Source organism: Zingiber officinale, chromosome 5B, assembly GCF_018446385.1.
Source record: "Zingiber officinale cultivar Zhangliang chromosome 5B, Zo_v1.1, whole genome shotgun sequence".
NCBI classification, from domain to species: Eukaryota; Viridiplantae; Streptophyta; class Magnoliopsida; order Zingiberales; family Zingiberaceae; genus Zingiber; species Zingiber officinale.
This window is the reverse complement of record NC_055995.1, coordinates 134,544,861-134,616,949: the sequence shown is the minus strand read 5'-3', so window position 1 is coordinate 134,616,949 and position 72,089 is coordinate 134,544,861. Positions and strand designations below refer to the sequence as shown.

General features: G+C 40.9%; 2 protein-coding genes and 1 pseudogene across 4 annotated transcripts; 2 read left to right on the top strand and 1 right to left on the bottom strand.

Moving 5' to 3' along the window:
- Positions 1-7,797: 7,797 nt before the first annotated feature.
- Positions 7,798-9,012, top strand: LOC121987902 (ribonucleoside-diphosphate reductase small chain-like). Its single transcript, XM_042541605.1, has one exon. It carries the CDS (start codon positions 7,847-7,849, stop codon positions 8,876-8,878), a length of 1,032 nt encoding a protein of 343 aa, XP_042397539.1. The 5' UTR covers positions 7,798-7,846; the 3' UTR covers positions 8,879-9,012.
- An 18,289-nt stretch (positions 9,013-27,301) lies between these two features.
- On the top strand, positions 27,302-28,563 carry LOC121986129 (annotated as a pseudogene).
- A 675-nt stretch (positions 28,564-29,238) lies between these two features.
- Positions 29,239-53,954, bottom strand: LOC121986127 (probable UDP-N-acetylglucosamine--peptide N-acetylglucosaminyltransferase SEC). 3 transcript variants are annotated; one of them, XM_042539945.1, is made up of 28 exons: positions 53,534-53,954; positions 53,242-53,387; positions 52,984-53,082; positions 52,797-52,847; positions 45,003-45,119; positions 44,870-44,926; positions 44,431-44,550; positions 42,298-42,360; positions 42,136-42,214; positions 40,811-40,920; positions 40,665-40,718; positions 40,515-40,582; positions 40,321-40,438; positions 39,967-40,169; positions 39,791-39,887; positions 37,419-37,490; positions 37,266-37,342; positions 37,070-37,186; positions 36,589-36,673; positions 36,343-36,510; positions 34,046-34,156; positions 33,862-33,948; positions 33,658-33,785; positions 33,450-33,532; positions 30,391-30,496; positions 30,146-30,292; positions 29,937-30,057; positions 29,239-29,565 (listed from the first exon to the last, which is right to left on the bottom strand). In XM_042539945.1, the coding sequence occupies exons 1-28, from the start codon at positions 53,745-53,747 to the stop codon at positions 29,452-29,454; spliced, it is 3,012 nt and encodes a 1,003-aa protein (XP_042395879.1). In that variant the 5' UTR covers positions 53,748-53,954; the 3' UTR covers positions 29,239-29,451. The 3 variants fall into 3 exon arrangements, with proteins under 3 accessions (XP_042395879.1, XP_042395880.1, XP_042395881.1); XM_042539946.1 differs by having other exon boundaries at positions 40,321-40,423; XM_042539947.1 differs by lacking the exons at positions 53,242-53,387; positions 53,534-53,954 and having other exon boundaries at positions 52,797-52,871; positions 52,984-53,074.
- Positions 53,955-72,089: the final 18,135 nt, after the last annotated feature.

The following is a 72,089-nucleotide window of genomic DNA, read 5'->3' as shown; positions in this document are numbered from 1 at the left end:
ACACCCCCCCTCTCTAGCCGAGTACGAACGATCCTAACAAGTGGTATCAGAGCGAGGCCGCTCTTCGACGGATCAACACCCGGGGGAGCACGGGCTAGAGATGGATCTCTATGGAGAAGATGTCACGATTCAACCCTTCTACGAGTCTCACGACAACTTCACATATTGGAAGGTAAGGATGATGTATTTTCTTAGGACTAATATGTTAAATTGGTTTTGTGTACAAGAAGGGTTTTCCCCTCCGATGGATGAGGAAGGAAAACCTATCAAGAAGAAGGAGTGGACGAAAGAGCAAATCCGACAATCCGAAATCAATGATGAGGTAACGAAAATCATTGAATTTTCTTTACCTAATGATATTTTGTGTAAGATAGGAGGATACAATAATGCCAAGGAGTTGTGGAACAACTTGGCCAAACTCCATGAGGAGAGCCCCACTTCAAGCCATGAAGAGGAGCCTAGTGAGCCAAGTAGCTCACATCGTGGAGGTGAGGAATTAGAAGTTGAGGGCTACTCAACATCTAAAGAAGAAGAGGAGGTGAGTTCTTCTTCAAGATCGGAGCACGAAGAAGAAGCTTCTACCTCCGGGAGGATGAAGAAGAGAGCATCCATCCATCCTCAAACCTAGGTAACTCAAGCATTTTAATTTCTAGCAAATTACACATAATGTGCTTTGAGTGTAGGGAATTTGGGCACTACAAGAGTAAGTGTCCAAAGAGGGTTAGAAAGACCCCACCGGCGCCAAAGGTCAAGAAAGCCGGAATCCCGATACGCAAAGGCAAAGAGCACGTGGTGTGCTTCCAATGCAAGCAACGGGGACACTATAGGAGTCAATGTCCAAGGGGGAGGCAACCTCGCAAGGACAAGAGACAAAGCACGTGTATAGGGGGAGCTAAGGCAAACCCTAAGGTAACATTTAAAGCTCATTCTTGCAATTCTAGTAGGATGCATGCTAGTAGTCTTATTGCCATTGTCAATAATGATAAGCATGTTAACACTAGAAATCGATACATGTGCTTAGGAGCCAAGCATGTTATCCTAGATAAGAACAATTCTAGAAATGCTAACCCTAGAATTAACTCATCTAAGGCTAAGGAAAATCTAGATAGAAATTCTAAATCATCTAGACACATGCCTAGGAATACCTCAAAGAAAAATGATAAATCAAAACTTGAGGTATTAGAGAAAGAAAACCAAGTCTTGAGGTCAAGACTTGATTCTCTAGAAAAGGCTCTTAAGGATTTGACTCTAGGGTCCAGGAGTCAAAAACCAATGTCCAAGGACAAGAAAGGTTTGGGTCACAAACCTAAGTCCCAATTGGTCAAGCCCACTTATCACAATGTTCCATTCGATTATGGAACAAAATCTAGGGCTAGGAAGACCACCCCCAAGGTCACAAGGGGAGTCACCCCTAGAGTTGGTCTTGATGAGTCCCAAATGACCAAGGCTTTAAAGCCTAGGAGGGTCATTAGGAGGGTTGCTAGGGAAGTTATCCCTAGTGAATATTTAGTGAACCCAATGAGCTCTAATAGGTATTGGGTTCCTAGGAGCATCTTCTCTACCCCATAGATGGGTTAGAGAGTGTCAACTCCGATTAGAAGGGTAGTTAACCCAACTTTGAGGAAATTGACACTCAAGGAGCATTTTCAAGGTTTTGAGAACTTTTGAAAATGAAATGGAATTATCATTTACTCCTTTGAAGAGTTAAATGTGCCTAAAGATTGGAAATTTCATTTTTAATCTCAATTGGCACAATTTGGGAAAATCTAGAGTTCAAGAAGTGTCAAAATTAGGATTTTGGCATTTTGAGGCAATCTAAGATTAAATTTGAAGTTAGCCAAGTGGTTAAGGATACTTAGATAGGTAATCTAGGTATATTTATTTATGCTAAATCTTGCCATGAGTGTTTGCCCTCACATGTCATGACATCATGTTTAGTTTTATTATCATTTGAAATGTCATGATAATGCTTAGGCTAGTTTTTATGTCATATTTATTTAAGTTTCAAACTTTATGCCATGACATCATGACATTGGCACATGTTTTCATTTATGATACCATTTTATGTCATGTCATCATCTCTTGCATTAATAATCAATTGAATTGATTTAAGGATGAAAAATACATTTTGATATTGAGATCAAATTTGTGTTTAGAAAATGCATGAGACCTTAGTCTAAGATACCTAAACCCATATCTCACATCAAAATTGCCATGGATGTGTTTGATACACTTTAGATGTGTGTGAGATATTAGGATCATGAATTAGGATCAAGGTGCATAGTTCTTGTACCTAGATGAGCCTAATTCAAGAAATGGAGGATCATAGGGAAAGCTTGTGTACAAGTCATGTACATTTAGCCCTAAGATTATGGTCCTAAATTATAAGGTTTAAAATCATTTTGAAATTGATTTGGAAAACCTTGATGAAGCCATCTTAGTGATTGCATTCATCATTGAACATTATGATACAAAGTTGAGTTAAACTTGAACTATTTCAAAGTTTTTGAACTTTGTATCAAGATTGAAAAATGGAAGTTATTTTCATAGAAAACTATTTTTCCTTGATAGTATATGTTATGAGGAATGTATCCTCAAATTTTCATAATTTTTCAAATTTTCTGTGATTTTCTAGAGGTTTCTGAATTTCGGAAGGAGAAAAATCAGAAACTTCTGATATCAGAGTTGTGGACCGATCAGAAGGGAGTCTGATCGGTCCAGGTCTGTGTGGATCGGTCACTGTGACCGATCCAGGGGAGTCCTGATCGGTCTGGTGACCGATCAACGCGTGCCAACTTGTTGATTTTCGACTGTTTTGTCTGAAATTTCAGCTAGGAGTTGGTGTTTTGGATTTCTAAAGGTTTGAAACTCTCCAAGACATTGTTGGTGCAATGATCAAGGGGGAGTTAACCTTTAGGGAGAGTTTTACCTATTAGTCAAAGGGGAGTTGACTTTTAGGGGGAGTTTTTACTCCTAAAGACTTGAGTGATATGAGATTATCACTAAGTTGAGTATTGACCTTAGTATCAAGGGGGAAATTAAGAGTTTCAATGAAAGGTATGGGACTTTCATTAGGAAGAAACTCTTGACCTTGATTCACTCTTTTTGATGTGTGTCAAAAAGGGGGAGAGTGTTGGAGAATGGGAGAATGTTCTAGATAATGTTCAAGGAAGAACATTGAAGAACATTGGGAAACCTAAGTTAGGTTATCGGATTAACCTAACTTGATTATGGTTTTGTCAAACATCAAAAAGGGGGAGATTGTTGGTGCAACCTTAGGTCAAGGTTGACCTGGTTGACCTGACTCGAGTTGACCTGACTCGAGTTGTATTTTGATGTTTGACTTAGGAAGATTGTTGGTGCAACCTTAGGTCAAGGTTGACCTAGTTGAGTTGTATTTTGATGTTTGACACTCGTGGAAGAGTTATATTCTTGATATGGGACAAATGTTTGGGAGATTATTGGTGCAACGTAGGTCAAGGTTGACCTGGTTGACCTGATTCGGGAAAGAGTCCAAGTATGGAGACTTGGCAACGGAAAAAGTCCAAGCAGGGAACTTGGCACTGGAAAAGTCCAAGCAGGGAGCTTGGCACGCGAAAAGTCCAAGTGTGGAGACTTGGCACGGGAAAAGTCCAAGTATGGAGACTTGGCACTGGAAAAGTCCAAGTATGGAGACTTGGCACGAGGGAAAGTCCTAACTGGGATGTTAGGCAGGTGGAAAGTCCTGGTGAGTGAAGCCAGACAGTGGGAAAGTCCTAACTGGGATGTTAGGCAGTGTGGAAAGTCCTGGTGAGTGAAGCCAGGCAGTGGGAAAGTCCTAACTGGGATGTTAGGCAGTTGGAAAGTCCTGGTGAGTGAAGCCAGGCAGTGAGAAAGTCCTAACTGGATGTTAGGCAGTGTGGAAATCCTGGTGAGTGAAACTAGGTGAAAGTCCTGGTGAGTGAAGCCGGGCAAGGGAAAATCCAGATGGATCAAGGGTGATCGGACATCTGGTGTTGAAAAGGTCAAGTAGGTCAAGGGAGTGACCGGATACTTGACACGAAGAGAAAAGTCCAAGTGGGTCAAAGGGATTCATCGGACACTTGGTGGAGAGTCTTAGCAGGTCAAGGGAGTGACCGGAGGCCAAGCATGATGTACCAATAGGTCAAGGTTGACCGGATATTGGTTTGGAAGGCTTGGGACTTGGTTTGGGCAAAAACCAAGCTCTGGATCGATCAGTGGATCGATCCAGTGATACGCTGGGTATCTGGATCGGTCTGGTGACCGATCAGTAACCAAACAGTAGCCTACTGAGTGTTATCTGATCGGTCTGCAGACCGATCAGGAAACAACGATCAGAAGGCAAGAAACTCGGAGGAAAGGAAGTGGATCGGTCCCTGGACCGATCAGAGAAAGATCTGATCGGTCCCCAGGACCGATCAGGATGAAGCTGGACCGATCAGGAGTATGCCTGATCGGTCCACAGCTTAAGTCCAGGAGGGCTTAGCCTGATCGGTCCCCATGACCGATCAGGAGCTCTGTGGACCGATCAGGATGAAGCCTGATCGGTCCACATCCTAGTCGTTGCGTAGCAACGACTAGTTTCTGTTGTGTCTTCTTCGCAGGTTATAAAAGGGGTTGAGGAGCTACTGCTTACTCTCTTCTTCTTCTTTCTTCTGGAGCTGCTGTTCCTCTTCACTGCTGTGATCTGAGCTTTGCTGAGCTCGCTCCTGCTTGAAGCTTCGCGTGAGCTTCTTCCTTCGGCTGGGACTCCGACTGAGCTGCTGCTGTGGTTGGCGTCTGAGAAGCTGTTGCTTCTTCAACAGTCGACAAGACGGCAAGGGTTGTTTACATTTGCTGTGTATTTACTTCTTGTTTCTCTTGTATTTATACTCCTTATCTTGCTGTTGCAAGAAGTAGTTGTGGCGAGGTTTCTCCACCCATAAGGAGCTCATATTTAGCCGGTTCTCCGGGGACTCATCCACCGACGGATTGGTAGGCTTCGTCCACCTTACGGACACGCCGAGGAGTAGGAGTTCATCTCCGAACCTCGTTACATCGGTTTGTTTTTCTTCTCCTTAGTTTCTTCCTTGTATTTCCGCTGCGACTAACCCTAACTGTAGGAAGAACGCGAGAATTTGGGGCGGCTATTCACCCCCCCCCCTCTCTAGCCGAGTATGAACGATCCTAACAATGCAACCACTTGACCAGAGAAGGGGGGCTGACCACCCGGCCGACCGACCGGTGTCTAATTGATGGCAAAAGATGCCCCGGCGGGAGTCTGGGTTCCGGCGCCCGTTGAACAGGATCGAAAGGCCGAGCGGATAGCACGCTCGGCCGAAGATATAAGGTGGCATACTGCGGACAATCTCCATAGAACACGTTACCGAGAATATCCCAAGTAGACCACTATATATAACCGGCCGGACGTAAGGTGCGTGCTGGCCGGCCGACCGGACGCCCGGCAGGGAATAAGGAGAAAAGGACAAGGGACATCTTCTGACAGTGGACATGCTCTATAATTCGGCCATACTCCAAATCTTACGACAAGGGGTTCCGCTGTCCCATCGAAGACATGCTTGGACTGTAGTAGTATGGTGTCAGGTAAGCTTGCTGACAAGCCCTTACTGAGGTATGGGCTGGGGACACGTATTCGCCTCGGTATATGTGCATGGACTCCTTCCCAGCTCTATATAAGGAGCCTCGCACTTCATCGGAGGTACGCATTCTTTGATACTTGGAGCCACTTCTTCGTTGTTCGCTTACCTGACTTGAGCGTCGGAGGGTCGTCGCCGGGAACCCCTTCCCGGCCCGACTTCTGTGCAGGTTCGTCGGAGGTCCGTGCGGATAGTCAAGAGATCTGCGTCAGCCGTTTGGAGAGTGGCACGTGTCCAGTGTCCGTTGATTCAGCTTTCGGACAGGATCAATTAAGTTTCTTTATTTAATGATGTAAAATTCTTATCGAATGATACAATATGAAAATAATTTAGAAAACTTAAAATAAAATTCAATAATGATAATAAAATAAAATTTTAAACAATAATAGAAATTTCTAGTCAATAGATTACGTTTGACCTTCTACCATGCTATAATCTCAATTTCTAAGCCAGGTCGTCTCAAGGTTACTTGAGGCCTAGGCAAAAAAATAAAATAAATAAATAAATAAATAAAGTTTTTTAATATATTTTAAAATTATTTTTTAATATTTTTCATTTGAATTTGGGATCGAAAATGATAGGTTTAAATTTTTTTAAAATTAAATATTATTTTTTTTAAAAAATAAATTTTTTATAAAATTTAATTTTCTAGCTAATATTTTGACAATAATTTTATTTTTATTAATAAAATTTTAAAATTATTTAATTTTTTAGCTAGAATGTAAATAAGACTTTATTAATTTTAATTTTAAAAATTTTATTTTTGCTAAAGCATTTTACTTTTGTATGAGTAAAAAAAATCTCTAATTCATATTATTATCGAGGAAAAAACAAAAAGAGCAAGGAAAAAATATTATCAACAAGGGAGGAGAAGAACGTTCTCTGATAATATCATCGGTGAGAAAAAAGTAAACATATAAAATCTCTTATGAGAAAAGAAAAAGGGCATGAAGATGAGAGAATGACTAGAATTTTTAAGAAATATTGAGAAAAAGGTTTATTAGGTTTTATAAGACATATAATTGAATAGAATAATATTACTAATTGTAAAATAATAATAATAATAATAAAATAAGAAATATGTCAATTAAGAGATGAATTATATTTAAGGTAGAATAGGATTTCATATAAAATTATGGAAGATAATTAATGTGGAAATAAAGATAGTGTAATGTATAAATAGAAGTAGAATAGATAATGAATTTATTAATAAGATATCATTAATAAATTAACATTTATAATTAATTAATATTAATGATCTAATTTATTTTTTTTCAATATTTTCAATTAATTAATTAATCAATGGACCCTAATAAAATTGGGATCCTAGGCATAGGCCTTAATAGCCTATGCCTTGAGCCGGACTTGTTCTAAGCTACACTTGTTACAGTCAAATAATAATTTATTTATTAACTTTCCATTTTAAACTAGTTGTACCAACTTAAATTAAAAATCTAATAGAATATTTACCTTGCTACAAATCAATGAAATTAGCCCAATAAACCGAAATAATATCACCGTTACTTGGCCATCGTAAAAATGATAATAAAGTCAAGTAACGAACTTGGCTATGGTCAACTTAGAAGGAATTTTAATACCAAAAATCCTACGTAATTGATCGAGTCAATTGAAATTGAATATTTGAATATGATCTCACTTAAAATTAAATAAAATCATTTAAATTTCATATATTAGCATACATGTTTAATTAGTATGATACCATCAATCCACTAACCTCAATGCTCGATTGGCTAGTGTGTCATGACTTCTGACTAGTCTATCTTCCCTAATCGGCTTGTCCACCCAATTAATTACTTACTCAATTGGCTCGATGTTAATTATTTTATTTTATGTACTTTGATACATTAAGTTGATAATTTTAGGTTAATCGTTCTAAAAATGATGTCATAAGTATTTTGTCTTATAAATAAAATATTTTATATTTACTGAAGTTCAAGAGCTTTCGTAACATATGGTCATAATTGTTGGATTTAATTTTTAAATTTTAGCGGGCTTACTTGTTAATTGATCAAAGAAAAAGAAAGTTTTTAATTTTAGATCCGATTAGATGCGCTTTTTTTTTTTAACAAAAAAACAGTATTTCCTAAATTTAATTGAAATTTCTCTATATAAATTCGGCACCTCTCTCTCTGCCCTATCACGCCCAAATTTTTCTCTTCGATTCTTTTCGAATAATTCGGTTCTCTTCCATGGCTTCCTCTGCCCCTGCCGCCCCCATCCCCGCCGTCGGAGGAGAAGCGGAGTACGAGCCCTTGTTGGCTGCGAACTCCAAACGCTTCTGTACCTTTCCCATCGCCTACCCGTCCATTTGGGAGTTATACAAAAAGGCCCAGGCCTCTTATTGGACCGCGGAGGAAGTTGATCTCTCACAGGACCTCGGGGACTGGCACCATCGCCTCTCCTCCGATGAGCGCCACTTCATCTCCCGTGTTCTGGCCTTCTTCGCTGCCTCCGACGGCATCGTGATAGAGAACCTCGCCGATCGGTTCTGTCAAGACGTGAAACTCCTTGAGGCCCGCAGCTTCTATAACTTCCAGAAGGTGATTGAGGGCATTCACTCTGAGATGTACTCGCTCCTTCTTGATACCTACATCAAGGATAACAATGAGAAGGACTATCTCTTCAATGCTATCGAGACTATTCCTTCCGTCGCTCGCAAGGCTAATTGGGCTCTGCGATGGATTGAATCATCCGAATCCTTTGCCGAGCGACTCGTTGCCTTTGCTTGCGTCGAGGGCATTTTCTTTTCTGGTTCCTTCTGTGCTATCTTCTGGCTAAAGAAGCGTGGATTGATGCCGGGCCTTACCTTTTCAAATGAACTCATATCTCGTGATGAAGGTCTTCATTGTGAATTTGCTTGTCTCCTCTATAGCCTCCTCCGTAGTAAGCTCTCAGAGGAAAGGGTGCGGTCTATCGTTGCCGACGCTGTTGATATTGAGCGGGAATTTGTCTGTGATTCCCTTCCTGTTGCCCTTATTGGGATGAACAATGAACTCATGAGCCAATACATTAAGTTCGTTGCAGATCATCTTCTAAGGGCTTTAGGGTATGAAAATATGTACATGGTAAGCAATCCTTTTGATTGGATGGAGGTCATCTCGCTGCAAGGAAAGACCAACTTTTTTGAAAAGAAAGTGGGGGAGTACCAGATGGCTTCTGCGATGTCAAGTTTGAATAGCGACGGAGCTACTCATGAGTTCAAGCTGAATGATGATTTTTAAGAAGCTTCCTGTTGTATTTTTCTATATTTAGGGTATGTTTGATTTAAATTATCATGTATAATTTTAATTATGTGATTATCAAGTAATCACATAATTAAAGTTAAGGAATAAAATATAACTAATGTTTGGTTCAACCTAAGTAATGCAACAAAATTTTTTTATTTGAAGGTTTTAATGAATACCTTAGTTTAATATTTTACCGTATTACCCTCAGTTACAAAATCAATTATAATTATTATTATTATTATTATTATTTATTTTTATATTTTTTTACTTTTCTTTTTCTTGTATATTTTTTTACTTTTTATGTGTTTTTTTATTTTTTTAATGTTTTTATATTTTTTTATATTATTTATATTTATATATATATATTTTTTTTAATTTTAAATTTTATTTTATTTATTTTATTTTTTATTTTTTAAATTTTTTATTTTTTATATTTTTAAATTTTTTTAAAATTTAAATTTTTTATTTTTTAAAATTTTAAAAAATTTTAAACATTTTTTAATTTTTTTTTACATTTTTTCTCTTTTTTCCATGTTTTTCTTTATCGGAAGGTATTTTTGGTAAAAAATATTCGTTAACCCCGGAATCAAGAAAAACCTTAGTTTTCTGAGATTTTCCGATTCCGGGTTGCATGACTCTTTTGCTGACGTGTCAGACATGGAATATTACTCGGGAATTATCGAATACTTAAACCAAGTAAAATTTTTGTTGATAACCTTAAATAAATAATTAAAATTATTAAAAATAACTCCGAACCAAACGTACTCTTAGACTTTTGGACATGGCTATGATCTATGTTATGCTCGGTAAAAGGTTGGGTGTTTGTTAACTGATTAGTCAAAATAAAGTGTGCTTATAATTCCACTGTGTTGTAAATGCCCGAGGAAATGATTTGGTGGTGGTTGTTCCTACTTCATGCCACATCTTTGAATACATACTTGATTTAAGTTCTATTATCAAAAAATCAAAATCTAAAATGAAATATTTTCGTAAGAGCACGGTAGTTTTATATTTATGTATTTTATATTCTTTTCTTATTATGTTTTGACTAATCGGTCTGGCAAGTTGATCAGACATGTGCAATTGCATCGTGCAAATTGATGTGACCAAGCAAATAGACTAATAGTTGACGAGGAACAGGGATAAATAGAGTAGCCGACGAGCTAATAAGGTTCCATGATTCATTCCATCATGCTAGGGAAGTCATTCAGCCAATAAGACTAACTTAATAATGTATTTGATGTGGTGGATAAGATCAATATCTTGACATGCATCTCCACAGGCAGCCATGGCTTATGCATCTTAATTACGATAGAAATAACCAACGGGTAGAGCACCATGTATATATTAATTTAGTTCTCTCGGAATGGTTTAGTGGTTAGTGCATGAAATATTATCATCATAAGATTTAGGGTTCAAATCTCGATAAAGTCGAGATAAAATGTCTCCCTTATGTGCTAGTCACTATTCCAAATATTAGTAGCCGCCCGTGATTTATATCCTCCGTGTTGGCCCTTAGACGGATTGACGGGAGCACTGGAGACGAACGTATTCACCTTTTACCACAATATATATATTAATTTAGATCCAACAACACATTGTACACTAATGCTACATAAGCCGGCCTCCCTCTACTACAAACTTTTCTTCTTCGTAAAACAATCTCTACCTATAAGGAATGGATCTCCACTGGATTAAGGTGAATCAGAATCTCTACTCATCACATCCGAAAGATACTCAAGAAATCATGGTCGTAACTCCAGAAATCATGGTCGTAACTCCAGTGGAGATATAATAAATTAAATAATTCAAAAATATAAACAAAAAAAAATATGATTATTAATTTTTTAAAACTATATAACAAAAATATTTAATATTCAATACATGCAAAATTATAGCATAGAGTGAAAAATGTTAGGTTTGGAAGGATGTCCTAAGACAATCGTCTTATGATTTTTACTATTTATTTGATAAATATAGATTTATTATTTGAGTGCATATTATATGTTTGAATAGTCTTAAACTCATTTACTGAATGTCCGCAATACAATTCATTGTATGAGAGAATTTATGATTGGATCACAACTTGTGATTATCTCTACATGTGCAATTATGAACGTATTGGAATTTCTCTAGTCGTTGAATTGATGCATTCATACATCATCAATTCTATAAAACTAGCACGGATTATACTCATTAGTTCGGCCAAGCAGTTGTTTCTCACTAGCTGGAGACATTGGGATGTTGATAGCTAACTATCACATATTCATATGAATACACTCATTCTCAGAAACACTCTGGAGGTAGATAAACCACATATAAACTCACAACACAACAAGAATAAAAGAGAAGTTAGTACAATACAAATCTTACCAGATTTATACAAATGAAACCCTAGCTAGATTTTTCTTCTTGCTTGGGTATGCTTCTTGACCTTGGAAGTGCAGCAACACTTGTCTCCAAGAAGCTTCAAGAATTGGTTGTGATGATCTAAGCTCAGTGAAGAGTGTGGGAGATAAGAGACAATGAAATAGTGCATGCCAAAACCCTTTTATCGGGCTCATAACGACTAGTTTTCAAGTGTAATCGATCACCCTAATTGATTACGCTTTCCTAATTGATTAGGCTAATCGATTAGGAAGTTTTCTGTTCACGCGAGAAAGCCTCTTAAACGATTGCCCTAATCGTTTAAGATGCACCTAATCGATTAGGCACCTCTCTGTGCACTCGCGTAAAACTAGCTTAATCGATTAAGCATGCAGTAATCGATTATGGCCTGCTGAATCACTTATCCTAAGCGATTCAGCAACCCTAACTCCTGAACTCGAATCCTAGGGTTCCTTCCCTAATATCCGGTCAACCGTGACCTATTGGAACTCCTCCTTGCCTAGCATCTAGTCAATCTTGACATGCTGGAATTCTTCACCAAGTATCTGGTCAATCCTTTGATCCATTTGAACTTTTCTTCTCGTGCCAAGTGTCCGATCAACCTTGATCCACTTGAACTTACCATCTCGCGCCAAGTGTCCGGTCAACCTTGACTCACTTGGACTTTTCTCCTCGTGCTAAGTGTCCGATCAACCTTGACTCACTTGGACTTTTCTCCTCGTGCTAAGTGTCCAGTCAACCTTAACCCACTTGGACTTACCATCTCATGCCAAGTGTCCGGTCAGCCTTGACCTACTTGGACATCCCATCACCAGGCATCCAGTCAACCTTTGACCCACCTGAATTTTTATCTGTCTACTCACTCACCAGGACTTTCTCACTGTTTAGCTTCACTCACTAGGGCTTTTCACCTGGCTTCACTCACCAAGATTTTCCATCTGCCTAGCTTCACTCATCAGGACTTTTCATCACCTAGTTTCACTCACTAGGATTTCCATCTGCCTAGCTTACTCACTAGGGCTTTTCACCTGACTTCACCCACCAAGATTTTTCATCACCTACCTTCACTCACCAGGACTTTTCACACTAAATGTCCGGTCAACACTAACTCACTTGGATTTTTATCTTCTGTCAACCTTTCTTTTGGACTTGCCTTTACCTAACTTCTAGTTAGGACTTTCCAGTCAAGTATTCGGTCAACCTTGACCTACTTAATTTTTCTTCACATCAAACTGGTCAAACCTTAACCAGAGAGAAATTACACCAATAATCTCCCCAAATGAAAAATTACATCTGCAATCTCTATATATTGTCAAACATCAAAACTCAAACATCAAGATTCAAAATTGAGTCAACTCAAGCTTAGTCAAACCAGCCAACCTTGACATAGAAAAATTGCACCAACAGATTCTTCTTAAAATTAAAATAATTAATTATTATATCATTATCAATTTTTACAACCAACTCCCGTTTAATGTAGATGACCATAGAATCTGCTAAAAACTCTTCTCTCATCTTGTTACGAAGAGCTATTTTAACAAGTTTCATAGCTAAAAATGTTTGTTCTGTTGTTACTCTAGAAACGGGAAGAGTTAAAACAAGGTGAATTAACCTGCCAATTAAATAAATATATTAGATTTAATATATATAAATAAATGGTATAGTTATAATGTATAAACTATAACAAATGAGAAAAAAAAATCACCTGTCGATCAAATTGTAGGTTCTTGACTTACTTGTAGGATCGAAAGCGCTAAGGGGGGGGGGAGGGGGGGATGAATAGCGTTCGTGACTTTTATGTTCATTTTGGAAAACTTTCGAGTAATACACAATGGAAAATTAAATAACAAACACAAACACCAAGGGTTTTTACTTGGTTCGGAGCCTGTGGCGACTCGTACTCCAAGGCCTGCAATCGTTGATCGCTTTCAGTGGACAATCACTATAAGCTCAAAAAATCTTTACAATTTGAAGTACAAGATTAAACAGAAATAAAATTACACCGACAACAAAAACAGTAAACTTGAAGCTCTTGGTCACTGGAGTCTTGTTATAGCTTTGTCGGATCGTTCTTTAAGCAGCACACGAAAGAAGGGTTGTCAAATTGTATTGTCTTCTGGATGCTGCTCGAACTGGGCTTAAGTAGCCTATGGAGGGTGCATCCAACACCATGGAGGGCATCCTCCACCCCGCTAAAATCGCAGCGTCAATAAACTTTGACTCTTTGCAACTTATCCGCCTGAGGGCGCCTCCAACCGCATGGAGGGCGCCCTCCACCTACGTCCATGGTGCCTCCAAGATTCATGGAGGTGCCCTTGCGCCTTTATTGCGGAGCTGTCGATGAGGATGCCCGAGGCGCCTCCAAGCTCCATGGAGGGCGCCTCGGGTACTGTTCATCCGAGGCAAACATGCCCAATTCACTTCCTACAACATATGTTAGTCCAATAAACCACCATATCCTGCAAAATGAAGTTAGCACAATATAGACATGATAAATAAAGCATTTGACAGTCTTCGGACTGCCCGGTTCTGACTTTGGATTTCCTGTCCAGAAACCCTAGATCGAACCGACGCCTATTGTTCCCTCACCGGGGAACGCGTCCTCACCTACTCCACTCAGGAGAGTTTACCTATTGCTAGACCGAACCTCCAAACCGACTAGACTTTTGCTCAGCGCCCGAGGCTCCAGGACTTTCCGCTGCTCCGGTTCAATTCGCCTCAGTCCGGGTCTTCTACTCCGACTCCGCTCGCTTGGGTGATCTCTACCATCCGGGAATAGGGCTCACCTGAACCCAACTTCCGGTCTTCTCGAGCAAGCTTCCGCTCCGGCTTCTCGACCCTCAGAATCGTTGCGTGCTTCCTTCTCATCCGTCAGCATACTCATCCGCAGTCTTTGTCCCTCGGTCACACCCCGTGCCGACCTTCTCGCTAGCTGCGTCTCTTTCTCTTCGAGCAGTCTTCCGCTCCGGCTTCTTGTCCCTCGGAACAACCGCACGCTTCCTTCTCGTCCGTCGGTGTACTCTTCTGCAGCGCCTCGTCCCTCGGACGCACTGCGTGTCGTTCTTCTCGCTAGTTGCGTCTTCCGCTGACTTCCTGTGCTCCTAAGCTCTTGTACACTTATACGCAAGGTTAAAAACCCACAAGACCTAACTTAACTTGTTGATCACACTAAAACAACCTTGGGGTTCCAACAATCTCCCCCTTTTTGATGTGAACAACCTAAGTTAAGCTAGGGTAAAATAGACATCAAAATAAAATAACTAAATCTGCAATTAAATGCAAAAAAGATTTTAAAAAAATTGAAAATTGGTGGTAGACCTCCCCCTAGACTTATACTTTCCTTCTCCCCCTTTGATCACATAAAAATGGGGTTGCAAGAAAAATCTAAGGGTTAAAACTTAGAAAATTTTGAAACATTATTTTAATGATTTTCTAGAAAATATTTCTAAGTCAAATAAAATTTCTAAGTTAACAAAAAACTTTTGAAAAATTTCAAAGTTAAAGAACATTTTAAGGCTTCCAAAAGAAATCATTTTTAAGATCTTGAAAGATTAGAACATGCAAATAAAATTTTCATTTAGATAAGTAAAAAAAAATATTCCTTTTAACCAAAAAAAAACTTTTGTAGGAAAGGATAACTCAAACAAATTGAAAATAAATTAGTTTATTTTCTTTTTATTTAAACAAAAATTCGTTCTCAAGTTATTATCATCTCTTTAAGATCATTATGATATCTAAATTTTCATTTTAGTCTATCATAATTTCTTAAATCACAATTTTTTAGATTTAAAGCGAACAATATTAAACATGCAGAAAATTGTATCATATTAATTTCTATTATTAGTTTGTTGAGATTCTTTAATCGATAAGCTATTGTTTGAGTTTCTTTTAACTCACTATTATTTAATAAATTTTTAGGTTTTAATTCATAAATCCTTTCGACAAAATAATTTGTAGTTCAGAAGAATCTTTTGGCAATATTTCTAATTTGCAAAATTCGTTTGACAATAGATTTTCTAATTCGAAAAACTCTTTCGATGATGTTTTGATTGAATCACTCAATTGGTCAGGAGATGGAGACCATACCTGACTTACCTTGTCGGCCGTTGATTCTCCCCCTGTTGAGTTATTTTCTTCTGAAGACTCTTCCCCTTCATTGATACTTATCTGGGATGAGCTTTCTGTGTCCTCGGGATGGAATTCGGCTGTCTCGACAGTTTCCTCATTCTCGGACTGTTCCGACAGTGACTTGGTGTCCTTCAAGGAGTTGGATTCTGTTGGACCTCGTGGTTGTTTTGATGTGATCAATCAAGTTAGGTTAGATCCTGTTTATTATTTGATCCTTGTGTCTAAGTGTGCAGGAGCTTAAGAGCACAGGAAGTCGAGCAGAAGACGCAGCTAGCGAGAAGGACGACACGGGAAGGGAGCCGACGGGCTTGGTGCGTCCGAAGGACGAAAGAGCTGCGGAAGAGTACACCAGTTGACGAGAAGAACGTGCATGACATTCGAGGGATGAGAAGCCGTGACAGAAGCCTGCTTGAGGAGAAGGCCGGAAGTTGGGTTCGGGTGAGCCCTATTCCGGATGGCCGAGATCACCTAAGCAAGCGGAGCCGTAGCGGAAGAGACCTGGACCGAGGCGAGCCGAAACAGAGCAGAGGGCCCGGACTGAAAAGTCAACTAGGTTGACTTCACAGTCCGGGCGCCCGGATCAATTTCGGGCATCCGGAAGGTTGTCTTATCAGGATCGCGGTCATACCGTGATCCGTGCGTAGGGGATAAAATTTTATCCCCCCAAGGGGCCCGGAACCCTTCGGGGTGCCCCGACCAAGGTTATAAATATAGTTTTGGTCTAGAAGCTTGAATCATCTCTCGAATCAACTCTATATTCAACTTCTAAGCAACTTTTTGAGTTTCAAGTGTGTAAAAGGCTTCTCCGCCTTCAGTGAAGGAGATTTTTCTAGTGTCTGTTCAACCGCCTTGGATTAACAACCTTCTTGGTTGTAACCAAGTTAACTTCTGGTCTCTCTTTTAATTTATGTCATTTTACTTTATTTTAGTGTTGCTATTATTTTGAGTTGAAAGCATGAGGAGGGTATACTTTTATTTTGTAGGCAATTCACCCCCCTCCGCGCCAACAGATTTGACTTCAGCCGGTTCTTCGTAAATCTTCAAGAACTTTTCCTAAAGTTCTTTTGCGCTTTTGTATTCTCTGACTCTGTCGAGATCTTCTTCTGGTATTACGCTTAGAAGGTGAAATTTTGCCCGAGCGTTTGCCATAGACTCGTCACGTTGCTTATTCGTCCAGAGGTGATACTCGAGTTTTTCTTCATTCGTTGTCTTTGGTGCTTCATAACCAAATTTCATTATTAATGAAATATCAAAATCTGTGTTAAGATATACCTCCATTTGTTGCTCCCAAACCGCAAACTCCCCCTCTAATGCTGGTGGATAGACGTTAGCTCCGGCCATCGTTTTGTTGCTTCAGTCGGCGGTTAGTCCTTCTGAGGTGTTCCTGCTCTGATACCACTTGTTGGTCCGCTTGGCCGGCTAGAAGGGGGTTGGATATTCCTACAAAACAAAAAGAAACCCTTTCTCGAACTCTTAAACTAACACTTGCATATAATAGAGTAACTAACTAAAACAAAACACAGAAAGGAAGAGGCACACCGGGATTTACTTGGTTACAACCAAGATGGTTGTTAATCCAAGGAAAGTGCAGCACTAAATACTCCTTCAGACGGAAAAACCTCTTACAGCAATGACAATGCAGAAACTAGAAGCTCAACTCTAATAGAAAGCACTCAAGTGTTGGAATTACAATTCTTGTACTTGTTGAAAGCTTCTGGACCAAGACTTTATTTATAGCCTTGGTCGGGGTATTCCGAAGGGTTCCATGCGCCCTGGGGGGGGATAAAATTTTATCCCTTACGCAGCGGATCGCGTTTGACACAATCCTGGTCAAAAGTCAATCTCGGGCGCCCGGAATGGATCCGGGCGCCTGGACCACTAAAGTCAACCAAGTTGACTTTTGGTCCTAGCCCTCTGCTCCAGTTCAGTTCGCCTCGGTCCGGGTCTTCTACTCCGGCTCCGCTCGCTTAGGTGATCTCTACCATCCAGAATAGGGCTCACCCGAACCCAACTTCCGGTCTTCTCGAGCAGGCTGCCGCTCCGGCTTCTCGTCTCTAGGAATCGTCGCGTGCTTCCTTCTCGTCCGCTAGCGTACTCATCCACAGTCTTTGTCCCTCAGTCGCACCCCGTGCCGACCTTCTCGCTAGCTGCATCTCTTTCTCTTCGAGCAGTCTTCCGCTTCGGCTTCTCGTCCCTCGGAACCACCGCACGCTTCTTCCCATCCGCCGGTGTACTCTTCCTCAGCGCCTCGTCCCTAGGACGCACCGCGTGCCATCCTTCTCGCTAGCTACGTCTTCCACTCGACTCCCTGTGCTTCTAAGCTCCTGCACAGTTAGACACACGGTTAAAAATCCACAGGACCTAACTTAACTTGTTGATCACACCAAAACAACCTTGGGATTCCAACATTTTCCACCTGTCTAACCGCAACTAAGACTTTTACCTAAGTACACTTAGTACTTTTCCTGCAAACTCATTCAAACACGTCAGATAACAAATAACCTTAACTTTGAACTCTTTTCCATTATCAAAACTCAATTTCAATCATCGGATGTTTCTCGCACCAACAATCTCCCCCTTTTTGATTAAGACAACAAAATTCAAAGTTAAGTAAAACATAATAAGAGTATAAATGCATACAAGTACATAAATGTGAACAAATTATAACAAATTGCAACAAATTTAACAAATTAGTTCTAGTTCCCCTTTAATTACTCAACCTTCACTTTCCTCATTACTTAACTTTCACTTTCCTCTCCCCCTTTGTCATACATCAAAAACCATTAAATAAAGAAAAGTATATAAAGATAGGAAAGTTTTAGCTTCCCCTGAAAGGTAGCTCTTTACTTGAAAAATATAATTTTAGAAGGAAAAACTTTGCAAACTTTTTTTATGCTATTGAAAGTGGCTTAGCTAAAAAAGTTTGTAAAAACCTTTTGATAATAACTTGGGTTGAAAGGATTTTGGGAAAGTACTTTTAGTTTTAAAACACTTAGTTTAAAAATTTGTTTAAATATTAGGCTTAGAATAATTTCTTTTTAAATTCCAAGCTTAAAAATAATTTTTGTTGAAATACTTAAGCTTAAAAAATAAATTTAATTTGTTTAAACACTCAAGCTTAAAAAATAAATTTGTTTAAATACTTAAGCTTTTAAAAATGATTTTTGTTTAAACACTAACATTATTCTAACACCTAACTTTAAAAATTAATTTTTGTGTAAAATAATTTTTGTTGAAACACAAAAGAAAACTGAAGGTTTTAAACAAAAACTAACTTGGCTTAATTTAAAATCCTTCTTTAACTCCCCCTTGATTAATGCTAGCCAATTTTTTTTTTTTAAAAAAAAAATTAAAGTCCAAGAGTCCAAGCATGAGTAAACAAAATATCTACTTTAAAACAAATGTCTAACCTTTAGTTACTAGCTGTTTACCATGAGGTAGTAGTTTTCACTTGGCTAGTCAAATTAAGTAAGTGTTTCAGTTAGTTTGACTAAGCATGGATAACTTAATTTGATTAATATGAATATGATATTTATTGCCTAGACTTATGTTGATGCACATACATAAGCACTCTGAAGTCCAGGCAGTACCCTATGCGTCTGACTCTATTCTAAGCGTCTCCCCCTCCATGAGTCCTTGGGAGAAGGCGCTCCGCAGAACTTCCTGGGTGGTCGATGGGCCTTCCATGGCCACTTGGTTGAACATCTTAATATAGGTCATGAGCGGCACCTTGGACCCTTGCTTGACTGCGAAGAGATTTACTTCCGTCTTTTGATAATGATGACTGCTGGCAAAGTGTTGAGCGAATGCCGCTCGGAAGTATCTAAAGTCACGTATGGAGTCGAATGGCAGTCGCTGGAACCACCTCTACACTAATCCTGAGAGAATGGTAAGGAAGACTCAGCATTTGACTCTGTCCGAGTATTGGTGAAGGGTGGATACAATGTCAACTTCAAGCATATGGTCTTCCGGAGCAGTTGACCCATTGTACTTTCTGTTTGTCGACGACCTAAAGTTGGAGGACAACTTGTGTTGAATTTTGTTTTAAAAATTCAAAGCATTTTGTTTGGAGTGTTTTTAGTCCCACATTGCTAAGTGGAGAAGCTTGGAAGGGCTTATATAGGAAGTCCTTCCATCCTTGCTTAGCAATGATAAGAGGACATACACGCATGCGCGGGCCAAGCCCAAATCGAGTGGATTTGGGGGGTTCGAGCCAGAAATCCATAAACCGGGCGTCACGTGCGTGATTAACGCGCGCAGGGGGGGTGCAAATCCCCAGCCCGTGGGCCTTGCGCTCACGGGCGGCCCGGTCTGTTTTTGCTGATTTGGTTCAGTCTGAACCAAACCAGTTTGGTTTCCGGTTCTGATTCGAACTTCGGTTTTGGTCCGCGTGAGGAAGCGAAGCAGCGCTTCGATTCTGTCCGCGTTGCGTGAGGATGCGAAACAACGCATCCGCGCGGGAGAAGAGGTACAGAAGCAAAGTGTGCGTCCCTCCTCTGCACTGCTTCAAGTGTATAAATACACTTCCTCACTTCCTTCTCAATTTACTCCAGAAAGCAAAGCATTCCTTCTCCCTTGCTTTCTACTTCTTCTTCCTTCTTTCTGAGTTCTGAGGCTTGGTTAGCGATCTGAGGTTGAGTCCGAGTGTGGCGCTCGTTTTAGAGTGCACCTACGAGCGACGCGAGCGGTTGTCGTATCTTGGGAGGATTTTGCCGGAGAGCATCTGCACCGTGGGCGGCAATCAATTCTCTAAAGATAGTCGGCACGTCCGATGCTTCGACCGGAGATACACAATTTCTTAACCCTTACTGTTATTAACGTTTATTGCATGCTCGTCATTTATTGGTGCAATTATAGATTACTGCATTAGTGTAATTAGTTCTATTACAGTTACTATAATTTTAGAGAATTGATTGTAGCATCAATAAACATGATGAACGATAGGGTAACGGGGTCCGATGAGGCTAGCGCCCGACCCGAAAGATTTTTCGGGCAAAACTTCAGACGTTGGCAACAACGGATGAAATTTTGGCTTACTACGCTAGGGCTATTCTCCGTTATAGAAACAGATCCCACAGTAACTGAAGCTGATTGGCTTAAGGGTCTTCTTTCTGAAATTCCCTTAATGATGAAGCCAATACCTTCTATTTCAGTGCACTGTGATAATCAAACAACAATAGCTCAGATTAGAAGCTCCAAGTATAACCAGAAACAGAAGAGACATGTACGAATAAGATTGAAATCTATTCGTGAGCTAGTATCTCTTGGAGTGGTGTCATTGGACTTTGTAAGTTCAAAAGATAATATTGCTGATCCACTCACTAAAGGACTTGATTCTGAGAAAATCAAGAGATCCAGTAAGGGAATGGGACTGAGGCCTATCCTGGTTTCATCTATAGCGGCAACCCAACCTATCTGATTGGAGATCCCAAAAAGTAGGTTCAATGTGGTACAAACAAGCTATAAGGGTGAAACGTAAGCATCAAATTGATTGAGATGTAATCTCATAGTCTCTTCCCTGGATAGATGCTTGACTGCTAGTAAGGATGAGCTTAGGAGCTCTTAATGAGTTCAAGGTCTTAATGACAGGATGCTTGCAGTACATCCTTAGAGAACTCACCTATGTAAGTGTAACTGTGAGGCCGCAATGTGGGGGGTCTAGGCAACTCTCCTTAGCACTTATGAAACAAGATTCGGTGGCATGGCCGTAATGCACCAATCCAGAAGGATTCAACCGTCGCCAGTGATGAGTTGTTACCAATTAATCTTCACATATAAAAGGTTTAAGATCAAGACTCTGTTCTCTTCAAACCTATGTGAATAAGATTGGTGTACTTAGGTGAAAATTCAAACCGGAAGGTATTTTCACTGAAAGCTCATTGCAACCAAGCCTCAGAACATATCTTTGTTTTTGACTAAAATGATTTGAATTTGTGGGGGATTGTTGAATTTTGTTTTAAAAATTCAAAGCATTTTTTTTGGAGTGTTTTTAGTCCCACATTGCTAAGTGGAGAAGCTTGGAAGGGCTTATATAGGAAGCCCTTCCATCCTTGCTTAGCAATGATAAGAGGACCTACACGCATGCGCGAGCCAAGCCCAAATCGAGCGGATTTGGGGGGGTTCGAGCCGGAAATCCATAAACCGGGCGTCACGTGCGCGATTAACGCGCGCAGGGGGGGTGCAAATCCCCAGCCCGTGGGCCTTGCGCTCACGGGCGGCCCGGTCTGTTTTTGCTGATTTGGTTCAGTCTGAACCAAACCAGTTTGGTTTCCGGTTCTGATTCGTTGCGTGAGGATGCGAAACAACGCATCCGCGCGGGAGAAGAGGTACAGAAGCAAAGTGTGCGTCCCTCCTCTGCACTGCTTCAAGTGTATAAATACATTTCCTCACTTCCTTCTCAATTTACTCCAGAAAGCAAAGCATTCCTTCTCCCTTGCTTTCTACTTCTTCTTCCTTCTTTCTGAGTTCTGAGGCTTGGTTAGCGATCTGAGGTTGAGTCCGAGTGCGGCGCTCGTTTTGGAGTGCACCTACGAGCGACGCGAGCGGTTGTCGGATCTTGGGAGGATTTTGCCGGAGAGCCTCTGCACCGTGGGCGGCAATCAATTCTCTAAAGACAGTCGGCACGTCCGACGCTTCGACCGGAGATACACAATTTCTTAACCCTTACTGTTATTAACGTTTATTGCATGCTCGTCATTTATTGGTGCAATTATAGATTACTGCATTAGTGTAATTAGTTCTATTACAGTTACTACAACTTGTACACATGAAAGACCCTACAAAACTGACAGTTGACACATTTAGGGGAGTCATCAAGCCATGGGGCTTTGCCCTTTCGACAGACCTGAATAACCATCTCTTCTGAAGATGACCCTTGCGCTCGTTCAGCATGCCCTTGCTCCTCTTGTGGACTACGAAACAACGCCCGATGATAGGGGATATACGCGTTGGGTGCCTCCGAATCAGCTCCTGTTGGTCGGTTGAATATCCGTCGATTTGGTAGATTGTCGATTCGGGACCTGCGATCGGCCTGTTATCAGGTGCCGATGCTGCTAGGTCATTTGGCGCTCGACCGCCGAGCGCCGCTTCTTGTTGTCGTTGATGTAGTTTCGCCACGTGGGCTTAGATCAATGCCTCCAAATCCTTTTGAGTGAGTGTCCCAGTTGTGAGCTGTCCAACGTCCTCCATCTTTATATTTTGGAAGTAGGCTATGTTCCCACAGACGACGCCAATTTGATCTTGTCCAAAATATGAGGAGATGGCAACCTGATTACGAAGCTCACAGCCTGACTCGATGAAGACTCCATGTGGATTTGCTATCCCACAAATGACGTCAATTTGATCATGTCCAAAATCTGAAGAGATGGTGACCTGATGATGAAGCTCATAGCTTGACTCAATGAAGACTCTACGTGGATCTGCTGTCCGCAAGGAGACTCCGCGCGCTCTCTGAAAACAAAGGGGAACATAGTGCTGAGCCGGGAAGGAGTTCCCAACGTTGGCCCTCTGACGCTCAAGTCAGTCTTTTGCGAAGAATAGTAAAAATGTTGTAGCTAGAGCGTGAGAGTATAAGATGTTGCGCATATCTCCGCGGTGAAGGAACCCCCACCCCCTTCTTTTATAAGGGGCATGTAGTGTCTGTGCACACATCTTAAAGTGTGGACACATTTTCCCATATGTCCTATAAAAAATAACTCTAGAAAGTGTCCCTGATATTATTCCTTAAGCAAGTCAACCATCCTCTGACACGATAGCTAGAAGCTTCTAAAGTACTTTCTGTCGGCTAGAGCAATCCTACTGTCAACGACACTAACTTTCAAAAAGACCTGCGAGGAGGCTCTTGGGGGTCGAGCGGGTCCGACCCGAGCTAGCCCGGTCTTACGTCCTCCACTTGGCTTTGTTGGATCGATACGCACATGAGAGGGGGAGGGGGGGGTGAATCACGTGGTTTTCAAAAAGTACTTTTCTCGTGTTTAAAATCGTTAGTGCGCGCATCGAAAAATACGTACGAAGTCGAAAATAGAAAAGCAAGAATAAAAGACACAAGCGGTTTGCTTGGTTCGGAGCCTTCGACAACTCCTACTCCAAGATCTAGGTCCTGCGGACCTATCGATGGATAATCCACTAAAAGTCTCTTCCGAGACCTAGCTGGACTTCTTGCTAAATATCGGGTCAACCCGTTGCCCTATCTGGACTTCCTCAGATATGTCAACTCCTGCACACTTGGTAAAGTGGTTAGATCATAATAACACCTAACTTAACTCACTTGTCATTTATCAAAACCTGAGTTAGACCATTAGTGCAACCTGCACCGATATACTTATCCTCAATCGGCTCAAATGCACATTGCTCCTTTTGGCTATCCTGTGCTTCACTGTATGTCAATCCGCTTAGCCACGTGTTGGCTCATTGGTCCGTTTGGCCATACGCTGGTTCATTTGTCTGCTCGGTCATGCACTGGTTCATTTGTCTGCTCGACCATGCACTGGCTCAGTGGTCCGCTCGACCATGCGCTAGCCCGTTTGTCCGTTCGACCATACGCTGGACTGCGTCCTCCACATCATCTGATTTTCATGACTTTGACCTTCCTTAGGTGGGGCCCGCTATCATCTACAAATCGGTGGTGGTTAATTTTGTCATGTATGTTAAATGATTGCCTTAGTGGTGCTTATGATTCTAATGTGTTGTAAATGCTTGCGGAAATGATCGATGTTAGATGATGTACGATGTTGTAAATGCTCAAGGAAATGATGCATCAAAACAATTTGTTTTAAGTTAACACAATCTTTGAGTTCTTTTCTAAACATAATGGCCAACTCAAGTTTGAAGTTTCTTATGACTACTGTCGTGCATACTTCATGCAACATCTTCAAAGACATATTTGATTTAAGTTACATTATCAAAAAATCAAAATCTAAGGGGGAGGAAGATGAAAATTTGTCTCCTAAATCAAACATCAATCTTATGGTCCTAAAGAGCAATGCACACCATAGAATAATGAAGATGCATATGAATATGATAAAGAACACAGTATTTTTATATTTATGTATTTTATATTCTTTTCTTATTATGTTTTGAGTAATCAATTAATCATATATATCGGACAAATGTATTATGCAAATTGAAGTGGCCAAACAGAAGAAATAGGATTAACTTCATTCTGTCTGTATAAGCAATGCCCCTATCTTTCACATTAGAGTGGTGAATCCCACCGACCTCGAGTGTACCTCACTATCCCAATATTAGGAGTGGGGCACTGCCTTGTAAAGTCGAATTAACTGAAGAAGCAGATGGACATTCCAAATAGACTAATAAATTAAGTTGATAAGTAGAAGAAGTAGTTGGACAATCCAAATAGACTAATACTTGATGAGGAATATGTAGGAGCTGACAAGCCAATAAGGTTCTATGGCTCATTCCAACATGCTAGGCAAGTCATTCCAGCCAATTAGACTAATTTGAATAAGGTATTTGATGTGGAGGATAGAATCAATCTCTAGACATGCATCTTCACTAGCAGCCATATATACATATATATAGCCGGCCTCCCTTTACTATAAACTTTGCCTCTTCATAAAACAACAATCTCTACCTATAAGGGGTGGATCTCCGCTGGATTAAGATTAATCAGACTCTCTGCTCATTCGATGAGAGAGAGATTTGAGAAATCACGACCCTAACTCGACTAATAACATGTGGTAAAAAATAATTCGCTCACCTTTAGCGCTCTCGTCAATATGTCCCTAAGCCAATACAGAGGAGGCAAATCACGAGTAGTTATTAATCATTAGTGTAAGTGGCTAAAGACATGGGGAAAATATGCTCGGACACGCCGAATTTCGACCCCAAAATTTCATGTGATAACAACTCATGTCTCAACCGCCGCACCGTCCCAAGGGAACTGATACGGCGCATAAGGGTAGGCCCAGAGAAGCTGGCCAGGTCGAAGTCAAGGGGACGTGGCGGTCAGAAGTCAAGTGGATGGGGTGGTCAAAAGTCAAAGGGGTGTGGCGGTCAAAAATCAAAGGGGTGTGACAGTCAAAAGTCGAGGGGACGTGACAGTCAAAAGTCAAAAGACGTGGCAATCCAAAGTTAGGAGGACGTGACAGTTAGAAGTCAGAAGGAGAAGGGGTGTATCGCCGAAGGCCGTTCATCAAATACCGCCCGGTCAGAAAACACAAGTCAGGACTACAAGGTACGACATATAGGGTAAGAGACGTGCAGGTCAGTACAAGTCGGTAAGATACGAGCAGGTCAGGACTTACAGGTCTGGCAGGGCATACAAGGTGGGATATATAGATCAGGATTATAGGTCAGGGTTCACAGGAAGAGACTTACGCAAGATCTACAGGTAAATGATTACGGATATATAGGTTGGGACTTACGGGTCGAGATTTACAGAGCAAGGATTACGGATCAGGGATTGTAGATCAAGGACTACAGGTAAGTGATTACGGATATACAGGTTGGGACTTACAAGTCGGGATTTACAGAGCAGGGATTACGGATCAGAGATTGCAGATCAAGGACTACAGGTAAGTGATTACAGACTTACAGGTCGCGATTTACAGAGCAGGGATTACGGATCAGGGATTGCGGATTAAGGACTACAGGTAAGTGATTACGGATGTACAGGTCGGGACTTACAGGTCTGGATTTACAGGGCAGGATATATAGGCAAAGAGTTTCAGACTGTCAGTCATCAGGAGCTTTTCCCCTTACACCCGGACAGTATTAGCACTACACGACAATCAAGCTAGAGGATCATAACCACCGGTCAAGGAATAACTGGGGCATGTCAGGGAATATGTCAACGGTCTGTAGCTCGATGATAACGGAACCTTCCTTAGGCCTCTCATAAGACGACACGTGTCATTCCTTGTCAGACAAACTCTGACGCCCGACATTCCCTAACACCCATCAGATTCCAGAAGTATGCGTTGTCATATAAAAAGGGAGGTCCTCTCCCTTACGCAGGTACGCTCACTCACCTTTTCGCATTAGTCTTTTACCTTTTTCCTTCTGTTTTACTGTTCTTCTGGGGAAAAAGTACCTGACTTGAGCATCGGAGGACCTGCTCCGGGGACTTTTTCCCGGATTTCTGGCCTCTAACATTAGGTGGGCTTGTCTGAGTATGTGCAGAAGCCTCGCCGCGCCATCCCAGTCCTCATCCCCCGTCATTCGCTCGTGGAAACCCTTCCGCGAGGTGCTGGGTCAGCAGAGCGCTTCAACGACTTTCCGTCAACACCGAGGACAGCGCGGCCGGCCTCCGTCTGACTCAGCTTCCGGATGGGATCAGGAAGATTTGGTGACTAATAACATGATGGTAAAAGGTGAATACACTCGTCCTAGTGTCCCCGCCAATCCTAATAACATGATCCTATGCATAGAATCATTGTGTTTAATTTGGTGAATGATTCGTGAAGATTCCTATGTACGAATTTTGGCATATGTTCGTCTGACTCAGATTTCTATATTCGGTGCTCGCATATGAGATAAAGTAATTATTTGCTGAATTCAACGTATTATTGTCAAAATTCCCCCTCCTAATTCTTTTTGCTTATTATTTCATTTGCTTCTAGTCGAAAATATGCATTGCATTGCATTTCTCTTAAATCTAAAGGCTAACCGTAAGTCTTCCATTTCTTGTTATATATTACATTGATATGATTTTTTGTTATATTTACAAATCAAAAGCGCAAATTTCATGGAAAAAAAAATAGTTTGGTTTGGTAATTAAAAAAGAAAAAACGAAGTTTAATTTAGATCAGATTAGACGTTCTTCTTTTTTTTTAAAAAAAAACAGTATTTCTTAAATAAATTGTTAAGAAAAAATTCAACAGAAATCTTCTGTATATAAATTCGACACCTCTATCTCTCTGCCCTACCACGGCCCAACTTTTCTCTTCGATTCCTTTACGAATAATTCGGTTCTCTGCCATGCCTTCAGTGCAACCTTCCTCTGCCGCCCCCATCCCCGCCGTCGGAGGAGAAGCGGAGTACGAGCCCTTGTTGGCAGCGAACCCCAAACGCTTCCGTTCCTTTCCCATCGCCTACCGTCCATTTGGGAGTTATACAAAAAGGCCCAGGCCTCTTCTTGGACTGCGGAGGAAGTTGATCTCTCGCAGGACCTCGGGGACTGGCACCATCGCCTCTCCTCCGATGAGCGCCACTTCATCTCCCGTGTTCTGGCCTTCTTCGCTGCCTCCGACAGCATCGTGATAGAGAACCTTGCCGCTCGGTTCTCTCAAGAGGTGAAACTCTTCGAGGCCCGCACCTTCTATGACTTCCAGAAGGCGATTGAGGGCATTCACACTGAGATGTACGCGCTTCTTCTTGATACCTACATCAAGGACAACAATGAGAAGGAGCATCTCTTGGATGCTATCGAGACTATTCCTTCCGTCGCTCGCAAGGCTAATTGGGCTCTGCGATGGATTGAATCATCCGAATCCTTTGCCGAGCGACTCGTTGCCTTTGCTTGCGTCGAGGGCATTTTCTTTTCTGGTTCCTTCTGTGCTATCTTCTGGCTAAAGAAGCGTGGATTGATGCCGGGCCTTACCTTTTCAAATGAACTCATATCTCGTGATGAAGGTCTTCATTGTGAATTTGCTTGTCTCCTCTATAGCCTCCTCCGTAGTAAGCTCTCAGAGGAAAGGGTGCGGTCTATCGTTGCCGACGCTGTTGATATTGAGCGGGAATTTGTCTGTGATTCCCTTCCTGTTGCCCTTATTGGGATGAATAGTGAACTCATGAGCCAGTACATTAAGTTCGTTGCAGATCATCTTCTAAGGGCTTTAGGGTATGAAAATATGTACATGGTAAGCAATCCTTTTGACTGGATGGAGCTCATCTCGCTGCAAGGGAAGACCAACTTTTTTGAAAAGAGAGTGGGGGAGTACCAGATGGCTTCTGTGATGTCGAGTTTGAATAGCGACGAAGCTAACCGTGAGTTCAAGCTGGATGAGGATTTTTAAAAAGCTTCATGTTGTATTTTACTACCTTTTGCTGTTATGTATATGCTTTTTTTTGTTCCTAAACTTAGGCCTTTGGACATGTCTATGATTTATGTTATGCCATGTAAAAAGTTGGGTGTTTGTTAACTGATTAGTCAAAATAAAGTGTGCTTATAATTCTACCGTGTTGTAAATGCTTGAGGAAATGATTTGGTTCTGGTTGTTAAGTTTATGTGTATGTTAATGATTGTCTTAGTGGTGCTTATGATTCTAATGTGTTGTAATGCTTGCGGAAATGATGATGTTAGATGATGTGGTAAATGCTTAAAGAAATGATGCATCTTTAACAAATGATTGGTTGACTTTTTGAAACTTTTACAAATTTGATTGACTTTTTTAAACTTTTGAAAATTTGTTCTATACTTGATGGCTAACTTTAGTTTGAAGCCCCTTATGACTACTATCGTGCATACTTCATGCCACATCTCTGATTTAAGTTATATTATCAAAAAATCAAAATATAATCAGGACGAAGATTAAATATTTTCTCAATAACACGGTAGTTTTATGTATATGCATTTTATATTCTTTTCTTATTATGTCTTGACTAGTCGGTCGGCAAGTTGATTGATCAGACATGGGCAATTGCATCGTGCAAACTGATGTGGTCAAGCAGATGGACAATCCAAAAAGACTAATAATTGATGAGGAACAGGAATGAGTCGAGTAGCCGACAAGCTAGTAAGGCTCCATGATTCATTCCATCATGCTAGGCAAGTCATTCAGCCAATTAGACTAACTTAAATAATGTATTTGATGTGGTGGATAGGATCAATCTCTTAACATGCATCTCCACTGGCAGCCATGGCTTATGCATCTTAATTACGATAGAAATTGCCAACAGGTAGAGCACCATATATATATTTAGGTCCAACAACACACTGTATACTAATACTACATAAGCCCGCCTCCCTCGACTAAAACTTTGCCTCTTCATAAAACAATCACTACCTAAGCTAATAACCGGGCAAACTCAAGTGTTACAGTGCATTTGGTAAACAAATCCAATGGGATTAAGCAACTCTCATTGTTGGTCTATCGATCGTATGGGAACTCAGTATCGTTTTCTGTCACTTTGAAGGGCTGAGGATGATTGCCCACACAGTACAAGTTCCACATTTTGAAGTATGACCTCTCCAGATTCGTGACCTGCAGTAGTTCCACAGTTTAGCCTACATCATTATAACATGGTAAGCCAGTAGTACGAGCCTAAAAGGTAACTTTCTTTTTCTTTTTTAACCAAATCACGCAACCCAGTTTATAGCCCCGAATCTTCGTACCCGAGTGTTTTGCCTTGAAACACCTTAATAGACCAAAACAACTTTATCTTAGTTTGTAATTTAAAGTTCTTTTGCTCCATCAAGGTGTTTCGTGTCAAAACGCCTTATGGGGTATTCTGGGTTTGATAAGAAAATGTATAGGTTTCGAAAATTTTTAAAGATAAAAACAGCAAGTTGGTGCGTGATACGGAAATCTTGCCTATCTCTGTGCATATAATATGATGTACCAGCATGACTTACCCATCTTTTAGTGTCAAACAGTGGGCAAGTCATCCGAACTTCCTTTAGCCTATTAGAAAGCGCCAGAAGCCTTGCAGGATTTTCTGCCAAACCTACTGCTCTTTCTTCGTATTCTTTTAAGCTAATAATATAACACAAAATCAAAGTTAGTGAATTGTGACTCAGTCTTAACTAGTAGAACAAGAAACATGTAGAACCACATGAATCACCTGTCAACAATCATCTCCTCCCCTACTCCAGTGGCCAGACAAAGAGATCCGGCCACTCTGGTAGCCATTTTCTCCAAGGGAAGTGTTACCATTGGCAAACCAGCCCAGAGCACATCAGTTCCAGTTGTGTGCCCATTACATAGGGGCCTGAAATTTGATGTTTTATCTTATGATTAATGTTTGAGGAACATAAAGCACAAATAAAGCAGAAGCAGAGAAAGGAATCACATAGAGGAATCACATACGTGTCAAGAAATAGGTCGGCCAAAGCACTGCGTCTGATGTGCTCATTCTTTGCAGCAACATCTGTGAATATGATCCGATCCGGCTTAACTCCCTGAGCAGCGGCATCTGCACATCCAAAATCATAATAACCAAGACTTAAAAAGTGGGCATGCATGCAGGTTTTCTTGTGTCCCCGCACCAATGTCTATTGGCACCAATCATCAGAAATGAACAGAACCAATTACCCTTAGATAGCCTAAATGAACCAGCATTGAAAATTCAATTACTCTTGTCCCTAAACAATAATCATACTAGAAAAGTTTTCATCTCTTCGTTGATCCACATTCATTCATGGATTCTTAAGGCGTTCAAGACACCAGCCCGGCAACCATAAGTCTTCACCTGATGCTAAGTGCATCTGTCAGATCTTTCCCATTCCCTATATTATTTTATCCCTTATTTCCAATGAGAAGGGTAGCCTTGGCGCAACGGTAAAGTTGTTGCCATGTGACCAAAAGGTCACGGGTTCGAATCCTGGAAACAGCCTCTTGCAAAAAGCAAGGTAAAGCTGCGTACAATGGATCCTTCCCCGGGACCCCGCATGGCGGGAGCTTCGTGCACCAGGCTGCCCTTTTTTTATTTCCAATGATACAACCAGTTGACAAGAAAGGCTCAGCTAGTGCAAAGAAAGGGAGTAATTGCAACACAGAACTTCATAAAGAACCATATTAAATAAAATTGAAGAGGAACTAAAATTTGATTAACTCGATCTAAATATTAGGAGCAATATAATCTAGCAAACAAAATGAAGACAAGTGGGACTAATATGGGATTCAAGATAGAGTTGGAGCATAATATCAATCATGATTGACTGAAATATAGCATGAAAGAGTACACAGGCTTACAGCCAGGAAGATCATAAGAAGTCTTTGGATAGAAAAGTGATCTAGTATTAAAACGGTTGCAGGCAATTGCAACTAAAGGTTTGGGATTCTAGACCATGGAAGCAAAGTTGGCCGGATCTTACTATCACCTTGAGCTGAAGCAAAGCTGTAAGCGGAATGGAAGCCACTGGATGGCTTCAGACTCCTCTTATTGGGGAAGGAGTATGCCTATATAAACAGCTTATACTCTTTCTAAGATTAGATGATTTTCGCAGCAATAACCTAGAATCAAATCAAAAGTGAACACCAGCCCATATCTACCAAAATACTGACAATCTGTTGCATTGGTTGCAGTTGATCTACGAGGAAGAAGAGCCACGGCAGTGGAAGACGAGATCAATGTTGCTTCTGTTAATCTGGGAAAGGAACAATAACCACCTTCTGGTCATGAAGGTCTCATGAACAATCTAGTGGAGGTTCTGCAGGGAAGACAAGACCTGATGAAAGGAAGAATGAAGCCTGCTATGAAGGGAGTGGGAGCAGTGATGTGATTTGCAGGCTAGAAAAACACCATCATAAGGAAAGGGGCGTAGTTCTAAGGGTTCACACATAATTGAAGTAATCTGTGGAGTGGGTCAAGCACATGCTGACCCCACAACATCGGGGGATGCCTTCTTGATGGAGTCGGAAATGGCTGATATGGGATAGCACTAGTGGGTGAGGACTAGTGGATAGCACTTGCAAAGGCCCACATAATAGGTGAGATGTCAGAAGCTTGCAAACAGGTGAAGAAAAAAAAGTTTTGTTTTGTGAACAATGTCCTAACGTGGACAAACTAACGATGACAATGGATAAGATGGAGCAACGCTAGGATTTAACTTCTGTCCTCCCTTAAGTAAGAAAGCAAGTTATGATGTAAACTCTTATTCACTATCCCCATTTGAGTTTAGGGAAAGGCAATAAATCTAAACAAACTATCGAAAATAACTTAGATAATGTTTTCATAACTCATCTCCACCAATCTACGTTATGAGCAAAGGACCCCAATCTCCACGGATCAACACAGGTGGTGGTGGTCAGGATTATATTACCATCTCAACAAGAGTGAGCTCAAGTGATTTGAGCCAGCAACAGCAGATAATATAAACCAAGGTTGGATTCGTTTGAAAGGGAGGAGCACACCTGCATGAATTGGCGAGTTGTTAATTGTTCGGGACACTGGTTGAATGTGTGTGATAGCAGCTTTTCTTGGTGTAGACAAAGAAGATAATGCAAACACACAAAGAAGTTGACACTGACAAGAATTAGGAGTTTGATATTATGTGAGTCGTTTAGGGAAGAATCCAAAAGGTACATAGCCCCCTCTCCCTAATCATAAATAGGACCTCGGCAATAATTACAAAAACCAATATCACCCAAATACTTAAAGAGTAAAATATTTAGGTTGATACATTAGATTTGAGGGTCTACAATTGTTGCAAAAATTAAGTGAACTAGGGACAAGGATCCTGTGGATGTATTCTGGAACCAAAATGGTTTAGTTCAGATTTTGTTTTTTTGTTAAAACCAAAATGCACCAAACATCAAATAACTATAGCTACTAGAATAAACTTAAGAACTGTTTATAGGATGCAATGATTCACTATCAATCAATCACTTCTATAATCACAATGTCGTATGGGTGGCCCCCACAGATTGGCACAATTAATATTTGCATGTGGTGTTACTGCAATAGGTCATGGGATCGATTCCTAGTGTGTGCGAAATGCATCGCGGGTCATCTAATCCCATACAAAGGGCCACTGTGCTGGGTGAAGCCCCCGTAATTTACCTCCCTTCCAAATCACATGGGGCAGTCCTGGAGGCCCCCAGGGTGAGGGTCGTCACCTTTTGCTACAATGTAGTATGGGTATTTAGTAATATGGGCATACGTAACGTTTGCTACAATGTAGTATGGGCATTTAGTAGTATGGACATATGTAACATCAAGTGCATATTACATGGTCCTATTTTCAACTATCCATCCCAGGATTGAAGAGTTCAAAAACTAGACTGGTGGTTTTTAAATAGTTGACCTGATAAACTAGATTGAAACATAATTCGACAAGTATACTTCATACTGATTTTGCAAAGACAACGAACTTAATCCAAATAGACCAAAAATCAAATCCAACTATTACAACTAACATACTCACATGCACGCAGTCTCGTCTCACCAGCTGCAGGAAATCGCAGTAGCCACAATGCACTATTGGGAACACGTTTCAGAATATTGCACCTACACCGGAGAAAAACAAAGAGAAAGAAAACAACCCCAATTATTCACTTATATAGAGAATTGACTACTGCAGAACACAACCAATGCAGCCAATTATTCGAAGATTGACAATATGCATGAATTACCAGGTATTGAATATATCTGGGTCCATCTTGTATAGCTGGTTAAAACATGCAAAAACAAATTTATCCTCTGGCAAACCATAATCTGCTCGTTTATGCCGACTGATAGGAACCAAAACATCACGATTTTTCTGCCATATGCAAAGTTAACAGCATTATCAAAATGTTCCACCAAAAACTTAAAGACAAACAGATTCCAAGTCTAACCTGTTTATAGTCATTCACAAAGTAACAATGAGGAAGATGGACTAGCTTTTCTGAATAGATATGTGATAAATGTGTAGGAGAAACAAACTGCAAAAAAAAAAAGGGATATCAGAAGCAAATTTGCAATTATATTATTAAATTTCAGAAGATAAATAAATAAAGATGGAAAATGGCTTCAGGTTACCTCATCAGTGACTAAGTAATCAATGTAAGCTGCACCTGTGGTTCCTGGAAAACCCATGTATGAAACTTGGATTGGTGCTGGTTTCATTGCAAAAATTTCATTCCTTGCACCCTGAATAATGGAACTAGGTTAAAAAGTGTATAAATAAGAAACCATAAACAGCTTTAATGCTATAATAGGTTAGTTGGAGTGTGGCAGCATCATTATCAGAGATTTACTTTACTTGGAATGATTCATTGACGGTCAGCAACTCGATGTGGTCAGGTTACATACACTTAGATGAATGTGAGTTTGGGATTGACGTAGAGTCCAATCTATTAAGCAACTATTAGAGATGTCAATAAAAAAAAAAATAGAGTGCAAGTACTAAAAATATTCTGTGTTTTATGGAAGATAGGAGTTAATGGATGATGCCATGGTTGATGATATTGGTGTTTAGTACCAGGATTTTCCAGTATTAGCCATATCTCTTTTTGTTAAATCAATTTAATTAATCTAATTTTGATTAAAATAATTTTAATTTTGATTATATTAATTTCACTTAATTCAGTAATTTAAATTATTGTCATGTGACCAAAAGGTCACGGGTTCGAATCTTGGAAACAACCTCTTGCAAAAAGCAAGGTAAGGCTACGTATAATAGATTCTTCCCCGGGACCCCGCATGGCGGGAGCTTCGTGCACCGAGCTACCCTTTTTTTCAATAATTTAAATTAATTAGTAGATTTTTATTCAATTTAAATTTTGCTAAATTATAATTAAATAAATTAAGTTGAAATATTATTTAGTTTAATCAATATGATATTAAAATGTGATTAATAATTAACTTCGAATCTGATTTAATTTTATTGAAAAACTTATTATTATTAATACTTTAATCATTATTTCAATTATAAACATTACCAAAAGATTCTAAAGTCTAACTTATGTCATTCTACCTCAAACTCACAACCAACCACCGCACCTCACGCCTCACATGCCACCACGCCATTGGAGATCAATCAAAACTAATGATTGCTAACGGGAATTCCACAAACTTTTTCCTTGAACTCACCCTTTGCCTCAAATTTGTACTCCACAATCCCTGCAACTCATTGCTTCCTTCAAATAAGGCATTGTGTTTTTCCATTCTTTTCCTTATCTCCATATTGCCCGATTCATTTGTAAAACTCCTATGTTTGCTGATTTCAGTAAATATGTTAATTACATGGTGCACAATCTACCGTTTTTCTAGCCCACCTAAGATCTTGGAGGAATCAAATCAGAGTCTGATTCTCTTCCAACTCAGCCAATCCGGATCGGCCAATTTCTCCAACCATGAACAATACTGAAAATAATGTAAGTAGTACTCAATTTTGTACAAAAAATAATTGAATGGAGTAGAGTTTCAGTGTGGAAAAAATATTGCAACTAAGAAACTAAATTACAAAACACTTTCAAACATCTCTCTTAAAGAGTCATATTATTAATGGCATATTTATGTGCTTTTTTTCTTATATGTATATATATTTCATTTTTCCTTATCAGTACATGTTTAAATTGACCAAACCAACATTTGGTATTTCCACTATGATCTTTCACAGAATTATAGAAGAGAACGATGTTAAAATGTCAAAGGACACTAAACTTGATATATGTTATTTAACACTTTGATAGGCATGGTTGTTATAGTTGATGTTCTTGCAGATTGATTTAGTAGATGATTCGCGTGTTAATTTTTTGTGCTTTTGTGTTTTACAACAGTAGGCGTGCCTGCTACACAAACATGAATTCATATATTGCGTATGTAGTATATATATTATACTAGGTATTATTAAAGTTTATGGCTCATCTCTCATAGTGAACTCATGCATGTGGATGATGTCTGATCCCTCCTAAAAATGAAAATTGCAACAGAAAATGTAAGCACAAACCATTGACAAAGAACTATCAGCTGTCAAATATTTTCCTCTTCAAACATGGGACTGATAGTTAAGGTTCAATAAAACATACGCGTGCATCTAACTAACCATTGCCTATAAACCAAAACTATCTATAGCTGCCCATCCTTTTACTATATTATCCAAACATCCTTTTTGAGACTCAACATGACTTCTTTTAGCATCTCAATGTAACTATCTATACATGGTCACTCAAGGATAAAGCAAAAATTAGATTTTTCCTAAGGTTCTAGAAAAATGGACATTTCCACTTCTGTGTTTTTATAGGATATAGGTACAAACATACAAGTTTGTACATTCATTTTTGCAATTGCCACAGAAACATAATTTGAAGCCATAAATCAACCAAATAAAATACCTTAGTGTAACCATTGAGGTTTACTAGGATATGTATCGTATCTTCATTGATCTTTCTAGCAATCAAATCAGATGACATTGAAGACACATCAATAAAATGTTCTGCTTCAGATTGGATACGCTGCCTCCACTCACTGCCATCATTTTGACTCAATGCATAACAGAAAACCTGTAGATGATAACTTCTAGTAAAGAGAAATGAAACTATGTATCATGGAACAATGTCTAATGGTGTAGGCAATTAAACCTCAACATTCTCTCGATTATGCATTCCAAATACAGAGCCCATAAGATGTGAGAGTGGGTGATTGCCAAAGTCACTGCTAACATACCTGAAAGATTGTCAAAAATAAGTGAATAAAATAGTTACAAAGACCAGACCAATTGATTGGTAACCATGAAAATCAAACCTTTAGCCTGTTTAATGGTCTAGAATTGCAAGAAACTAATGGATCGACTAAACTGTCGATGCTAACATGGTTAGCACGCTAGATTGACAATCCATCAGTTCTCTATTTTTTTTGAATCGTCTGGATTTTTAAAATATTAAAAAAAATTATTATACATTTAAATACTTATGAAATAAAAGAAAATTCCATATAATTGACCCATCAGTCTAATTAATAGCTCGGCCTAAAGCCAACCAGGTCATTCTTTGGTTCTTAGTTCGTAAATATGGTAAACAACTATACCAACGTAGCATATACAAAGAAATATATGGAACATACCCAATCCTCAGCCTCCCACTTTTACTGTCAGCCATCAGAGGAATACGAGGTGGATGGACAAATGCAGGTAGTGCATAACGTGAAGCAATTAACCAGCAGTGTACTGCATATTTTCGACTAGAAGCAAATGAAACAATAAGTAAGAATCGGATGGGAAAACAATGACAGCAATATTTTGAATTCAGGAAATAGTCACCTTATCTCCAATGCAAGCACTGTGTCAATTGGGTATGCAATAGCATGAAATGGTTGCACACTTGGAAGAACCGACGCCTGAATTTGTGCACGCATTACGATCATTTGGAACGGAAGTAATAGCATAAGAGAATCAGTGAATAAAATAGTAAACCTTTATCTGCCTTCTAATGATGCCTTCAACTTCTGAAAACCTCTTCTCTCTGTCATCCCAGTCACAAACACACTGCAAAATGAATTCACAAGAATAATCAGAAGCAGATAAAGGAATAAGAGACTGCAGAGTTACACAAGAGCATAGGTGTTTAATTTCAAAGAATGAATATGGCTCGTATACTTTGGAGGTTCAAATGTATGGTACCACTACTGTTAAAATATAAGTAATTGTCCTGTGTGAAAAAGATTGTATGTAGTAGAAGATACAAACACAACACTAAATTAACAAATAGGCAATGTGGCTCCATGTGATTACTGACATATATCAATAAGGTCTAGGTTACCTGAGAAAACAAAATAATTATGTTGCACAAAGACATGAAGGCATTAATAATTTGTTTCCATGAGATCTTGTATATGACACGACATAGAAAATGACTTGCAATGCAAGTCCTAGATTCTGAAATAAACCTTTAGTAAATAGTAGACTAAGATAGTCAAATACTCAAATGTTAAGTTCTTTAGAAAGTGTTCCCAAGAATATTATGTTAACACTGCTCCCAATATTAGATTTTTGGTTCTCGCATGGATTCTTTTATCGCACCAAATGTAGAGATATCCAGTAGATGAATCTCTCATATACATCAACAGCATAAACAACCTTTAAAACCATCACTATCTTACAACCACGCTACATGAAATAACCTCCTACTTAACATCCAAGTAGATATGTCTATCATACATATCAACAACATACTTTGAAAGATCCCTCCAGAAGTATAAGGAACATCAATTCCAAGACTTCCCCAATTTTTCCAATCAGGAATTTAGCTAACATGATATTGGGTCAATGAATTTGTGTTGAATAGAAGCTGAATGATCAGCCTTACTGTACCGTAGAGTAGAAACTAATATTTGTATTGTGCTGAGGATTTCTTTTGAAGTGATAGATTGTCATCTTGCATTTGCATAGTTTGATCTCCTCCTAAAAAAACCTAATAGCTTGCTCCATATAAACCTCAACAAGATTGCCAATATAAGAAAAAGTGCATTAACATCCATCTGGAGCAGTTCTGATAGCCTTGATTTGTGGCCAAAGAAAAGAAAATATTGATGATATTGTGTTGGATAAAACAAATTCTGAAGGCAATTTATACTATAAATCTAGATAAATTCTTTTGCATCCAAGTATGTTGTGTGGTGAATAACTTTAGCTTTTGGAACACATTTACAAGGGAGGATGAGTAATATGAAACACAATGACTCCAACAAATCACAAACAAGCTCTGGCATACCACATGATAGTAGGGCAGGCTTCTTTGTAGCAAGCTTCTGACAGGGATCGCCAAAAATTAGTAACAAAGAAAAGGAAAAAAACACAAAAAGACCAGATCAAAGGTTGATATGGTTTACGCGATTGTATGGAGAGTGGTGATGTACTTAACTTATCAAAGAGTAACAGGCAGCCTATTAATGGAGGTACTGGTGGTCGAAGAGATCTTTAGTTGAAACTAAACCAGACGAAGTTCTGAAAATCTACTGGAAAAAACTGTGTGGATAATATAAGTCAGTGGGTTATAGTGGACTCAGGCAAGTTGAAAGGTAAAAATATGTGGAGGGAAGCACAGGTGAGAAATTAGAATGGAGAGAAGAGTGAGATGTATAGATTCAAACAATTTCCATGACATGGACATAGTCCATAAAATGCTTAGAGTTAGAAGATTGTGAAGGAAACAAACAAAGAATCCTCAACCAATAATTATGAGTCAGAAGATACAAGGCAATAACAGAAGCATTCTCTCTCAGCACACAGAAGGTGGTGGTGGTGCGCAAAGGAGAAGAGGAAGAAGGCAATGCAACTACGAAAGAAGTACAGTAAGAAAAAGAAGACACAGAAAGAGGAAGAAGGCACTAGAAGATCAAAAGAAGTGGAAGTGGAATAGGGTTAGTGTTGACCTACATACTGTTTCGGTAAAACTAGGAAGTGAGTTGAAATTGATCCCAATTGGAACAAAAATCAGAACAAAAACAACATTTAACCCTTGATACAGTGCAATGTATAGCAATCTCGAAGAATGCAAGATTAGTTGAGACAGGAATTTAGACACTACATCAGACCACACACTTTATTTACATGAGCATGGTTTTTAAAAGCCTTTGATTGGGCCCAAATATGTGCGCACTTGGGCATGTTTTGAAAGAGACTGGATACAGCTGCATATGGCAGTAGTGGTCTGGAGATGCACTTAACAACTGTTCATTCAAACAAATTTAACTCAAACAAATGGCCTGAATAATAGACCATTAAAACAAACAAAGCTATAAAAGAGCATTGAAAGATATCAACAGTTTCAAGAACTGCAGATTTACCTGTAGAGTATGTAGAAGATTACAAGTTGCTTCAGGAAAATCTGGACGTAACATCAATGCCTGTCTATAACTCTTTATAGCTGCTTCCACAAGGCCACTATACAATGGAATGAAGAAGCACAGAAGTAAGATACTGATACAGTCCAACACCAGCACAAATTCAAAGAAGAAATTACCTATCTTTGTAAGCTGAAGCCAAATTTGCATGGGCTTCAGGCATAGTTGGTCTGATATTCACAGCTCGTATATAATCCTGAATTGCTTCAGTAACTCTACCAATCTCCTTAAATGTGTTCCCTCTATTGACAAGACCATCAGCAGCAGAAGGATCAATGCGAAGAACTTCATTGTAACAGGCTATCGCTTCTGCATAATTTCCCTGGTGTAATACAAGAGAACTATCAATTTCCAAAAAGGGGCAAAGACAGCAAAGAAAAAGATAGACAAATTATATGACTATCTTCCATTAAATGAGGCAATATGCAGTAACTCTCAAACTAGCAATGAAAAAGGCAGATATGGTACTCTACCTGTTGCTTGTATATGATAGCCAAGTTGTTGAAGGGCGCAGAGATCCCTGTTGTAACTGCTAAAGTTGCCTTATAGAATGATGCAGCAACACTCATCATGTTGCTACATGAAGAGAAGCTTCATTAAGGAACAAAAATAAACTATCTGCACAATTGTCATCAAACAATTGTCATCAAACATTTCTAGAGCTTACCAGTCCATGTATATGTTGCCAAGACTTGACAAAGCTTGTGGATGGTTAGGTTGTAAAGCAAGGCATGACTTGGGAAAAATTATTAAAACGAAGTTATTCAACAAGGAAAAAAAAACTTAAGAGAATAAAATATCCAAATTAAACAGTCACCCTATAGAAGTTGATAGCCTCTTCCACATGTCCAGCATCTTTGAGAGCATTCCCCTTTTAAGGTGCAAGAAAGTCAATCATTAACTAACCTGGCTCACCATCAAGAGGATACCACATTTTGACATATTAGACCATTATCAACTTACCAGATTATTGTAAGCTTCAATAAAGGTAGAATCACAGTTGATAGCTTGCTTGTAATGCAGAATTGCCATGTCAAGTTGACCTTGTTCATAATAGATGCCAGCAAGGTTTCCTGCGTCCAGATATCCCCAATGCATAGTTGACATAATAAACTCTCTTCAGAGCATAGTTTGCAGCAAAGTTATCCACAAAATCAAAAAGAGATTAATAGTCCAGTGGAAAAATAGGAGTTATTGAATCACGTAGCATATTTCATTTAACCTCTATAATCCACCAGGGGAAGGCATTTATTTGCACAAGATAACTGTGACAGCAAAATTGTTGTATGGTCCAGGCAGGCTCAAATTGACAAATGATGAAGTTATGCTAGCTTATAAATTTAACTGCCACTTGGCCATGTTCTAGCTTATAAATTTAACTAGCACTTGGCAGATTAACATTGTCAAGTGCCAATAAGTAAAAGAATTGACACTGTCGGGATCATTTTTGAATTGACACTCTCGGGATCATTTTTTTTCTGTGCTGCAGTGCTATCGACACTTTTCCTAGAGTACCATGCCAGCACATGTAGTAACTGCTAATGGTTCAGGAACACCTAAGCATTGGGAAACATCCAAGAACACGGAAATGAAGAGTCGTAGGAAAAAGGACAATGACAGTACAGAATGGAGGAAGACTGAGGATGGGAAAAGGTTCTCAACCAGAATGTATCAAATGAGGAGGAAAGTTATTAATAACAAACAGATCCAGAAGGTGTTCTGCGTGACAACCCCTTTCAAAACAACAATCAAGAATATTCTCATAAGTGTTTGTAGTAATGCTTAAAGTTGCACCTATTTCTCTTGTTGGGATAAATGCTTATCGGATAATATTACCTTGATAACCACCATGACCTCAACATGAACCACTAAGGCCAGCTTTATCTGGGAAATTAGAAGTGAACTGAACTAGAGATAGAAATGGTTTAACTTCTCAGCATAATCACAAACGTAACTTTTCTTCCTTGCAAGTGCCTTCACTTATCTAACAGATTAAACATTTTTCCCTCAACCAAAATTCAGTTAAAGAAAATAAGAATGACAGATTGGTAACAAATTTCTCTCCAGCATAGGAGAGGGCTTTTACTTTGTCCTTCATAACAAGCAACTGAGATTTGTTTATGATGTCCCTGCCAAAAATACATAAGAAACCAATCTACTTATCCTGTCTGGTCTCCAAGAAACAGTCTATAAATTTTCCACTGCAAATAAACATGCCATAAGCAAATTAAGAGTAGCTAGGGAAAGAAATTATCTTATTTCATGTAACTAGAATAGTTTGGACTAACCATATGCCATCGCGTAAGTTGGGCGTGCTTGTATAGCATGCTGATAGCACAAAATAGCATCTTGAGGCATTCTCAATGACTGGAAAAGTAAATAAAAAGACCGTTAATGTCTATCTCCAACACCAGAATATAAGATTGTTTGAACAACTCCCAAGGACTTACCTTGTAAACATTCCCTAGGTTCAAGTAGGCATCTGCAAATTTTGGCTTAAGCTTAACTGCTTCCTGAGATTGAATAGTACTGTAAAGATCAAGATACAAGATACTGTGCATTTAAAACATGTTTCCTGATTAATTCACCAAACAATTGCCTTCCCATTGATATAGGAGTAATAAGGAAAAATCAAAAGTGAAGTACACGTATGCATGTTCTTTTCTAATTATAAACATTGTAATTTACATTCCTGAATCATGATGCAAGTGAACATTCATATAGGGTAAACATGCAAGAAATGTATTACAACCTTTCAGAATCTAGTTTCAGTATCCAGAATAACTTCATCAACTTTTATCCTTCAAATTTAAAGTATTCAACATATCAAATATGAGCTATGAAGTAGTCCTTATTAGTTAAAAAGAGGATATAAGAGGATGATTCCTAAGTTCTTTTCTAAATAGTATATATGGAGGAACCCCTCAAGATCCATTTTTTTATGAAGGCGGGTTTTGAACCAACACCTCAGTAACAACTTCCAAGGCCCGTGCTACATAAGCTAGAAAAATATGGCCACATAAGAGGATGATTCCCAGGTCTAAGCTCGAAAATCCACAGAACAAAGAACTAGTATAGAAAAAAAAATCCCACACAAGCTCCTGATAGATAATTGTACAAATGGAAGGAAGCATTCTTCCAAAAATATTGCTTGCAATGATTGCTCAACTACATCAGTGATCAATTGAGGCTTTGTGCCATCAGTGAAGAAGAAAGTTTTAGTATGAATTCAATTTGCCACAGACCAAGGCATTAGCAACAGTTTATTTTATTAGAAGCATTTATCCAAACAAATAATCTGATAGACTAAATATCTAGGAATCAGAAAAGGTTATAATAGTTATATGTGATGTTTTGCATTAAAAAAACAAAAAATAAACTTAATCGCAAGTTGTTTGCTCTCCTTATTCTCCCTTCTTTATGTCCTCTTACAGGAAGATCAGTATTCTCTTCTTCCAAACAACACTATGTATCATCAGCTATGATTTTGATCTTTGATTTTCTTGACATGGTATAATTGTCACTCTTCAAATCTAATGTTTCAAATAAATATAATTAGAGATTATTAGGATTTAATAGGACCAAAATAGGGATTTTACAATGAACATGATAGCTAAAATAGGTATAACTGTGTGGGAATTGATTTAATCTTGCTTTCGGCTTGAACCGAGCTCGATTCAAAGTTAAATTGGATGATTTATGGTTGAACTAGTGGCGAAGCAGTTCAGTTAACCAGATCCAATTTGTTTAGGTTTTGGGTGTCCTAAATACCCTTTTTATCTCTCCTCTGCCCTTATCTGTAATCGCATGAAGCTCCCTATTTCCTCCGCTCAACACGAGGAACTCAAAACTCCTCTCATTTCTATTGATTGGCACACCCCACTCAGAGCCCCTCCCCCATCTTCACACGACGTAGTGCATCCCTTGCAATTATGCTAGAGCTCACAATCAAAGTTATGCCTTGAATTCATTAGGGCATCTTGGTTTGCCTACGTCATTGCCCCAGAATGAAATGTAGTAAGTTAGAGAATTGGACTGAATATGGAATAAGGATATGTATTCATAATTTGGTTTATGGAATGGACTTTAATGGAAGATGTTGCATTCACATTCTTCATTTCTATGTTCGGTTGGAAGGGATTCTGTAATAATAGAGAATCATATGACCAAAATATTCCTGCAACTAAATAATCTAATATCCATAAAAAGGCAATCCGATTTGTCAAACTAACATTACTTAGGTTGATGAGAGCAATAACTAAGTTTAATCAAAGAGAAGTTTACTTAGTTTGATGAGAGGAAGTATTAAGGTGAAATAAAAAAGGAATAATTATTCTGTCGAAAGTTAGATTTTAGTCCTATTCTTCATGCAACATTGAAATCAGAAACTGATGTAAGGATGAATTAGTTCAAGGCATAAGAAAGCAAAAAAAAAAAAAGCATAAAAAGACTTCCATCATAAGAGAAAACCTACATTTCACAGCTTTAATCATGAAACAGAACTAGCAACCTTGAACGGTTAGGAATTCGTCTAACAATAAACAAGAATAAATGATGCTAATGCAAAAAGGTAGGCTACTTACCTTGTAATATAAAAGTGCCCTGTTAAGATCTCCTACCTCCATAAAAAGCCCAGCAAGATTGGACCAAGCAATTGCAAATGTAGGTTGTATTCGCAAAGCCTCCAAGTAACAATTATAAGACTGTATATGCCCCCAAAAAAAAGGTAGGTTAAGCATCATCCAGAAAATTTTAACATGTTTCATGTAAACTAAGATCACAACATCTCAATATTCTCCAACTCAAATGAAAAAATAGATGTTGTCCCATTGGACATTGACATTTAGATGAAGAAGTGAAGAATTGTCAAAAACAAGCATATGATAGAATGCAGAATAAAGAGAAGTTAAATTGTTATTGAAAAAAATTATTGGATCATTGAAATAAACTTATATTAATGCAGTAACTTGAATATAACAAATTAATTGGATAAATACCTAATTGTAAATTCAAATAACTAACCTCTGGAATCAAGCCTTGAGCCTTCATCAAATTTCCGAGATTACTATGAGCATCAACCTAATTTGTTAAAAATTCTTTTAAATTCATTCCATTAGAAGTAACATAGGCACAGAGCTATGAGATATTTTTTTACCAATCGAGGATTTAGTGCAAGAGCATTGCGGCAACATTGAGCTGCATCATTCAGTCTTCCAATTCTAGTGTACGCACTAGCTAAATTTGACCATGCATCAGAGAAACTTGGTCTCAGCTGCAAATGGAAATCGCAGTGCAAATTCAAATAGATGGATGCAAAATATAGATGATTTGCTTAGTATTGGCTAAAAGCAAATGCTCTATAGTTAAGAAAGTCAGATGCACCTACAATCAAGGTGTTGCTCAATTTTAGAAACGTGTGTGCTGACAATCTGATGTCAATATTCAAGTGTCTAAGGGTAAAATTGATTATCTATATAGCGGCTGAAGAACCAAAAAGTTTATTTTCAGAAAGTGAATAACAACGCAGAGGCACAGAAAATAGCCTACAGTAAAATAGGATACATAATCTTTTTGCTTTTTCAAATATGAAACTACTACAACTTCAAAATTTTCTGATTTGAACAGTTTGTGTAATCATGATAGGAATCACAAAAAGTCATATCAAAACAAAAGATTGAGATGATGACATTTGCAAATTTGATGGTTACTTTAAGTCCACAAAGACTCCTGAACAGAAGCATCATCTTTAACTTTTTTCAGCCCTAAAGCAAGACCAAAACAATTAGGCCCTACATCACACTTGATATCAATTCCATTACTCATCTTAGTATCTTTTCATGATCCTTGGAAAGTCCTTAAAATTGACTTTGTTTTAGAATTTCCTCAAACCAATATTAGTTATGATATTATTTTAGTGGTTGGCAATATGTTTTCTAAGATAACACTTTAATTTCATTTAACAAAACAAACAAGGTTTCTCATATAGTCAAATTGTTTTGCAAGGAAATAGTTAAATTGCATGGGATATTAAATTCATTAATTTCTTTTGAAGAAATCTAAATAATTATTAAGAACACAATAAATCGTCAACATTTCATCCCTATCCTGATAGACAAACAAGGCTGTAAATCATAACTTAAGAATATTAGATAGGCGTCTAGAGAGAGAAAAAACTAGGAAACGGGATTCTATTATGTCAATAAATAAATTTACATACAACTCTATGAATTGATTGTGTTCCTTCAAAGTCCTTCATGGGTTTAAAAATTGTCAATTAGTAGATTAGATTCTCTGACCATTCACTTATCAATTCTCTGAATTTGTTGAGGTTAGTCTAGCACATTCAAGAGATTCATGCCTACTAAAAAAAAGCATTCCGGTACATGAAGCTCCTATCAACGTGGGCTCCCGAAGAAGGGTCTATTGTACGCAATCTTACCATGCTTTTGCAAGAGGTTGTCTTCGAGACTCAAACCCATGACCTCTAGGTCACACGGCAACAATTTTACCATTGCGCCAAGGCTCCCCTTCATATTCATGCCTACTAATAAAGAAAATCATACTAAATAATGAAATTTACAAAATTCATGTTGGTAAACATTATAGATCCAAGGAGTACAAATATATAAGATTATGTTATGCTCACATTCATGGCAAGTGTTTTCCCAAAAGCTCCTAGAATCTTTATGCTCACCCCAATTCATGTTGTAAGGAAAATCTAAAATAAGTCATATGGCACCAGAAAAGTTTTAAAACAGAAGTGCTTATTTTCAATATAGAGGTTATTATCATATAGAGAGCATTCAAGCCCTCTTCGTTGCCTATTTATTTGCACATAAGTCATGATCCTACTCTCCTCATGGAAACACTTGAGATACTTGATCCCTTTGAAAAGATTCCCAATATTGAATGGATTACATAAGGTAAACTTTATTAAATTACCCTCAAGGTGTTTGTTGAGATCTAATGACAAGTGTCTGTCTTTGCAGTTATGCTAGGTGGCCCATAGCGTGATAAAGATCATGTTGTTCCTTTGCTCAACAGAATTGAGTTCTTCTTGGTGTGGAGAATAATATAATAGATAGTTTTGTTGTTGAAAATATTTTAAGGTGTTAAGCTTTAAAAGTTTACTATAAACTCATTATTATGTTCTTTTTTGGTAAAATTAAAGATCATATCAGGAGAATGTCTTTTCCATTTTATATAAGGGTCTCTCAACCCTTCATGTGATTCAATTTGCAACTTTGATAAAATTTTCTTTGTAAATTCTGTATGCGATTTGTTCCTAGTGCTACATTAATTTCAATAAAGGGCAACCCAGTGCACGAAGCTCCCGTCATGCGGGGTCCCGGGGAAGGATCCATTGTACGCAATCTTATCCTACTTTTTACAAGAGGTTATTTCTAGAATTCGAACCCGTGACCATTTGGTCACATGTTCTTTGGTCCATTTTATATAAGGGTCTCTCAACCCTTCATGTGATTCAATTTGCAACTTTGATAAAATTTTCTTTGTAAATTCTGTATGTGATTTGTTCCTAGTGCTACATTAATTTCAATAAAGGGCAACCCAGTGCACGAAGCTCCCGCCATGCGGGGTCCCGGGGAAGGATCCATTGTACGCAATCTTATCCTACTTTTTACAAGAGGCTGTTTCTAGGATTCGAACCCGTGACCATTTGGTCACATGGCAACAACTTTACCGTTGCGCCAAGGCTCTCCTTCTGCTACATTAATTTCAATAGAGGGGAAAAAATCAAATGTTCCATCCTTCCATCAATATCAAAGCCAGCTATCAAGCAAACCCTATTCCTGTCCATCACCAATAGAGCAAACAGATTTGCAAAGGGCATACCAACTAGACTAAAATAACTCTATTTTGGAGAAAGACAACTGGAAACATTAATGTTGATCAACTCTTCTTTTATTGCCTCTCATATAGCTTTGGTCAACTATTATGGAGAAAGGAAAATGTGCAGTGCCAAATTTACACGAGCCCGTGCCATAATGTGCAGTAGGCACCACAAACAACATAGTTAGAGAGACATTAAGATTGGAAAACACTGAATTTCATAACAGAGCAATTTCTTGTCCTGGGAACCTGTAACGACCCAATTTTCCCTATTTCAAGTTCTAAAAGTCCATAAAAATATTTGGAAATACTTTTAAAATATTCTAGAAATTTTTAGAGTATTTTTATGTAAATTTTGGAGTCCGTTTAGTATTTTTACCGAGAGAAGAAAGTTAAAAATAAATAAACAAATAAAAAGGTTGTAGAAGCTAGGTTTCGAACCCAGCTCCTCGGACCCAAGCACAACCGGCCCGACCAATCGAGCTAAGCTCGTTTTGTTAACTAAATATGGGAATAAATTTATTTAAGGTATAGTTTCGATTTAAACCCTAGTATAAGAAAAGGAATTTAGGTTTCTTTTCGGAAAATCAAACAACTTCTCTCAAAAAAATTCTTCTCCTTCACGCGACGGCGCTCCTCTCGGGCGAAAACGTAGCGGCGGCTAGGGTTGGTTTTCCGGCGGCCGGCGAGCTCCCTTTTCCGCGGATTCTTCACAAGTTCGAGTTACTCTCGGCAAGGAGAGCGCGCGGGCACAAAGAAGAGCCGAAACAGCCACATCTCCGAAGCCCTAAAGGTCGTCTCCGTCGGTTGTAAGTCCAAGAACGCTCGGTGAGTTGCTACTCACCTGCAGTAGGATAGCTCCGAGGTTTATTTCGTGTTAATTTCTTTGTTTTCGAAGTTTTGCTTCTGGTTGAAGTTGCTGCCGAGAATCTCAAAGAAAGGAGATAGATTTATTTGCTTAGCATGTGGTTTGTTTCTTCAGGCTTTGTAGATGGAATTCGAATTTGTTTCTATGTAGATTGTTCTGCTTTGTTCTGAAGTTTGCCGCCATGTTGTTCTTTTTGATTAGGGTTCTGTTTAATTGAAGTTTAGTAGCATGCATCCTTGGTTCCCTTTCCTTTAAATTCTGTAGTAGCAAGAATTAGTATTCTGTTGCTAGATATGGGATTTGATTTTTGGAACGAAACAAGCCTTATTTAGGTTCCAAGTTTCCAACAGGTTTAGTTCGGTTTGTGTTAGGAAAGGGGCACCAACAGTCCCATTTCTCTGTGTTATTTGCAGTAGATAAGGAATAGCTTCAATTGTAGCAGAGAACAACCTCCTTCTTTGTGTATTTTTGCAGACAAGAACAACTCCATTTGGAGATTAGAACAGCCCCCTTTGGAGCTTATTCCAGATCAAGTTTTCTTTGTGTTCACTGCAGAAACGTACAACTCTATTAGAGCATAGGACAGCCTCTCTTTTTGATAATTCAGCAAGTTTAATTTTTAAAGTTTCAATTCAGCAAGCTTGATTCCTTTATTTTGCAATTTATTGTGCAGAATGGTTGCTAGGGATTTAGCTGAGTAGTTAGTGAGCATCGAGTTTAAGTAGAAGCAATATCCATTTTTCTCTAGCTCATTAGGCATGATTTTGGTATAGAATTCAGCCTACTTTTCTTAGGTGCATATATGCCTCAATAGTTTCCTCTCGAGGTAGGAATGTTTGTAGAATTTTGTAACGTTCACAGTGCATATTTGTATTAGTCTTATATGCAGATTTTCTAGTTTTCATTTGCTATTATTGAGCATGTGTAGTTTTTAATTGCTATGAGTTGAGCATGATCAATTTTCTTTATTACTAGATACACATGAGCAGTTTCTTTGGTTTTTATTTGCTATTTTAATAAGCATGAACAACCATGTATTCTAGTGGGAAAATAAGAGTTTTATCAAATTCTTTTAGAAGCATTAACAAGTAAAAAGAAAGAAAAAGAAAAGAAAGAAAAGGCCAAGGCCTTAAGTAAATCCCAAAGTCAAGATTTTAGGGATTTTAGCACACAAGGTGCTTATTAATATGCCAAGGCATTTAAAGAAGTAATTAAGATAATAAGTATTTTACTTTTAAGAAGAGGCTAGTACCCGACTTCCATGGTTGTCGTTAAACAAATCCAGGTGTCCAATTCCAAGGTCTTGGCCCTGGTAGACCAAGGTCTGTTCTTTTAAGATTGGTGGCTCGCTACCCCAACCTATTAGGGAACGCGCATAAGATGGTACTATGCCTGGGCCCAAGAGAAGTTGATTATTATTTTCAAGTATTAAAGTATAAATTTTAAACAAGTGAAATAAAAGAATAAGATTAGAGTAAAAGAAGTAAGTTTCACTTTGTTTTAAAGATCAGCAAGTTTAGCTTTCTTTTATGCTAGCAGCTTTTACATGTTTAGTTTCTTACATGTTATTTATTTGCTAGTTGATGAGCATGTTTTGCTTTATATGTTAGCATTCCAGTTAGTTTGCTTTCTTTATTAGTTTATGAGCATGAGTAGTTATACATGTTATCTTTTCTGTTAGTTGATTTCTTTGCTATTTATGAGCATGAGTAGCTTTACATATTAGCATCCAGTTTTAGCATGTTTTTCTATTTGAATACATGCATATCGAGTTTTTGTGAGTTAGATAGCGCTCACTAAGCTTTATGCTTATAGACTGCACTTTCTCCTACTGCAGATAAAGAAAAAGGAAAGCTAATATGAAGGAAGGAGACAAGGAGATGCAAGAGGGGTGTGTGATGTCTGCACTATGGAAGTCCTAGGGATCCTTGCGAATAAAATAAATTATGATTTGTTCTTTGAGTTAATTAAGTCTTTATGTGTTAAGGAAATTTGATAACTGTTTATAAGGACACTTGATACTGTGTTTGCTATTCAGTTGTGGTTGTGGATTAGTTTTACTTTATTGTTGCTGAGTTAGATTTATTATACTGCGTGGTTGTTAGTTATGTGTTCCAGCCGCTTGTGGCTGAGTATATATACTGCATGTATTGTTGAATATGGTCACTGGTACAGGGGAGACTCTGTCGAAATTTTTCGGTAGGGTTTCCATGTGGTTTTTAATCACACCGGTTAAGTAGAGTTAGTAGTTAAGTAACGGTCATCCTTAGAGAATAGTAGTAGTAAGAAGGGTGGTCGTTACAGAACCACTCAAAGAAAGCTAAAGCTATATTGTTAACTTAGCAAACAATGAAGTATGATAAGAATAAGAATTTTTTGCCAAATTAGGATTTTTCCAGTCTGGCCAAATTTTTCCAAAGTGGCAACACAGTTAAGCTTCCAGGATGACAGAGTACACAACAGCAATGCTTCTTTCCATGCCTCAACAAGGAGGCAAGTAGGCAACATGAGGAGTCAAATAGGAGTTTGAAGAGCAGTGCAAAACAATCTTAATGCATCTTAAGGCCTGTTACAAATGGATTTGAATAGAGGATTGAAATGAAATGTTCATCAACCAATCACAAGCAGCATTCAATGAGGAAAAAGATGATGATGCCAAAATATCCTACTTGATGCAGCCTTAAAAACATCTTGTCTTATGAAGCATTGCCACCAACTATGGCACATGCTAGGTATGCTTCAGATAACAAGATAATAAGGTCAACAACTTATCGAAAAATACAACTGTCCAAAGTAATACTATCACCAGAATGGAGAGTGGGCCTAAGTAAATTGGCAAGTCAAGGGTCAAGAGATTTTACAGTTCAAGTTGAAGAAACGACAACAAAGATCAGATTTTGTGCATGGAAACATCACTAGTTGAACTTTCAATCCAAAGAACATTGACAAGTTTGAAAGGCTAGTTCATTAACGGTGCTAGTTACCTTTCCAGCACCCCCATCATGAAAATACCCCTACTCCAGTTGTGGCAACTTTAGCCAAAGATGCTCCAACATGCTCAAAATTAATGATTTAAAACTATTTTAACATTAGAAAAAAAAAATGCTCAAATATTGGTTAATACTACTCCAATTTGGGCAATACTTGTCCAACTTAGTTAAAACTAGTCAAATATTACTAGAGTAGTTTTGGTCAAAAGTGCTATACTTGGAGCAGTTTTGATCAAAACTACTACAATGAGAACGACTGACTAAAATTACTACATAATTATATTAAAAATAGTCTTAACATTGGTAACAAAATTCGCAAATATTAGTTCAAACTGCTCTGATTGGGTCAACTAATCCAACTTAATTAAAACTAGTCAAATATTATTAGAATAGTTTTGGTCAAAAGTGCTCTAAATGGTGGCAATTTTGACCAAAATTGCTACAACATGGAATTATTTTGACCAAAATTGCAACGTACAATAAAAATACTACAATGCAGAGCAATTGACTAAAATTGCTTGGAGCGGCTTTAGTCAAAGTTACTACAACAATGTTGGACAAGGGGATTTTTGGAATATGGGGCATCCTTTTGATGATAATAAAAATAAAGGATGCCCTTTTGATTTTCACCCAATAAAGTTTAGATGTTAACGATCTTTTAAAGCCATAATAACTTAGTTATTTAAATTGTACAAGAAATTGTCACAATGTTAGTGCCAAAATGGTTGGTTACATACCAATCAACAGATATATAGAGTCAATACTGGTGATATTAAACAAAAGAACAATCACATGGCTTGGATGTTGAAAATATAAGGAATGTAAGCACAAACATGTAAGCAATTTGTTAGTTAAAGATCATGGGCATGCCATGTGAATAATTGAGGTAGCATAGAGGAATACACTCTTACACAATTCTGCAACCTCTTTATGAGCAACATAGCAACTACTTAACAAAGATGAGATATAAAACTACAGAAAAAAAAAGAGAGAAATCTATTCAGTAAAAAAAAAAGAAATAAAACACAAACAGGTTGCACCGATAGAATCCGTTACAAAATTATCAGATATGGAAAATGTACTGGACTCCAAGAGGTGAACTTGGGACCCAAAGAACCTACCAACTTACACGGGCACATTTAGTGAAAAACAGTGTGAAGTTGTTAAGCTAAGAACTAACAAGCAGAATAAGTAGCCAACAAAAAAGAACACAGTAGATGTCTCAGTCAAGGAAACAAACCTTCAGAGCAGCTTGATAAAGTTGTATAGCAAGATTAATGTCGCCCTTTTCCTGTGCCAACATTATCTGTCATTTCTAATTTGAGGTATCCCATGCAAATATATCTAGATTAGAGCAAACTCTGATACTGCTAACAATGACCAATAAACCTTGCTACCCATCAGTTTCAGTAAAAATAATCTCTTACCTTCCAAGCATTTGCCATGTTACCATAACATTCTGCAAAATGAGGATCAATTGAAAGAGCCTCTTGATTCTTTGCAATACAGGCGTCAAAATCGTGTAGCTAAAATGACACGATATACAACAATCAGAATATAAAACCAAGTAAACAGAAGTCTGACACGAACTACTGGAGATAAGAATCAAAAAGTGAAGCATAAGGAACAAACATGGAATGATACGTCAAAAGCTATGTATATTTGAGAAGAGTGAACTGTAAGACCTGATAGTATATTGCACCAAGAAGAAGAAGATTGTCAGTTCGTTTTGGATTTTTCATATAAACGACGTTGCTGTACTCCAATGCCTTATTATAGTTTCCGGCTTTGTAGTTCTCGTGAGCAAGGTTCAGGTGGATGTCTTCATTACCTAAACCATCAGATTGAATCATAAATAAATGATCTTGATCTAGTCAGACACTGTAATTAGTCTCAACGAGAGAAAACGAGAAGGACAAGTTTTCCAGTCTTAACAACAGATAAGTCGGAATTGGAACAAGAAGAGCGAATCCAAACCTTCGACCGGCTTCGGGATCAAGGCCTTGATATCGGCCGAGCCATCAAGCAACTGCAAAGCGAACAGAGTCTCCTCCGCATCGCTGACCTCCGGGACGTGCAACCCTAATCCGCCAGGCACGCTCGGCTCAAACAGCTGCTGCAGCTGCGGAGGCGACTGCAACTGATGATGCTGCGGCTGCAGCTGCCGCGCATCACCCTGCAGCGAGAGCATCAGCGCGGCTCGGACCTAGGTTCCGCCCACGATCGGGGAAAAGCAACGCTGGGCGAGGGAGATCCGCGAACGATCCAACGGGCGTGGGATCGGATTGGGGAGGATGGGAAAACTCTAGCGCTAGATTCTTCCTCTCTGCATCGCGCCCGCGCTCCCCTTGGCTTTCGCTTCTACCATGAACTCGCGTCTGAAAAGGGAAAGGACGCTGCGGCCGGTTAAGCAGCAATACCGCCGCATAGTAATTATTACGAGACTTGATAATCTCCGTCCACGTGTTCCCACTACCTGTTTGCAGGACGAGGCGAACAGTGGAGATTGTCTATTGGTCCGCGTTCAGAGTATAAGCAGCCATGGTTCAACGCGTTGTAGCAAAAGGAAGTTGTGAAATTGAAAGCTGAATCCAGCGACACTTGTTTCGATTAGAGTTGTTTCTAAAAACAGAATTATCACATTTTTTAATTGATAGAATATATATGTATATATTATTCTATTTATCAGTGATAAAAATTAAAAATGATTATTTTTAGAATAAGTAATTCATCTTTTTCTTTTGTCATCGTATCTTTTTCCGGTGTATCGACCCCACGTGTCAATGAGACGAGAAGCAGTTGCCGGAATCGTTTAGATTACGGAGTCTCTTTATCGACTTTTCTCATCCAATTCGACCTGCTTTACCCTTATTATCTGCGAACCGCGAATAAGGTATGAATCGAGTAACTGGTAATACTTTCGGAATCCTTTTACGCCTAAAATCACAAAATAGCTCACATACGGAACAATATTACCTCCACGCAGATATCTTACTATCTCACCCTTTAACAACTCATTTGTATGAAACTCAAAATAAAATTATAATTTTTTCACATTAAAACTAATTTTAAAATTTATTAATAATTTTTTATAATTATTTTATAAATAAAAATTATGATTATTTTTAATCTCACATCTTATTGATAAGTAAAAGATTCTATAAATATTTTAAATCGATGATATTAAAAAATATATTTTCTCAATTTTTTTTTAACTAACATGATATTAAATTAATTTTTTTTTTTAAGGAGAGTCGTTACAATAATTTAGTATTGGAATTCTCGAGCATTATCCTTACGTTTAAAATTACATGAATCTAATGTACTCCTATTTATTCTAATTTATGGGTATTTTAAGTTAAGATCAAATTTTATTGATTTAATATTTGCTATAAAAAATTAAATTAATTTTTATAAGAATAATATGAAACTTCTCGAGCATCAAGAGCACTAATTTGCTATTTAAATTCTCAGACGTTAGAGGTACGCCAACGTCATATAATCGTGATAAAAAATAAGATGAATACGTTTGTCTTCCAAACCTTTATTAATTCATCTCGGGGTTAATACAGAGAAGATAAATCAGTACCTTCGTCAATCTATCCCAGGATCAATACAGAAGAGATAAATTACGAACGGCTACTAGACTTTGAAATAATGACTAACACATAAGGAAAATATTTACTTCAATTTTACTAAAATTTAAACTTCATACCTCATAATGATAACATCTCATACACTAGTCATTAAATCCTCTTAAAAAGACATAGTCCTATAATCATATCAGAAGAACGACACTTCAATTTAGATTCTCATCCCATTATATAACACATATAACATATGTACGCCTTTGCTAGTTTCTAATTAATATAAGGCATGCAGAGATCAATATTCTGTTTTTTGGTTTGATAATAGATTTTGATCCATCTATTAAGTAAATTTAAAGTATTAAAGGTTAATTTTTAGAATATTCTCTTTATTAAATTTAAATTCTAATCCCTTTAATTACTTCTTTGAATATTTATCGTTATACTACACGTACAAGTACGTATTAATTGCTGCATGCATAGAATATCATCCTACTGCAAAATTCAATTATCATCCATATAAAAAAATCCTGACGACCAATGAATTAGAGATTTATCTGCTCGTAAATAGTCATAACTAACTGTACGACACCTGTGAAATCACTTGTTACCATTATTACTATTTATATTGATCCTATTTAAAAAACGAAAAAGATAATGGACTAAGTACATGACTTTACAATTAACTGATTAAAGACTTCACATAATCTTATAAGACAATGAATATTAGTATTGGATCAGGAAGAGATTTTCGATGTTGATCCTCTAACATTCAAGTTAATTTTTAATACAGTGGAGAATAGTAAAAAAGTTGTAGCAATGGACGTGTTGAATAGTAAAGTAAAGCATATCTCCGCTTATGGATGAAAACTCTCTTTTATAGTTGATCTTGTCCGAACGGTGAGTCGATGGACGCTGGGGACGTGACGCTCTCCGTTGTCTTCGACTGGCTGCACGAATCTCCGGCGAACCTGCAAGGAAGTCGGGCGGGGAAGGGGTTCCCGGCGACGACCCTTCGACGCTCAAGTCAGGCAAGAGGAAAACGATGAAGTGGCTCCAAAGATGATAGATCGCGTACCTCCGGCGAAGTCTGAGGGCTCTTATATAGAGCTGTGGGGAGGCTTATGCACACCTATCGAGGCGTACACATGTCCTTTACCATACCTTAGTATGGGCTTACCAGAGGAGCATGTCTGACACCATACTGCTACAGTCCGAGCACCTCTATGATGTGACAGCAGAACCTTCCGTCGTAGGATTCTGCGTATGGCTTGGTTGTTGAACATACCTGTTGTCAGAAGATGTTCCCCAATGTCCCTTTGTCCTTGTCTTCTTTTTCCCTGAGCCGAGCGTCCATCCGCTCGGCAGACATCGGTCCGATCGGGCGTAGGTATCGGTCCGACCGGGTGCTCGGCTGAGAGTGTTCCTTCACAGTATTGATGCTTTACGCCTTGGCCGAGCGGGCTACCCGCTCGGCCCGACGACCCTGTTCACCATGAGCGTCGGAAACCCGACTCCCTGTCAGGTTGTCTTTGATTCCGCTCGGACCCATTCGGCCGGTCGACCCAACCCTTCTCCGATCGGCCGGACCTCAAAAGGGTCACCCGCTCGGCCCGGCGACCCTGTTCACCATGAGCGTCGGAAACCCAACTCCCCGTCGGGTTGTCTTTGATTCCGCTCGGACACATTCGGCCGGTCGACCCAACCCTTCTCCGATCGGCCGGACCTCATGCTGACCCTTTTGACTTTTGACCTCCACGTGGCGTTGACTCCCCTCCAGAGGGGGTCCCCCGTCCTTACTGCCGGATCACTTGCCTCCCCTTCAAGTCTAGTCGAAAGAGGCGATTGGTCCGACTGACTGGACCGCCAGTCACGCCGAACGACGTCTCTGTGAAACTATCCTCCGCTCAACCCCCACGGGGGTAGCTATGACCTTAGTCAACGCCAACATTCTTCGGATCTCTTCGAAATTTGCGTCAATCTTCGATATTAAGGCCGGGCATGCGCTCTGTGCTTCGTGAAGGCGCTCATTAAATGCACTCCAGTGGCCGAATGCCACGTGGCGCTGCTGCCATCATCGTACGGCGGAGGCATCGCGGGCGACAAGAACAAGGCGGTTTAAAATGGACGGCCCGATGCGTGCTTCGGTTCCCATGACCTGCATTTGACGGTGAAGGCCGCTTGGGCTCAACCCTATAAAGCCTTCGCCTTCTCCCCCTCCTCGCCGCATCTGTGCCTTCTCGTGCTCCACAGCTTCTTCTGGCGTTTCAGACTTCCGGCGATCCCACTTTTCCGTTTCCGGCGATCTTCAGCCTCCTCCTTTCGATTCTCAGCTTCTTTGTAAGGTCCTTACCCCTTCTCTGTTATCCTCGTGTTTTTTGCCGAGTTCTCGCTCTCTGGTTGCTGTATCGTTTGTCGTCTTCTTCTTTCTATCATTTGCCTCTTCTCGCCTTTTGTGGTTTCATCCGTTGGGACAATGGCCAGTTCTTCTCAACCTCAAGACCTAGCCCTCGGCCCGTGGTATACCACCATGGAGTCACGCTTCGATCGGCGCGACGCCGATATTCTGATGGACAATTTTGACATCCCTTCTGACTTCGAACTTATCTTACCCTCACCCTCCGCTCGGCCGCACAAATCGCCGCGCGAAGCTTTCTGTGTCTTCCGTGACCAGTTCATAACCGGTCTACGATTTCCACTCCATCCCTTCATCGTAGAAGTCTGTAATTTTTTCGGAATTCCGCTCGGAAGCTTAGTCCTTAACACCTTCCGCCTTTTATGTGGCGTTGTTGTCTTGTTCAAAATCCACAACATTCCCCTCCGACCGGAGGTCTTCTACTATTTTTATTATCCTAAACAGTCCGAGCTGGGTACTTACATGTTCCAGGCTCGGCCCGGTTTAGTCTTCTTTAATAAACTGCCCTCTTCCAATAAACAATTGAAAGAGTACTACTTCTATCTTCGTCTCCCCGAACGGGCCTCCTTCCGAACCCAGTGGCAGGTCGGACCGCCAACCTCCCCTGAGCTAAAGAGGTTCAAGATCCGACCGGACTATCTTCACGCTGCCAACATGCTAGCCGGTCTGAAGTTCGACATCAACAAATTCTTACCCGAAGGGGTGATGTACATATTTGGTCTGAGTCCGATCCGGCCTCCCCTCCCGAGTAGCTTCGGTAAGAATTCTACTTGTGCATTCGCCTTAATTGCTAACTGATTTTCTCCTTTTTCCTTTGCAGCGGACATTGTCATGGAGTCCGTGATGACCGATATTTTGAAGAGGAAAGCAGCGGCGCTCGAGGCCGCAGCTGCCAAGGAGATGGAGTCGCTTGGCATTGAGCCGGTCAGCTCACATGAAGGGGAGAGCGAGACCCACGAGGAGTCGACCGCTCAGGCTTCTCTCCCGGAGCCAGCGATTGGCGCCACTTCTGGCCGAGGGTCTTCCGTCCGGGAGGAAGGTTCTATTCAGGAGGAAGAGCGCCCGCTGAGGCAAAAGAGGCGTCGAACGGAGACACCCCTTCGATCGGCCACTTCCGCGGTCCAGCCGTCCGAACGGACAACCGCCGATTCTCGCGACAAAGCCCCAGCGGTGGAGGCGATCTCGTCCGATCGGACCTCATCCCAACTGGACGCGTCCGCGGACCCCCTCGAGGCCATACCAGTCCGCGCCCTTCCGCCCTCTCCGCGCCGAGTCCAACGCTCGGCGATTTTGTCCCAGTTTTTTACACCGGCCTCCGATCCTTCCCCAACTTCCGCTCAGACGACTCCCGGTCGGCATCGTACCATCAGGGTCTCCCTGCATCTCCCCACCGAAGAGTTGATGCCCGAGTCCGATCAGCCCACCGCGTCTGAGCACATAATTACCATGAAGGGGCCCCTAGCCTAGATGTGGGCCGACGCTCGGGCACGTGTCATGATGATTCCACTCGGCAACCTGGCCAACAACCATATGCAGCAGGCCACTGGGTAAGTGTGTTTTCTTCCGAAGTTTTTTATGTCATAATTTGAATCGGCTATTAATATTTCTATTCATGCCAGAGATGGGTAGAGGAGATCGTTGTCTCCAATCGTCTTATCATGGTGGACGAGGAGTTAAAGAGGCTAAGGAGTTCGGGCGGCGCGCCCGCCCAAGGTCCTTCATACGCCGAGCTGCAGAAAGAGCTCAAGAAGACCCAAGATCTGTTGGCGGCTGAGCAAAAGAAGACGGCTGGCCAAGCTCATACTCTGGTCGAGCTCGAACGACAGGTCAAATCTCTTGACCGGAAAATAAGCCTTGTCACCGATTGGAAGAAGACGGCTATCTCCGATCTGGAGAAGAAAAATGTTGAGGCGAGGGGTCTGGAGCAACGAGTCAAAAAGCTGATGGAACAGCTGGACGGCGAGAAGGCGAGCCGCTCGACCGAGGCGATTAAACATAAGGATGAACTGAAGACTTTGCAGGAGTCTCTCGAAGCCTCTCAAGCTGCCTTCAAGGAATATCAAGAGGCGGAACCTGGCCGAGTCGCAGCCCTGAGGCTGAAGCACATCCGCTCGACCGAATTTTCAGAAAAAGTGTGCGAGCGGATGTATAATGCCTTTGAGCTTGCCATCGCCGCCACAACGGACTATCTGAAGTCCAAGGGTCAGCTCCCTGACTCCACCAGCATCCCGGCCCAAGACTATGCGGCGCTCCTTAGCACCATCCCTAAGGACCTTTATGATTTTCTGGAATAGAAGTCTTTATGTAATTCGGTCGTTCGGCCAAAAACTTCCTTTTTTGTAATTCGGCTGCTCGGCCTTGATTTCTCTAATTTCAATGAAAATTTTATCTTTGTGCAACTTCGTTTTTACTTTGCATGCTTGTGGGTGATTGATCGGGGCCTATGACACACAACTCGGCCGACTAGGCCTCCCGAGCGGGCGTAGGTGGCATGCGACTTGTCACTACTTTCCCTTGCCGCTTATCTTCAAACATCTTTCATTCTGGACGGAGGGTTTATAGTCGCCGGTTCGACTCTTGATATTTAACGTCGGAGCTCGACGGTCTTCCCGCCGGAGGGTTTATAGTCGTCGGTCCGACTCTCGATATTTAATGTCGGAGCTCGACGATCTTCCGGCCGGAGGGTTTAAAGTCGCCGGTCCGACTCTCGATATTTAACGTCGGAGCTCGACGGTCTTTCGACCAGAGGGTTTATAGTCGCCGGTTCGACTCTCGATATTTAACGTCGGAGCTCGACGGTCTTCCGGCCAGAGGGTTTATAGTCGCCGGTTCGACTCTCGATATTTAACGTCGGAGCTCGACGGTCTTCCGGCCGGAGGGTTTATAGTCGCCGGTCCGACTCTCGATATTTAACGTCGGAGCTCGACGGTCTTCCGGCCGGAGGGTTTATAGTCGCCGGTTCGACTCTCGATATTTAACGTCGGAGCTCGACGGTCTTCCGACCGGAGGGTTTATAGTCGCCGGTTCGACTCTCGATATTTAACATCGGAGCTCGACGACGGTCTTCCGACCGGAGGGTTTATAGTCGCCAGTTCGACTCTCGATATTTAACGTCGGAGCTCGACGGTCTTCCGGCCGGAGGGTTTATAGTTGCCGGTTCGACTCTCGATATTTAACGTCGGAGCTCGACGGTCTTCCGACCGGAGGGTTTATAGTCGCCGGTTCGACTCTCGATATTTAACGTCGGAGCTCAACGGTCTTCCGGCCGGAGGGTTTATAGTCGCCGGTACGACTCTCGATATTTAACGTCGGAGCTCGACGGTCTTCCGACCGAAGGGTTTATAGTCGTCGGTTCGACTCTCAATATTTAACGTCGAAGCCCGACGGTCTTCCGACCGGAGGATTTATAGTCGCCGGTTCGACTCTCGATATTTAACGTCAGAGCTCGACGGTCTTCCGACCGGAGGGTTTATAGTCGCCGGTTCGACTCTCGATATTTAACGTCGGAGCTCGACGGCCTTCCGGGCTAATTTCAACACGGATGATATATGCCCCGCCGAGCGGCGAATAATGTCAAATGCGTTTCATCACTTTGCTTCCTGCATTAAAAGGACACAGGCGACCAAGACATACATAAAATGAATTACATCGACGCACCTCTCACCCAGCTCGGTACGGCTGGAGATGATTTGCGCTCCACGGTCGATCCAGCTGCCTTCCGTCTTCATCCTCCAAATAATAGGCACCCGAGCGGAGCTTTTTGATGACTTTAAAGGGGCCCGCCCAAGGAGCCTCCAGCTTCCCAACGTCTCCGACCGGCTTTACTTTCTTCCACACTAGGTCGTCGACCTGGATGCTCTAGGGATCACGCGCCGGTTGTAGTTTTGCTTCATTCTCTGCCGGTATGCCATCTGCCGGACGGACGCCTTGGCTCGGTCTTCGTCGATCAAGTCCAACTCCATGTTCCTCTGCTCGGCATTGTCATCATCATAGTTTTGGATCCGGACGGACGCTACGCCGACTTCAATTGGGATAACTGCTTCGCCTCCGTACACTAAATGGAATGGCGTGATGCCTGTTCCCTCCTTTGGGGTCGTGCGGATAGCCCATAGGACGCCCGGCAGCTCGTCCACCCAGCTTCCTCCCATATGGTCGAGCTGAGCCTGAAGAATGCGAAGGATCTCCCGGTTGGCTACTTCGGCTTGACCATTGCTTTGGGGGTACGCCACAGACGTGAAGTGTTGTTCGATGCCATAACTTTTGCACCATTCTTCGAGCTGCTTCCCGACGAACTGTCGCCCGTTATCATATATGAGCCGACGAGGAATGGCGAATCGACAGATTATATGCTGCCAGATAAACCTTTTGACCATCTGCTCGGTGATCTTGGCCAGTGGCTCGACCTCCACCCATTTGGAAAAGTAGTCGACCGCCACTAGTAGAAACTTCTGCTGACCTGTCGCCATAGGGAACAGACCTATGATATCCATTCCCCACTGATCGAACGGATAGGATACTGTAGATGCTTTCATCTCCTCCGCCGGTCGGTGGGAGATATTGTGGTACTTTTGGCAGGAGAGGCACGTCGCGACGGTCCGAGCGGCGTCTGCTTGCAGGGTTGGCCAGAAGTACCCGGCCAGCAGGATCTTCTTGGCCAGCGATCGTCCGCCCGGATGACCTCCGCAAGATCCTTGGTGCACCTCCTGTAGGATGTACTCCGCGTCCTTCGAGCTTACACATTTCAAAAGTGGGCGGGAGAAAGCCTTCTTGTAGAGTTGGTCTCCAATAAGCGTGAACCGGCCGGCTCTCCTTCTCAATAGCTGGGCTTCCTCCCGATCGGACGGTGTCGCACCTGTGCGCAGAAACTCCATAATGGTTGTCCTCCAATCGCTTGGGAATGTGAGGCCCTCCATCCGGTCAATGTGCTCCACTAAGGACACTTGCTCAATTGGCTGCTGGATGACGACCAGTGATATTGAACTTGCGAGCTTGGCTAACTCATCTGCCGCCTGGTTATCTGCTCGGGGTATCTTCTGGATAATGACATCTCTGAAGTGGGTCTTGAGCTTTTTGAAGGTCTCAGCGTAGAGCTTGAGCCGAGCGTTGTTAATCTCAAAAGTGCCCGAGAGCTGCTGAGCGGCCAGCTGAGAGTCTGAATGGATTGTCACCCGACCGGCTCCTACGTGCCGAGCTTCCTGCAAGCCGGCTATGAGGGCCTCATACTCCGCTTCATTATTTGTGGCTCTGTAGTTCAGCCGGACGGATAGGTGCATCCGTTCTTCTTGGGGAGAGAGTAATAGCACACCAACTCCGCTCTCGAGCCGAGTGGACGATCCATCCACAAATATTTTCCACATAGCTTCGGGCTCGGGATTTTGCACTTCGGTAACAAAATCTGCTGAGGACTACGCCTTTATTGCCGAACAGGGTTGATACTGAATGTCAAATTCACTTAACTCTGTTGTCCATTTGATGAGCCGTCCGGACGCTTCTGGGTTCAGCAGTACTCTTCCCAATGGGCTATTTGTCCGGATGATGATTGTATCTGCTAGGAAATAAGGACGAAGTCTCCGGGCGGCGAGGACCAAAGCAAAAGCCAGCTTCTCGAGCCCAGTGTAGCGAGATTCAACATCTTTTAGAATATGGCTCAAGAAGTACACGGGTTGTTCTTCACCGCTCGTCCTCACTAATGTCGAGCCTACTGCTCGCTCGGTTGAAGATAAATAAATACAGAGCGGCTCACCTACAGCTGGCTTGGCTAACATGGGCAAGGAGTTCAGGTATGTCTTCAGCTCTTCAAACGCCCGATCGCATTCCTCGTCCCAATGAAACTTAGTAGCTTTGCGTAGGATCTTGAAAAAAGGGAGACTCCGGTCGGCAGTCTTAGAGATGAATCTTGACAATGCAGTTATCCCCCCGATCAGGCGTTGTACTTCCCTCAAATTTCTTGGGGGCAGCATATCTTGCAACGCTTTTACCTTGCTGGGATTTTCCTCTATGCCCCGCTCGGTCACTATATAGCCCAAGAAACGCCCGCCTTTTGTTCCGAATAAATATTTCTGAGGGTTCAACTTGACTCCATACTTCCTCAGCGCTCGGAAGGTTTCCTCCATGTCCCTAAAAAGATCAGCCGCTCGGACAGACTTGATGAGAATATCATCCACGTACACTTCTAAATTGCGTCCGATCTGCTCCTTGAATATCTTGTTCATTAAGCGCTGGTAGGTTGCTCCCGCGTTCTTCAGTCCGAACGGCATTACATTGTAACAGTATGTGCCGTCGGCTGTGACGAAGCTGACCTTCTCTTGATCTTCTCGGGCGAGCGGCACCTGATGGTAACCCTGATAGGCGTCTAGCATGCATATCAGCTCTCACCCGGCTGTGGAGTCCACCAGTTGATCAATCCGGGGCAAAGGGTAGAAATCCTTTGGGCATGCCTTGTTGAGATCCCGGAAATCGATGCAAACCCTCCACTTGTTGCCCGGCTTGGAGACTAGCACTACATTTGTGAGCCAGCTCGGGAACTGGACCTCCCTTATATGGCTGGCTTCCAGGAGCTTCTCGACCTCCGCTCGGATGATGGCGTTTTGTTCGGCACTAAAGTCCCTCTTCCTTTGCTTCGCCGACAGAGCGTCCGGTCGGACGTGAAGCTCATGCTGTGCTATACTTGGCGAAATTCCCGGCAACTCATGCGTCGACCAAACGAAGACATCGCAATTTCTCTGGAGACACTTGATCACCTCCTTTTTCTGGCTTGCCTCCAGATCGGCCGCAATGAATGTGGTGACCTCCGATCGGGTCGGGTGGATCTGCACCTCATCTTTTTCTTCATAAATCAAAGAGGGTGGTTTTTCGGTTATGGCGTTCACCTCGATCCGTGGCGTCTTCCGAGCGGAATTAGCTTCGGCTCGGACCATTTCGACGTAGCATCGCTGAGCCGCCAGCTGGTCTCCTCGTACTTCTCTAACTTTATCTTCAACCGGAAACTTAATTTTCTGGTAGAAGGTGGAGACGGCCGCTCGGAACTCACTGAGCGCTGGTCGCCCCAGGATAACATTGTATGCTGAGGGAGAGTCGATCACAACGAAGTTGGCAATCCGCGTCCTTCTGAGCGGCTCTTCTCCCAATGAAATAGCTAGTCAGACCTGTCCGACCGGTAGAACTTCATTGCCCGTAAACCCGTAGAGGGGGGTTGTCATGGGCAGCTACTCAGCTCGATCAATTTACAGTTGGTCAAAAGCCTTTTTAAATATAATGTTGACCGAGTTGCCTGTATCGATGAAAATACGGTGAATAGTATAGTTAGCTATTACCGCTTTGATGATGAGGGCGTCGTCATGTGGCACTTCGACTCCCTCAAGGTCCCTGGGCCCGAAGCTGATTTTAGGCCCGCTCGCCCATTCTTGACTGCATCCGACCGCATGGATCTTGAGTTGTCTGACACTCGCCTTCCTTGCTCTATTGGAGTCGCCTCCGGTCGGTCCGCCAGAGATGATGTTGATTTCTCCCCGAGACGTGTTGCTTCTATTTTCTTCCTCCCGTGCGGAAGGCCTAGGCCGCTCCTTAGATACCCGGGGATTGTCCTCATGGCCCTGAGGATGATACCGCTCGGGAGACTTTCTGGATATCCGTCGATCGGCTTCATGGTGTCGTTATCGCCTGTCGGATTATGGCAATCGACGACGACCACTCCGGGGAGCGGGGTGGGCGATCAGGGGAAGACTTCGGCAATCTCGTGTGTTATGCGTGTCGTTCCGGTGGAACAAGCAAAACATGGGGTCCATACCTTCTTTTTTGGTTTGGGCCGCTCGGCAGCTACCTCTTGGATGGCGTGGGGCCTTGCGTAGTGAGGGCGGACTACTTCGGTGCGCGGTCCTCTGGGCGGCTGGTGGCCAGTGAGCGGCTTCCGCTCGGCATGGGCTAGCCGCTTAGTTGGAGCTTCTTTTATTCGGGCCGCCTGTGCTTCCTCCATATTAATATACTCATTGGCCCGGTGTAACATATGATCATAGTCTCGGGGTGGCTTTCGAATAAGTGAACGGAAGAAGTCACCGTCCATGAGGCCTTGCGTGAACGCATTCATCATTGTTTCTGAGGTGGCCGTTGGAATATCCATGGCCACCCAGTTGAATCGTTGGATATAAGCTCGGAGCGGCTCCCTGGGCTCTTGCTTGATGGCAAATAGACTAACATTGGTCTTCTGGTAACGCCGACTGCTCGCAAAATGATGGAGAAAAGCGATGCGGAACTCTTTAAAGCTGGTGATGGATCCGTCCGGCAGCCTCCGGAACCACCGTTGCACCGATCCCGAGAGGGTGGTATGGAACACCCGACATTTCACTCCATCTGTGTATTGATATAGTGTAGCGGTGTTGTCGAACTTTCCTAGATGGTCGTCCGGGTCGGTGGTTCCATTGTATTCCTCGATCGCGGGGGGCACATAATGCTTGGGTAGAGGGTCCTGCATGATGGCCTCTGAAAACTACCGGTTGATTCGCTCGGGGGATGCGTCCGTTCGGGGAGCCTTGCCTTTTCTGTAGTCTCGCCTGGGCGTCTCGTCGGATGAAGATCCTCGATCAAGGTTAGCTGGTGCGGCTTCAGGAGGCGTACGGAATAGGGCCCGATGAAATGGAACCGAGGCAGGCGGTGCTTCCGCTCGGCCTCCTGACGCTGACGTCGCTTGTTGCTCCATTCGCTCTGCTTGCGCCTTCTGTTTCTGTTGCTCCACAAGCTTAGCTGCTCTTGCCTCGATTAGAGCGTCGAGCTCCTCCTGGGAGAGCATCACGGTGTGCGGTCGTCCAGCTTCGTCCATCTCTTCCGCTCGGATGCAGGTGCGTTCCCACAGACGGCGCCAATTTGATCCTGTCCGAACGGTGAGTTGATGGACGCTAGGGACGTGGCGCTCTCCGCTGTCTTCGACTGGCTGCACGAATCTCCGGCGAACCTGCAAGGAAGTCGGGCGGGGAAGGGGTTCCCGGCGACGACCCTCCGACGCTCAAGTCAGGCAAGAGGAAAACGATGAAGTGACTCCAAAGATGATAGATCGCGTACCTCCGGCGAAGTCTGAGGGCTCTTATATAGAGCTGTGGGGAGGCTTATGCACACCTATCGAGGCGTACACGTGTCCTTTACCATACCTTAGTATGGGCTTACCAGAGGAGCATGTCTGACACCATACTGCTACAGTCCGAGCACCTCTCTGATGTGACAGCAGAACCTTCCGTCGTAGGATTCTGCGTATGACTTGGTTGTCGAACATGCCTGTTGTCAGAAGATGTTCCTCAATGTCCCTTTGTCCTTGTCTTCTTTTTCCCCGAGCCGAGCGTCCATCCGCTCGGCAGGCATTGGTCCGACCGGGCATAGGTATCGGTCCGACCGGGTGCTCGGCTGAGAGTGTTCCTTCACAATATTGATGCTTTACGCCTTGGCCGAGCGGGCTACCCGCTCGGCCCGGCGACCCTGTTCACCATGAGCGTCGGAAACCCGACTCCCCGTCGGGTTGCCTTTGATTCCGCCCGGACCCATTCGGCCGGTCGACCCAACCCTTCTCCGATCGGCCGGACCGCAAAAGGGTCACCCGCTCGGGCCAGCGACCTGTTCACCATGAGCGTCGGAAACCCGACTCCCCGTCGGGTTGTCTTTGATTCCGCCCGGACACATTCGGCCGGTCGACCCAACCCTTCTCCAATCAGCCGAACCTCATGCTGACCCTTTTAACTTTTGACCTCCACGTGGCGTTGACTCCCCTCCAGAGGGGGTCCCCCGTCCTTACTGCCGGATCAATAGTGTTACTGTAGCGTCTGTGCATACATCTTAAAGCGTATGCACATTTTCCAAATTAAAGCATCTTAAGAAAGCCAAGTCAAAAAATGTCTCTAACACCTTTCCTTAAACAAACACATGAATCTATAATGTGACAGACTAAAAGCTTCTAAAGTATAATTTGCATATTGGGCATGCTCTGTTATGGGCGGCACAAACTTCCAAAAGAGTACGATAAGATATGAAGGTGGACCCCCTATAAGCCAACCAAAAGCCGCTCAACAGAGAGGTCCCAGCTTGATTGTACTGCACAGAGCTATTGTTCTTCACTCAGCTTTTCTGTTGTCGGAAGGCTGCCTTTTATCCGACCAGACATGCCGTCTGATCGACAGGGACGGTGATCTAGGAGATTTACTGTTTGGCCCTAAACCCCAATCGTAGGTTTTCAGAGGATGGTCGTTCGGACAGTCATGTTCAATCAACATTAGAGGCTTGTTCGGCCAACTTCGCCTGATTTATGGACCTAAGCTTTTGACTCTTTTGACTTTGACCTCCACGTTAGCCGCTCCTCCCTGCTTTTACCTATTTTTGGCGGGATCCATCTTCATCACCATATCATATGGCATACAAAATTTTCATGATGAGAGGTGACGCATAAGCAAACTACACCAAATCCAAAAAAATAACATATGATGCCCAAGGTGTTCATAAATAGAAATAAAAGAACTTAAATATAACTATACTAAATCTAAAAATTTACATATATCTTAAGCACAACATCTTTAGTTTCATGGCAACATAACTCTTAAGATCTGAACCTACACATGACATAAAGTAATTATAAACTTGGGTTCAACTTTTATGGTATCAAAATTTATAGGAGTTGAACCTAACTTAACCTCCAAAGGTATCAACAATAAAGAGGATTTCATGGCATGTAAAACTAATAAAACTAAAACTCATAGACTCACAAGGTTCTCAAAACATGAGGATTTCATGGCCTCCTAAAACCCTCAAATCGAACTACAAGGGAACTAAACATGTATGAATCTAAGGAAATTAAAAAATATATAATATAAGAAGAACATGCCTTTAACTCTATCTTACTACCAAGCCTCTTCTTCTCCTCCTCCCCTTAGAGCTTGGAATGATAGTGGTGGAGGCTAGGGTCGGTGGTGGTGAAAGAGAGTTTAGGGTTTTTGGAAAATAGCCAAAAAAAAAAATCCAAAGTGAAGAATGCATTGTATAGGTTTTGCCATGTTTAATCCATCTTTGAACCTTTCTACCATAATTATTAAGTCATAAATTATTATTATTATTATACATACTAAGTCATATAACTTTTTATAAAAAAAATTATACACGTGAGTTATATAAATTTTTATATATACACTAAATCATATATTTTATTTATATTTATAAAAATTTATACACATGGAATATATAATTTTTTATATACTTACTAAATCATATAAATTTTTATATACATAATACAAATTTATATCCATGGGTTATATAAATTATTATATATACTTATTAAGTCATATAACTTTTTATATAAAAATTTATACACATGGGTTATATAATTTTTTATATACTTACTAAGTCATATAAATCTTTTTATAAATATTTAGATATAAAATAAATTTTATATATATTTATATCCAACTATTTGATCTTAATATAATTGATCAATCCAAATCTCATAAATGTAAGCTTACTTAATTAATTAAATCTAACTAAATCTATCTATTTAAATTAATCAATTATTAATTAAATTTGAATTAATCAAATAAATCCGCTTAATTAAAATAATTTAGTTTTGGGCACTACTGGCTGGGTTCGCGAGACTTAACAGTTGCCCGAAGTCCAATTGGGTCTATAGATCTGACAATTGGCGGAAATACCTGGTGGGCCAAGGTACAGTCAAGCGATTCTACATGGTAAACAAGGTAAGTCACTAGAGGAGAGTGTTCTAGTGAGGAAGGGTCTCAATTAGGAACTTCAGGCACAAGTTCAATTTAGGTCAATTTTAGAAACCTAAATTAAGACCATGACTAAATCATAGTCTCAGGAAAACATTGTATAATTAATATTAATGTTTTATAATTGTATTAACTCTATTTTACAAGTTAGATATTTTCTTGTTGAACTAACATATTTTACAAGAGCAAAAATAATAAGAAACCTTGAGTGAACAATGCTCGAGGCTCCTGTGCTGCTAGAGGCGCCTCGGAAGCTTTGGTTGAAGGTCCTGCATAGAAGGGCGTGGAGGTGTCTTCCATGCGGAGGAAAGTGCCTTGAAGCTTGGCACTGAAGGTGCCTCGGAGAGATTTGAAGGCGCCTTCGCTCGGATAAAGCAGAGGGCTTCGTCGATAATAAGAGCCAATTTTTTTGGGATATATTTTAGGATTGAAGGCACCTCCAATGGCATTCAAGGCGCCTCCAATCCTCTTTAAAAGAGTTGTTTGACCATCTCTTCAAACATAACTCTTCTACAAACTTCTACACAATCGTTCGACAATTCAATTGCTATGACTTCATACTATTATTATGCTACAACACTACTACACCCGACTACTGCAGTCAGACCGTCACCGACACACAAGCACTCTCACTTCGACATCTTCGTGTTGGTAACTAGTTTTAAATTTGTACTTACTTTACATATCTGCAAAAGGAAAGTGTAGGATTGTTACACTTTCTTATTCATTTATTTGTATTCGAACACTCTTCCTACGATTCCGGAAGAGGATTTAGTGGATTACCCATCGATAGGTATGAGGGACCTGAGTCTTGGAGTAGGAGTCGCCGAAGGTTCTGAACCAAGTAAAATCGCTTGTGTTCTTATTTTCTTCTTTATTTTTTTTATCTTTTCCACAGCGTACTCATTTTTAAAATATTAAAAGAAAAGTTTTTAAAACCACGTAATTTCCCCCCCCCCCCCCCCCCCCCTCTAACATGTGTAATGATCCTACAATTACAACAAAGAGAAGTTCCTAGACAACCCATCAATTTTTGAGATAATTCAAGTGTTATCATTGGGTACAGAAATTGAAAAAAGAGCGCCAACACAGCCACCGTTAGATATAGGGTTGTGTCAGCAACATCCTAGTCACACATAGGTATAATAAATGTAGTAAGGTGTTCCAGCAGCTTGAGGCAAATGTTGCAAGACATTCATGTAGGATCAAAAGCGTTAGAGAGGGAGGGGTGAATAGTGCTCACGACTTTTACGTTCGCTTAAAACACAATCGAGTAAAATGCAACGAAATACAAGGAGATGGAAAATAAAGCAATACTAACAAGCCAAGATTTAACTTGGTTTGGAGCATGTGGCGACTCATACTCTAAGGCTCGCATGTGAGAGTGTTTTCATTGGGCAATCATTAATCAATCGAAAGTTACAAAAGCGAATTAACAATTTTGAGTACAAGTAACTTTGAAATTAAACAATACCGACGACTTAGAAAAGAATCTTGAACGTAGTCGCCATCAAAGCAGTTTTCAGGTGCTATAGAGAGCTTTTCGGGGCAGCGCGCAGGAGCGGAAGATGTTTGAAATAATGTATTAAAGCTATTGGTTGAAGCCTCCTTTTATAGCCCCGTCTGGGCGCCTAGACAGTGATGACATGGCGAGCTCTTATCGAAATTTCATTCTCGAAGTTTATTCACATCCGAGCACTTGGACCCCCCCCCCCCCCAGTGTTGGATCGTAGACGTGGGTTAGCCACTCATCATGCTCCAACTCAGTGCGATGATGAGTTTTACTAGTTTGGGCTCCTGGAGCAACTCTAGGCACCCAGACTGTTCGGGCGCCTCGCCACAAAGGCCCTTACCTGGGTGTCAGTTGCCTCCCCGGGTGCCCGGACAAGCTCCAAGCGCCCGAAGACCTGTTTTCCATCAACCTTGCAATCTTAATCACCATCACCATAGAGTTAGAAACAAGCAATAATATGTAAAGCAAGATAACATTTGATAGTCTCTGGACTGTTCGGTCCTGACTTTAAGTTTTGCTGAAACTCTAGGTTGAACCGACGCCTACTACTCCCTCTTCAGGGAACGCGTCCTCACCTATTCCTGTCAAGAGAGATTACCTTTTGTCAAACCAGTCCTCCAAACCGTCTGGACTTTTGCTCAGCACTCGAAACCTCAAAACTTTTCACTAGACGCCCGAACCCCGACTTGTCCAATCTTTCACCTGGTGCCCGTGACCCGAGGATTTTCACTTAATGTTCTCGACTCTAGGACTTCACCCGACGTTCTCAACCTACCATGTCTTGCCCCATCCCCCAAATTAAGACTTCGTTGTCTAACCGCAGCTAGAATTTCCCACCTGCCTAGTATCCACTAAGACTTTCACCTTACCTAAGATTACTTAGGACTTTCCTGCACACTTAGTTCAACTTGTTAGAATAACAAAAAACTTTAACTTTGAACTCTTTTCCATAATCAAAACTTATGTTCGATTATCTGATGCTTCCTGCACGAACAATTCATTAAGGCAGTGGTATAATAGTCAAATTAGTAGCAAGTACGCAACTTGGCGTATCATGTTCATTTAATGCCCTCTCTCCTCAGAGCAACCGTGCAACTATTCCAAGGGATTATTGACACCTCAGCACAACATTTGGAGTAGAAAAAAATAACATAACATAGTCTAGTCAATTGGACTACATCTCTTTCGACTAAACTTAAAGGGGAAGCTTGTCATATAGCCGAGTTATATAATGCCTATGTATCCCATGGGGTCCAGAATCGTGCTGAGA

What these genes read in the sequence shown, in the direction of transcription:
- LOC121987902 (XM_042541605.1), top strand. Translation starts at nt 7,847, where the DNA reads ATGGCTTCCTCTGCCCCTGCCGCCCCCATCCCCGCCGTCGGAGGAGAA.
- LOC121986127 (XM_042539945.1), bottom strand. Translation starts at nt 53,747, where the DNA reads ATGCTCTCGCTGCAGGGTGATGCGCGGCAGCTGCAGCCGCAGCATCAT. An exon ending in GCTTCAGCTTACAAAGATAG is followed by an intron (nt 39,888 to 39,966) that starts GTAATTTCTTCT and finishes TCCATTGTATAG; the next exon opens with TGGCCTTGTGGAAGCAGCTA. An exon ending in GAGGAGATGATTGTTGACAG is followed by an intron (nt 30,058 to 30,145) that starts GTGATTCATGTG and finishes TTATATTATTAG; the next exon opens with CTTAAAAGAATACGAAGAAA.